The following is a 64,456-nucleotide window of genomic DNA, read 5'->3' as shown; positions in this document are numbered from 1 at the left end:
GCGTGCGAACTCTTCTCGTAGACAAATTCCCTGTAGACCCATAGAGGTATTTTTTACCGTCTACACACACACATATACATGTTGGCCTTTTTGTTTTGATGATGTTTAACAAACAATTTACTTACTAATGGTGTTTGTCTAGTGTTTGTGTTTTCCTATTTATTGTAGACAAACAATATGTCAGAGGTTGGATGGAATTGAGGTTCAACGATCATATCCAATGGAGGTTGGCAGAATAGTGGAGTGAAGCAATGCAATTCAAGTTAAAGATTCAAGTTCAAGCTTCATCCGTAAGTTTACCAAGTCGTGCTCATTGAAGACCTTCATCAAGCTTGGGTATATTTAGTATAAGTTTATATTATGTGTGTTTAATACTTCAAGCTCAATATCATATACACACACATTTTATTGGTTTCTATGCATATATATATATAGTTATATATATACACATTTTGGTTTTATTCACAAACAAAGTTTTTACAAATAAATTCCAAAAATTGTTTATACATGTGGATAAGTTGTTTTGGTATTATAGATTTGAAACAAGATTTTTATTTATACACATCTCATTTGTTTCATATTCTATTGTATTTGCAAAAGTATTGTGTTTTTGGTTTATAGACTTAACAACAATAGTTTATATCTTTTATCAAGTCTATATAATCATGTTATAAAGTTTCAAAACATGGTTTAGTCATTTTGACAAAAACAAGTGTTGTTCATTTTAATGTTTTGGACTATTTTGAAAAATTATGAGTTTTTACAAATGGAGAATGTAATTTGAAAAATTCTTTCTGTAACATGTTTATTATCATGTCTACAATTATTTTCTAAAGTTTTATATTTTTCTAAATTTATTTGCTATTTTTAAAGGCACTTCAAAAATCAGTTTTACTACTCAAAACAGACTGATAAAGTGTTATCAGTCGACTAATACATGGGTTCAGTCGACTGAAGAAATCACCCGGAATTGTAAAAACTATCTGTTTTCATGTTGGTCGACTGATCAGTCGACTGATGACCTTCAGTCGACTGATAAGGTCATCAGTCGACTGATAAGCAGCTAGCTGCCTGTAACGATCAGCTCATCAGTCGACTGATGAACATTATTAGTCGACTGATGAACAGTATCAGTCGACTGATGGATCCAACGACTATATTTCCAGACTTTGTACTGTTTTGATTTTTTGGTCTTTTTGTTGGGTTTTCTTGATCTTTAGGGTTTCCTATATATACCCCCTTATACCCAGCTCTATTATTATCTAAGAGAAAAATTTTAAAAAGTTTTACAAGTTTGTTTAAGAGTTTTAAAAGTGTGTTTAAGAATTTGGTTTGTGAAAAATTTTCACAAGAGCTTGAGGAAGATCATCAATTGTGTTTGAGCATTCAACTCTTCTCCCTCTCTCTCTTGATCTATAGAGAAGTTTTCCTAAACTCAATCTAGCTATTTTATATGTTTGATTTTTATTTCATAAGCTAGAATTTATTTTGAGTTTAGTTTATTTTGATTATACTCTTTGTTACACCCACCCACTTGAGCTTTAGTATTTTTATACATAGTATATTTAGGATTGTGAGAGATTGTAACATCGAGAGTGAGCTTAATTGTGTTCTCATCCAAATTAGAGAACAAACATTTGTTGTAGAGAGCCTCATTGTGAGACACACTTTGTAATACACTTGTACACCGGGTGGAGTGTGTGGTGAGAGACAGGGTTGTCCCAAGAGGAGTGACGTCGGTAGTAAAACCTAGATGTAGGTCGTAATTCCGAGCACTTGAGGGAAACACGGGCTAGAGACCAACACTTAGAGAGTGTAGAGTGTGATTGCAAGAGTGTTGATTGTAAAGTTTTTGGTGAGCTAGAAAACCGAGTGTGAGGTGTAAACGTTATTCGGGTGAGCGTAGAAAACCCGGTTGTGATAGTGAGGATCTCCTGGAGGTGGGGAGTAGAGACGTAGGTCGTGGGGACCGAACTCCGTGATCATATCGCTTGTTTGAGTTTGCATTGACGCACTTATTTTTGTGTTCATCTTATATCGCCTTTGTCAATTGCTCATTGTTTATATTCCCACTATCTTGTTTGTTTATATCACCCTTAGTTTCATATCCTTGCATATATATCTTGTAGTATATCTAATTTGCTAGGATGTATTGCTAATAAGTTTTTAATCGGCATAAAACCAGATTAGATTAGCATAAACCCTATTCACCCCCCTCTAGGGTACTTTCAATACACACATACTCGCGCATGAGAAAATGATTGTTCTTAGTACCAAGGACAAATTCGATCCTGGATAATACCGTGATCAATCTCAACAACCTATCTAAAGGCTATAATGTTGAAAGTAATGCAACAGGAAAATAATAAACCTCAGAATCCACTAAGGGTTATTTTTTGAATCCACAAAGAACAATATTTTGAATTCACGAAGAATTTTGAATCCACCAAGTGAATCTAATAAAGAGGACTTTTATTGATAAAAGTGATCTAATAATTTCTGGGTTACATGTCTCTTCTTAAATATAATAATAAAATAGACTTTTAATAAGACTAGAATTACACAGAAATACAAAGTATCAAGTATTACCCTAAAAACGACTCCCTATAATAAAGGAAACAAATTAGTCCAACATGCATCAAAAAGTAACTTTGTTTTTTAACCTAAATAGACTCAAGCTTTATTACTGAAAAATAAAATATTGATTATTTTTGGATTTCTACCAAAAGTTGGTGATACTGATGTAATTTCAAAAATATGTCAATTTGGATGGCTTCGTCTAGTCGAGATAGGTGATTTTCATATATAATATGTCAGAATTCGCCTTTCAGATGAGAAGATATGTCGACGTTCTTTGCTGGCAAATTAATAGTTCATCCATATCTACATTTGACTCATGAAGGTCTCGCTTCTGCATGAATTTACTTGTTATGTGTATACTACACCAAACTCTCCTTATTAAAAGAAGCTCGACCCTGAGCTTATATTTTCTCGAATAGTAGCTTCCTCAATAAACAATTTTCTCGTTCTGAATCAATGGACATCCGTCTTATACTTATGAGTGATTTTCTCCATTTGTTCTTTTACCTCATGGATATACTGATGTATCTCATCCAAACACAAAATTGGGTCATCCGTGTGTAGTCTTATAAAACTCACGTCATGTAGCATATAACCACGACATTCAAGACATAAGAGTCTTCTATTACAAACCAAGCACATGGAGGCTTCATACATCAATTAATATTGCCTCAAAAGCCAGTCTCCATCATTAATAGCCATCATCAATAGTTTTCCTCACCTTTTGACCGCTCGTTTGGGGTTTGATTTGAAGCGCGAAGCTATCTTCACTGGCAACAATTCCTACGGGCTATGACACTAGCCACTTAATCACACCATTTATCTAAAGGGGTGTTTGGTTGGCCATTTTTATAGAAAAGTGTATGGAAAAGGTTTTCTGTAAATAAATTTTTTGTGTAGATTTCTATAAAGTGTGTTTTGTTCAAAAAAATGTATAGAAAATTTTTCTATAAAGTACAGAAAAATACTAAATATTACAGAAATTAATTTCCTCTTAAAATGGGCGAAAATCACTCAGAAATCTGGCACACTCATTTTATATTGAGTACGTACCTATTTTCCCAGCCGAAAAATTTGGCATATGTAACCAAATAAAAGAATAGGAAAACTTGACATTTCTATAAAGTAATGGACCTAATTTTATTGTTTTGAACTAAACAAGTAAAATACAAAAAATAAGAAAACTTGTACTTTTTGACTTCTCAAAACTTTTCCTATAAATTTTTAAAGAAATACGAAAAAATTCTAAAAGTTGGTTGTTTTCATTTTCCTATAATTTATAGAAATCTAACCAAACACCCACTTAGCGGGTCGGTGCTTCAACTATAAAATTTGGGGTACCGTTGGCGCAACTTTGTAATTAAATCCCACAAATATGGGTCTCTCTGTTCCGTGTGAACTTGACTGCCGATACGGATACCGTGTGAACTTGAGCATTGACGCCTTTCGAGCTCCAACATCAGTCACCGGAGAGGTTGCGACGACATCATTTCCGTCAAGGGACAGTCTCCTTCTGTAACAGCCAGGAATATATATATGAATAAATAAATAAATAAAATAATAAAATAATTATTATATTTTGTGGTGGAGATTTTCTCCACCGCTTACTAGATTGCTAAAATCTCACCGCCTCCCAACAGTATATAAAGGGGAGGAAATGGGAGAAATTCAGGTTAAAAGAAAAAAAAAGAGAGAGAAGAAGAAGAAGAAGGGGAAGAAGATAGGGAAAGTGGAAGAACCATCCCAAGATACAATCTCCTTTTAAATTTCATAATAAATCTTAGTAAATTGAATCAAAAAATAAAATGAGTGAGGAAGTTAACTAGTAATTGATATGAAAACCCAAAAAAACCGAAAAAAAAGAAAAGAGAAGAAGAAGAAACGAAGAAGGGGAGGAGGAAGATGATCAATTGGATTTTTATAAAGGGAGGAAAATTTTCATTTAGCCCCTGAACAATGTGAGAATTTTGAACAGACCTTAGTAATATGAGTTATATTTGAAAAAGGATTGGAAAATCTCTATTAGGCCCCTGTCATTTATTCTACTTGTAAACAAGTCCAATCTGAAGAATAAAAGTTAACTTTTAGACTTGATAATTTCCCTATAACCCCCTATTTTATCGTAAATTACTAGAAAGTCCAAAAGTTAGTATATGAGAGTTATAAAATTTTGATAAATTGCTAAAGATAATAATAAACTCATATGTACTGCAGAATTTAATTATTATTGATTATATCTGAATTTATTAGATTCTAGATTATGAATTGATTTACCTATAATATATGTTTGTTCTGAATTAATAATTAGTCATATATCTTACATTATAGGTTCTGGTTGATATTCGGGAAAATAATAGTTTGAGAGAGTCGTGACCCCTAAAGGTGAGTTCATTTCTCACTAGTATTTTATAATATGAAATTGCATGAGTTTTATATTTGATTTATCTGGTGATAAAAAAATATAAATAAATAAATAATATGTCTTTTCATATATGTAAAGATTTGACCTATTTCTGTTGTGGTCTATCCTATAATACGATGTTAGCCTCGTACAATATATGAAAAGCAAATTTGATTTTTATATAAAATATGAAAAAAAATGAATTTGGCTCTCGTGCAATTTTCAAATAATCTGGGACATTGTTTTATCTGAATGTTTTGATGAGGTATTTGGAACGTATTTCAACAGTTTAACGGATTCAAAGATTTTTTGTGACTTAGTATCTGATAAAAGAAAAAATAAACACCCGTAAACTGTTTTAACAGAAATGAGGAGCTTTACCTTGTCAATTTCATTTGAAATATCTGCAAATTCTGATATGCAAAGTATTTCTCATTTGACATGTGATCTCGATGTTTTCAAACCCTCAAATAGTCCACTATGGATTGGTTTTGCCTGCCATATGGTGAATGCACCTTTATTTTGCCCTTCTGTATTGGCCCTTCTGTATTGTCCCTTCTGAAATTTGTTTTGGCCCATCTGTATTTGGCCAATAACCTATGACAGTATTAGGTGCATTCGATTCCCGGGAATTATCTGTTATCTGATGCGGTTTACGTATTCCCTTACTACTAGGCTAAAATTCGTAGTCTTAGTGTGACCTATGGGGTGACTTTTACATTCATGAAATACTCATCGAGAAATAAGATTCTGATAATTGACTGTGAAATTAAGAAAACAACAATTCTCTGATTTTGTACAAATTAGTAGTTTTTTTCCTTCTTAATGTTTACCTTGATTCAAAAAGGGTTTGATTCCAAGAAATTTCACAGTTTATTCAGTTGCACATGAGAAAGGAAATATAATTGTTGTATTCTTTCTTAAAAATGACAATATTACGATATTTGGATCGTATTCTGCTATCTGTGAATTTCTCATGCAAAACTGAACTTGAAATTTGTTAATTTCTGAGAACTATTCTTATTACTATTTTGTTAGTTATATAGGAACTCTAGTGGGAAATGCTCTCACTGAGCGCTAGCTCATTCCGTTGTTTTTAAATTCTTTTCAGATCCGGCGTAGCTTCATAGTAGCCGAACTTTTGGTTTGAGCTTTTGGCTGAGAGGCGTTATATGGATAGCCTCTTCTTGTTGATGTTACCTTCAACATATTTTGTTTTGTTTTGTAAAAATGCTTATAACGGTGAGCTTGTGGGCTGTAAGTACCGATCATATATATATATAGTTGCTCTGATTTCTATCATCAGTAGGTTTATGAATATTTGAAAATAAACTATGTGATATGAATTGCCAGGCTTGACTCGTGCATAAGACTGTCTCGTGCACGGGTCGCGTGCCTGTCGCGGTTTACCCCGTATTTATGAATTTCCATTGCAGATTTCGGTGCCGCGTGACCGTAAGGTGGTTATCAGAGCTTAGGTTTCCGACGTCTAGAAACCTTGTAGCGGCGCACGCTCTTCATATAGTATTATGCGCTAGATGGTGTTAGGTATGGAATCACATTATGCTGATATATATGTCTGCCCCTTCTTACATACGTCGTGTGTATATATATATATACTATATTAATATATATATATATTATATATAATATAGTATATATACTCATATATATATATATATATATATATATATATATTATATATATATATATAAATATTTTATAGTAAAACCTTTTAGGGTTGTTAAGGAGTGCTTAGATGTTTAGTTTATTTCACGTTGTCATTTTTTCTTCAGTGAGCTGATGGATGGTTCCCCTTTTTGTAGGATGGCAGGAACCAATTCATCTTCTAGTTCATCATCTACCCTATCCAGCCCTATGATTTTGGTAGATAGCTCCTGGGAGCCCAGCATAAGAGACTGGGGATATACTTCCGATGAAACTGATCCGAACTTGATAATGACTAATCATATGACCCCAGACTCACCGGAGGTTGAACCTGTAGAAGTTGTTATGATAGATTCATCCGAGTCTGAGCTTGAACATGCTGAGGATAAGGATCTCGTGGGTGAAGTTGTTCCAATTGAGTCATCACCTTCAGAAATTATTATGATTTCATCCGACCCCTCTAACATGGAGTCCCTTGTAGCCCAGATTCCTAGTGTCGACCAAAGATTTGCCCCCTCTGAGGGTGAGTTGAGTAGCCTAGGCATTGGTCCAGATCTCGACCTTGAAGGATGGGGGACTAGTGGCATAGATCCAGATCCAATGTCCGATTCTGTTGATAGCCAAGACTCAGAGGAGACTGAACCAACAGATGAGAAGTCTAGTTCTAGCAGCTCCTCTTCCTCAGGGAAATAGAGCATAACTGTTAGGGTAATTTTGTAATATCAGTATATGGGTTCTCGTAGTCACTCTTTTGGTTTATGTAGGACATTTTGGTAGAAAATATGTATATATAAACCCATATACTCAGATATATGTATGGACTAAAAAGTTAAATATTAATAATATACTTTTGGTTTGTAAATACTGACTTGTGATATTATGTTGAGCAGTGATTGAGTTCCTAATTACTTAAATTACATATATGTGACTGACTTAGGAATTTCTCCTTGTATAATAGTTGACTGAAATATTTTATTATTTATAGGAAGCTATGACTTCAGGTAATGAGCAAACCCCTCCTAACGGAGATAGGGATCTAAATCATACGATAGGTGAAATGATGAGATCTAGAATTGCTCGTGCATCCACCTCCGGAAACTCAATAGACAACAATGCATTGATGGATCTACTGCAAGCGGTGACATCTGTAGTCACCAGACAACAAGATCAAATTGATCGTAATCGGACGAATGGTCAAAACGAGGAGCACCCAAAATTAAGAAGTGGCATGAGAGAATTCAAGAAACTATCTCCACCTAGTTTTGAGGGAACAACTGATCCTATGATTGCTGAGCATTGGATCACAGAAATGGAGAAGGTCTTCACATACATGAAATGCCCTGAAGAGGAGAAGGTTCATTATGCAGTATACATGTTAAAAGACCGCGCTTACGGGTGGTGGCAAATGCAGGTCAGGACGTTGGGAGAGAAAGCATACAAGTTATCATGGGAGGAGTTTAAAAAGATTTTTTTATGAAAAGTATTTTCCTTCAACTGTTCGCAAACAAAAAGAACAGGAGTTTCAAAGATTGGAGCAAGGTGACAAGACGGTAGCTGAATATGAAGAAGAGTTCACTTATCTATCAAAGTTTGCCATTCACTTGTTGGGTAATGAGGAAGATAGAGCTCGTCGCTTCGAGGAAGGGCTTCGACCGGACATCCGAAAGACGGTCAGTGCATTTGAACTCCCTACATATGGAGAAATGTTAAAGAAGGCCTTGTTAATTGAGAAAAATGAAATTGATACGAAATCAAAGAATGAGACGAGCAACTCCTACCCAAAGAAGCGGTTCTGGCAAGACAATCGCGGTGGAAGAAATAAAAATTGGAGAAACAAAAAGCAGAATTTTGGACGTAGAGAGGAGCAAATTCCTAACCAGAAAATTTTAAGATGTGATGTTTGTCATAAACTTGGGCATGAAGCAAAAAATTGTTGGAGAAATACCGGAGCTTGTTTGAGATGTGGTCAGAAAGATCACAAAATAGCAAATTGTTCCCTACAACAATCATCTCGGCATACCTTCCACCCTGGCCAGTCCAGTGGTGGGAACAAGCATCCTCAAGCCAAGGCCCGAGTTTATTCTCTAACTGAGAAGGAAGCAGAAGCAAACCAGGATGTGGTGACAGGTACACTAACTTTTGCATCAGTTCCTGCTCGAGTACTATTTGATTCTGGTGCATTGCATTCCTTTATTGCTGCACAGTTTGTTAAGAGAAACAAATTACTATGTGATACCCTACAACAAGAATTGCTTGTTAGTACACCTGGGGGTAGTATATTGGTATCAAATCAAGGTTGTAGGGGTAAAATTTATATTCTCGACAAGGAACTTCCCGTAGAATTAGTGATGCTAGAAATGCATGATTTCGATATCATATTGGGGATGGATTGGTTATCCTTAAGTCATGCTTCTATTTTATGTCGAGAAAAGAAAGTAGTATTCAAATTTCCTAGCCAACCCGATTTTTTTTTTTGAGGGCGGAAAGTCTCAAGAACCCTTAAAAATCATCTCAGCCCTTAAAGCACATCGAGCGCTGAGGAGTGGATGTATGGGTTATTTGGCTTCAGTTGAGATGGTTGATAATGGAAAACCAAACTTGGAAGAAATACCAATTGTCCGAGAATTTCCAGAGGTATTTCCAGATGAACTTCCAGGAATGCCCCTAGATAGAGAATTTGAATTTTCAATTGACCTAGTACCTGGTACGAATCCTATTTCTAAGGCTCCTTATCGAATGGCTTATGCGAGAACTCAAGATACAACTACAAGAACTTTTAGATAAAGGCTTCATTCGGCCGAGTGTGTCAAGATGAGGTGCACCAGTGTTATTTGTGAAGAAGAAAGATGGAAGTATGAGACTATGTATTGACTTCCGTGAGTTGAATAAAGTAACCATTCGGAACAAGTACCCATTACCGAGAATTGATGATCTATTTGATCAATTACAAGGAGCTCAGGTATTTTCAAAGATTGATCTCCGTTCTGGTTACTATCAATTAAAGATTAAGCCAGAAGATATGCCAAAGACTGCATTTCGAACCCGCTATGGTCATTATGAATTTTTAGTCTTACCATTCGGGCTCACAAATGCACCTGTAACATTTATGGATCTTATGAACAGAGTATTTAAACTTTTCTGATATACTCAAGAAGTAAAGAAGAACATGAAGAGCACTTGAGACAGGTGTTGCACACATTAAAGAGTACTCAAGAAGTAAAGAAGAACATGAAGAGCACTTGAGACAGGTGTTGCACACATTAAAGAGAGAACAATTGTATGCGAAACTTAAGAAATGTGAATTCTGGTTGGAGGAAGTAGCATTTCTTGGGCATGTAATCTCTAAAGAAGGGATTTCTGTGGACCCTGAAAATGTAAAAGCTATTGTTAAATGGGACAGACCGACTACGGTGACGGAGATACGTAGCTTTCTTGGAATGGCTGTCTACCATAGAAAATTTGTGGAAGGATTCTCCCGTATTGCTTCACCTCTAACTCGTCTTACTCAGAAGGGAGTTAAATTTATTTGGTCAGATGAATGTGAGAAAAGCTTTCAAGAGCTAAAAAATCGATTAGTGTCTGCTCCAATACTTGCACTACCTAGTGGAGACACAGACTTTGCTATTTATAGTGATGCATCTAGAAGAGGATTGGGATGTGTACTTATGCAAAATAAAAAAGTCATAGCATATGCTTCAAGGCAGTAAAGCCTTATGAACAAAACTATCCCACTCATGATCTTGAGTTAGCGGCAGTAGTGTTTGCTCTCAAAATTTGGAGACATTATTTATATGGAGTACATTGTGAAATATATACTGACCACAAGAGTTTGAAATATATATTTACCCAGAAAGAGTTGAGTTTACGGCAAAGAAGATGGTTGGAACTTCTAAAAGATTATGATATGACCATCCATTATCACCCTGGCAAGGCAAATGTTGTTGTTGATGCCTTGAGCCGTAAGAATTCATGTAATTTAGCTTGCCTAATTACTTCTCAAAGAAAAATATTGGAGGACTTGGATCGTACTGGAATTGAAATTAGAATCCACCAAATTGGAGTTAAATTAGCAAATATGATAATACAACCTTCTTTGCTAGATGAAATTAAAGCAAACCAGCAGAATGATCCTCAACTGTTGATGATAAATAAAGATGTGGAAGAAGGCACTCGAGGAGAGTTTAAGATACATAAAGATGGATCATTGAGGTTTGGAACTAGAGTTTGTGTGCCTAACATACCAGAGATAAAGGAAAAGATTCTAAAAGAGGCACATCACTCTCTGTATACTATGCATCCTCGATCAACAAAAATATATAAAGACCTGAAGGAAATATATTGGTGGAATAATATGAAGAAGGAAATTGCCACCTATGTTGCAGAATGTTTCACTTGCCAACAAGTAAAGGCTGAGCACCAAAGACCAGCTGGATTAGTCCATAACTTGGACATACCAATGTGGAAATGGGAATATGTTGCAGAATGTTTCACTTGCAAACAAGTAAAAGCTGAGCACCAAAGACCAGCTGGATTAGTCCATAACTTGGACATACCAATGTGGAAATGGGAAAAAATCACCATGGATTTCGTCAATGGCCTTCCGAAAATCTTTGAGAAAGAATGATGCAATATGGGTAATTGTTGACCGGTTGACAAAGTCAGCACACTTTTTAAAGAATGATGCAATATGGGTAATTGTTGACCGGTTGACAAAGTCAGCACACTTTTTACCTATCAATATAAAATTTTCATTAGAAAAGCTGACTAAGATGTACATTAATGAGATAGTAAGGTTGCATGGTGTACCAATATCAATAGTTTCTGACCGAGATCCTCGGTTCACATCAGAATACTAGAAAAATGTGCATAGAGCTCTGCAGACTAAACTAAATTTCAGCTCAGCTTATCATCCACAGACAGATGACCAATCAGAACGGACAATTCAAACACTAGAAGATATGTTGAGATGTTGTGTTCTGGAGATGAAAGGATCGTGGGAAGATTATCTGCCTTTGGCCGAGTTTGCATATAATAATAGCTACCAAGCTAGCATTCAGATGGCACCATATGAACTTCTTTATGGAAGGAAGTGTAGGTCTCCTATTCATTGGGATGATGTTGGAGAAAGAAAACTTCTTGGACCAGAATTGGTATAACAAGCAATTGATAAAATTTAATTAGTTCGAGAGCGTCTTCGCACAGCACAAAGTCGTCAGAAGAGTTATGCTGATCAAAGAAGAAGAGAATTGGAATTTCAAATAGGCGATCATGTTTTCTTAAAGGTTTCGCCTACCCGAGGAGTGAAAAGATTTGGAATCCAAGGGAAGTTAAGCCCGAGATTCATTGGTCCTTTTGAAATTCTAGAGCGTATTGGTCCAATGGCGTACAGATTAGCATTACCATCAGCCCTGTCTGGAGTACACGATGTATTTCACATATCGATGCTTCGGAAGTTCATCCGAGATCCAAATGAGATCGTTAAGTTGTCTCCAGTGGAGCTTAAGTCAGATTTGACCTATGAGGAAAGACCAGAACGTATTGTGGATTTTAAAGAACAAGTATTTAGACACTGAATAATCAAATATGTGAAAGTTCAGTGGAAGAATCACTCTGAAAGAGAAGTTACTTGGGAGACTGAAGATTCTATGCGAGAGAGATATCCAGAGCTCTTCGAGATATAGGTATGTTAAGTTTCGAGGACGAAACTTTTTATTAGGTGGGGAGAGTGTAACAACCAGGAAAATATATATATGAATAAATAAATAAATAAAATAATAAAATAATTATTATATTTTGTGGTGGAGATTTTCTCCACCGCTTACTAGATTGCTAAAATCTCACCGCCTCCCAACAGTATATAAAGGGGAGGAAATGGGAGAAATTCAGGTTAAAAGAAAAAAAAAGAGAGAGAAGAAGAAGAAGAAGGGGAAGAAGATAGGGAAAGTGGAAGAACCATCCCAAGGTACAATCTCCTTTTAAATTTCATACTAAATCATAGTAAATTGAATCAAAAAATAAAATGAGTGAGGAAGTTAACTAGTAATTGATATGAAGTCAAAAAAAATCTAGGGGTTGCAAAGGATTCTTTTGTGTGTTTTGGATGCATGAAACAAACTGAAAAAAAGAAGAAAAAGGAAATAACTAACCCCTAGATCAGGCAATGACTTCGTCGTCGGCCGCTCTTGGTCGCCGGCGGTTTCCTCGTCGCCGTCCTGCAGCCATGGCGAGAGCGAGAGAGAGAGAGGGGGCGAAAGAGAGAGAGAGAGAGAAAGGGGGAGAGAGAGAGAGAGAGAGAGAGAGAGAGAGAGAGAAGAGGAAACTAGAAAAAACCGAAAAAAAGAAAAGAGAAGAAGAAGAAACGAAGAAGGGGAGGAGGAAGACGATCAGTTGGATTTTTATAAAGGGAGGAAAAATTTCATTTAGCCCCTAAACAATGTGAGAATTTCGAACAGACCTTAGTAATATGAGTTATATTTAAAAAAGGATTGGAAAATCTCTGTTAGGCCCCTGTCATTTACTATACTTGTAAACAAGTCCAATCTGAAGAATAAAAGTTAACTTTTAGACTTGATAATTTTCCTATAACCCCCTGTTTTATCGTAAATTACTAGAAAGTCCAAAAGCTAGTATATGAGAGTTATAAAATTTTGATTAATTGCTAAAGATAACAATAAACTCATATGTACTGCAGAATTTAATTATTATTGATTATATCTGAATTTATTAGATTCTAGATTATGAATTGATTTACCTATAATATATGTTTGTTCTGAATTAATAATTAGTCATATATCTTACATTATAGGTTCTGGTTGATATTCGGGAGACTAATATTTTGAGAAATTCGTGACCACTAAAGGTGAGTTCATTTCTCACTAGTATTTTATAATATGAAATTGCATGAGTTGTATACTTGATTTATCTGGTGATAAAAATAAAAATAAAAATAAATAAATAATATGTCTTTTCATATATGTAAAGATTTGACCTATTTCTGTTGTGGTCTATCCTATAATACGATGTTAGCCTCGTACAATATATGAAAAGCAAATTTGATTTTTATAAAAAATATGAAAAAAATGAATTTGGCTCTCGTGCAATTTTCAAATAATCTGGGACATTGTTTTATCTGAATGTTTTGATGAGATATTTGGAACGTATTTCAACAGTTTAACGGATTCAAAGATTTTTTGTGACTTAGTATCTGATAAAAGAAAAAATAAACACCCGTAAACTGTTTTAACAGAAATGAGGAGCTTTACCTTGTCAATTTCATTTGAAATATCTACAAATTCTGATATGCAAAGTATTTCTCATTTGACATGTGATCTCGATGTTTTCAAACCCTCAAATAGTCCACTATGGATTGGTTTTGCCTGCCATATGGTGAATGCACCTTTATTTGGCCCTTCTGTATTGGCCTTTCTGTATTGTCCCTTCTGAAATTTGTTCTGACCTATCTGTATTTGGCCAGTAACCTATGACAGTGTTAGGTGCATTCGATTCCCGGGAATTATCTGTTATCTGATGCGGTTTACGCATTCCCTTGCTACGTTAGGTGCATTCGATTCCCGGGAATTATCTGTTATCTGATGCGGTTTACGCATTCCCTTGCTACTGGGATAAAATTTGTAGCCTTAGTGTGACCTATGGGGTGACTTTTACATTCATGAAATACTCATCGAGAAATAAGATTCTGATAATTGACTGTGAAATTAAGAAAATAACAATTCTCTTATTTTGTACAAATTAGTAGTTCTTTTTCTTCTTAATGTTTACATTGATTCAAAAAGGGTTTGATTCCAAGAAATTTCACAGTTTATTCAGTTGCACATGAGAAAGGAAATATAATTGTTGTATTCTTTCTTAAAAATGACAATATTACGATATTTGGATCGTATTCTGCTATCTGTGAATTTCTCATGCAAAACTTGAAATTTGTTAATTTCTGAGAACTATTCTTATTACTATTTTGTTAGTTATCTAGGAACTCTAGTGGAAAATGTTCTCACTGAGCGCTAGCTCATTCCGTTATTTTTAAATTTTTTTCAGATCCGGCGTAGCTTCATAGTAGCCGAACTTTTGGTTTGAGCTTTTGGCTGAGAGACGTTAATTATATGGAGAGCCTCTTCTTGTTGATGTTACCTTCAGCACATTTTGTTTTGTTTTGTAAAAATGCTTATAACGGTGAGCTTGTGGGCTGTAAGTACCGATCATATATATATATAGTTGCTCTGATTTCTATCATCAGCAGATTTATGAATATTTTGAAAATAAACTATGTGATATGAATTGCCAGGTTTGACTCGTGCATAAGACTTGTCTCGTGCACGGGTCGCTGCTGTCGCGTACCCCGTATTTTATGAATTTTCGCTGCAGATTTCGGGGCGTAACACCTTCAATTGGAGACTCAACCTCACTGTCGTTGGGGAAAGCATAACCATAGGAGAAGAATTGGATTATATATGCAACATATATACTTTTTGATTTAGCGATCATCCATTGCTTGAATTTTGATTTTGATTTTGAATTTTGATTATGTACAGTTTATGAGTTTCTAAATGAATTTGTTGATAGAGATTATAAACTCGATCTTCGGAAATGAAAATTGTTAGGTCAGAAGGAAGAAGATAGGAACGAATGGGGAAGAAGAACTAACGAGGAGTAAGATAAACTGAAGTTATGATATTACCCTTTAAATAAAACATAAATAAACAAATAAAAAGCTATTTTAGGAGCATTGAAGCAGGGCTCCTATCTTTATTCAACTCTAATTTGTTTTGTGGAGATTCTTCCCGCTAGCCACCGCTAAGGAGGGTATTTCAGTGACAATGCTTAACAAAAATTTAGTGGATTATTACAAACTCCACCGTATTGAGGATGTATGTAGCCTTAACCTAATCACATTGATGTACACAGCCCTAACTCAATCACATGATGTACGTAGCACATCAACGTGGCTGATTCTTTGATCTAAAATATTAGATCCGAATCTCAATGGTCCTGTGCTCCGCATCGCAACCTCATGCCCACAGCTAGCTAGCTGGTTTGTGAAAACCGAGTACAGAACTTTGATGTAGATCAGTACAAGAAATCGAGTCTTTTAACTAAGAAAATCCCTTAATCTATCATTATATGTTATATATATCGACTGTGGGCTCTCCCTTGGGGCCCACAGCTAAAGCTTCGTTGCGAATGCCCCGTGAAAAGTAAATGTTTAAAGGGTATCAACCCTCGTGCACATTTCATCACCCGTTGCTTATAGTTGCCGTCGTGAAAAGAGTGTTTAGTTGTAGATTACATCGCCCATTGTGCACATTTGTAGTGGAGGTATTCACCGTTGCTACCAGTTGCGAAGGTGCTATACTGTTGTTAGAACACAACAACAATATGAGACCTCATAGTAACTGTCATGGTTTGGAAAGGCCGGTTAAGCAGATGGACTAGACTAATTTACTTAGACCTAATGGACTCAAAAAGGCTAATCCTTATTGAGTCATGATTCCAAATATATTTAACCATCTATCCATCTTACTCTATCCGATGTTGGACTAAACCCCCACTCAATGCCTTTTTCCAAACCGAACCCTACACAACCGAATGGATGCGAGACAACTTCCTTACCAACCTCCACCTTAGCACAGACCCTTTCGAGTCAAACTAGATAGAATCTCTATTGCTTTGCAGGCTGACAAAGTCACATCAGAGCCAAATGTGACAACATGTGCACTCAAACGAGCCCGAGCTCATACCAGACTAAGTTACACCAGAGGGAGATATAATGTAATGTCACATGCACTCCACCTTGAGTTCTAATCCATGCAACAAAATGACAAGGCAACCAGAGAATCCAATAAAGACCCATCGAACTATGGGTTATAATATCAATATGTTTGAGTTTGAAAAGGCCCATTAAGGACCTGGACTAATCCTTATTGGGTCATTAGTTCAAACATATTTTAACTATCTATCAATCTTCCTCTCTATCAGATGTAGGACTAAACCCCACTCTATGCTTTTTTCCAAACCGAATGCTACACTGATGCGAGAAAACTTCCTTATAGTAATCAAACTATAGATGCGAGAAAACTTCCTTATAGTAATCAAATTATGTTGCACTGAATCCTTGCTAAAATTTTTAAACCCATAATAACACTCACAACAAAACAACACTAATATATGAAAATGATCCAATGATAATGTCAAAAAGAAAACTAAATATCCTTTTAGAAAAAAACTTTAAGACACAAAATTCAATCATTCTGAGTAATTAGATGCTAACAACAAGACTTAATGACGCAACTGTTCCAAATGTTTGAACATATCCAACTCAAAACATAAAAATTCTTGGAGAACCCTTTTATCATCTTTAATTATAACTTTAAAAAGCGTTGTTGGGGATTCGAAACAATCAAATCAAACTCTTGCCCTTTCGGACCTTATGTTTGAGAGTAAGAAAGTAGGAAAAATCACAGCAAATAAAAGATAAAAAACTTACAGGAAAATAAACAAAAAAGAACACACCAGATTTAACGAGGTTTGACAATCGTGCCTACGTCCTCGGGAGACACATCACACAATTCTTTGATTAATATTAAAGAAGATTACAATGCTCACAAATAGGATCTAATCTCTCTGAGATCTCTCTGAAGAATTCTCTCAAAACCCCTTTTTTTCTGATGTCTAATCTCTTCTAAGGCGTTCCATATATATAGAAAACCTAAAACCAAAACAGAATAGGAATTCTAAAAAAAAAACAGATTATAAATCCTAATAACCTGTTACCAAAACAGATTAATAATTCTGTTACTAAAACAGATTAAGAATCCTTTACCAAAACAAATTAGGAAACCTACTATCCAACAATTGTTTGATTCTAGCTTTGAATCTACATCCCTTAGACTAACAATCTCCCACTTGGAATCTAAAGCACAATCCACGAGCTCACCCAAACTCTCCCTTCTTCACAAGCATCCTTCTACACAGAAAAACCTATTCTTCAATTATCATCAACCCGACGATCCCGTCGATCCTCCTGGTATGGCTCCGCCTTCATCTCCTACATGTGAAGGCCAACTGAAGTTGCACACAACTCTAGTTTGTTAATGGTCACTGCTTTCGTCAATATATCCGCAAGATTTTGACTCTTCAAAATCTTCTCTAGATGTAACTTCCCGTTCTCAATCAGTGAGCGTATAAAATGTATCGTACATCAATGTGCTTTATTCTGACATGATATACTGGATTCTTGGTAAGATGTATAGCGCTATGGCTTTCACAATATAGAACTCCCCTCCCTTGCTTTAGATCTAACTCTTCCAGGCACCCGTTCAAACAAATCATCTCCTTACTTGCTTCAGTCATTGTGACATACTCAGCTTCAGTTGTAGATAAAGTTATAATCTTCTGCAGACGTGAAACCCAAATCACTACTGTCAATGCCAATTCCGTCTCGTATCATGATCACCGCCTAAGTCCGCATCCACGTATCCCCAACTCCTTCCTTCTGAAACATTGTGGCTTGCCCGTAGTCCCTCTCAAGTAGTACAATATCCACTTCACGGCCTACCAATACTGCTTCTCTGGATTGCTTGCAAACCTACTCATAACTCCCACTACATGGGCAATGTACGGTCTCATATAAACCATCGCATACATGAGACTCCTAATGGCCGAAGAATATGGTACCCTACTCATATGCTCTCTATCTATATCTGTCTTAGGCGATTGCTCTTCAGATAGATTGAATTGGCTTCTAATGGGCGTGCTAATAACCTTAACATTCTACATGTTGAACCTCTGAAGTACCTTCTCAATGTATTCAGCTCGACTCAACCTCAACGTCCCTTTAGGTTTATTTCTATTGATTCACATCCCTAGAATCTGCTTCACTGCACCCAAATCCTTCGTATCAAACTTCTTTGCTAACTGCATGTTCAAGTTGTTTATCTCCTCTAAACTCGGTCTTGCAACTAACATATCATCAACATATAATAACAATATGATAAAACTGAGCTCGAACCTCTTGAAGTAGCAATAATGATCTGAATTGCATCTTATGTAGCTATTATTCTGCATGAAGTTGTCGAACTTCGTGTACCACTATCTTGAGGCATGTTTTAATCCGTATAAGCTCTTCTTGAGATTACACACCACCTCTTCCTTTTCCTCTTCAATAAAGCCAACAAGTTGCTTCATGTAGATTTCTTCATCCAAATCACCGTGAAAAAAGACAGTCTTTACATCTAACTGCTCAAGGTAGAGATCTTCTGTAGCTACTAGGCTCAACACCACTCTGATGGTTATGAGCTTCACAACAGGGGAAAAAAATCTCTGTATAGTCCACTCATTCCCGCTGTTGGAACCCCTTCACGACTAATCTGGTCTTGTATCTCTTGCTTCCATCACTCTCCTACTTGACCCGATAGACCCATTTGTTATGCAAGACTTTCTTCTGTACAGGTAGCTGGACTAACTCCTATGTCTCATTAGTATGTAGAGAATCCATCTCCTCTTACATCGCATGCTCCCACTGTTGAGATTCACTCACTTGCATAGCCTCCTCATAGTACTCCGGTTCTCCACTATCTGTCAAAAGTAAATAATCAAGTGATGAGAGATATCTGAGATTCGGTTTGAGTATCTTGGATGATCTCCTAAGCTCCACGTCCTGGGTAGTCGTCTCTGCACCTGGAGCCTCCTTCGTTCTTCGGTCAGAATTGACTTTGTCACCCCCATCTAGAAGTTCCTCTAAATCCATGTACTCAGATCCACCTGTATCCGTAGTACTACTCCCACTGTTTTGGCTATCATTAGCATTGTCTCTATTCTTGTACATCACCTCCTCATTGAATATCACATTCTGTTTCTGATGATCTTCCTATTCTTCTCATCCCAAAGACGATACCTGAACTCATCAATGCTATATTCAATGAATGTGCACTTCTGTGACTTAGCCTCTAGCATGTCCCTGACATGGCCACTGTTATGAACATATGCCACATAACCAAATACTCGCAAATATGCTTACAACTCCAAACCTTCTCTGGAATCCCGTAATCCAATAGAACTGATGGCCCATGATTAATCAAGTAAGCTGCCATATGCACCGTATCCGTCCAAAATATCTTAGGCAGACCTACATGTAATCGCATGCTCCTGACTCGCTCAGTTATGTCCTGTTCATAACGTCTTGAACTCATTTAGAGCACAAAATGTCTTGAACTCATCCAGCTCGTATTCTCCACCGTTGTCTGATGTCACATACTTTACTTTCAGATCTGTCTCGTTCTCCACCATGGCCTTCCACTTCTTGAAAATCCCGAACACCTCTGACTTGTGCTTCATGAAGTATACCCACACCTTCCTCGAGTGATCATCGATGAAGGTGACATAGTACGCTGAACCACCAAAAGAAGACACGCTAGCTGGACCCATACGTTAGTATGAACTAACTCTAGCTTTTGAGCTTTAGGTGACCTTCTACCCTTTTGGAAACTAACTCCCTTCTGCTTCCCACAGATGTAGCCCTCGCTAATACCGACTTTCACAGAATTGATGCCGGTTAGCTTCCCCTGTAAATGTAGAATCTTCATTCCCTTCTCGCTCATTTGTCCTAATTTATTGTGCCACAGATCTGTACTCGCTTTGCCAGCTACAATTACAAGGGTATCACTCGTATGTGAGGTGAGGTAGAGAGTTCCTGTTTTATTCCCTCGGGCAACAATCATAGTACCATTTGATATCCTCAACAAATCCCTGGTGAAGATCGAAACATAGCCTTCTGCTCCAAGCTGGTCAACCGAAATAATATTCCTCTCAGCTTCGGTATATGCCTCACGTTCTTCAGATTCCACTTAGAGCCCTTCAACTATATTTGCACATTTACTCTTCCAACAACACTATATGGTTCATTATCCCCCAAGTAAATTTTCCCAAAGTCCCCTGCTACATAGTTATGAAGAAGCTTCCTATTAGCAGTGGTATGGAACGAAGCTCCTGAGTCGATGACCCAAGAATCAGAATCGCTATCCATAACGAGGATCATTGGATCCTGTACGAGATGAGCCTCCTGCTCATTCACGTCCTTCTTTTGTACTTTACACATTGAAGACATATGGCCCTCCTGGCCGTAGTTCCAACACTTCCCTTTGATAGACCTAACTTTCGAGTTTGACCTCTTCTTGTTTGACTTTGACCGATGCCTGTTCTGATTCCCCTTCTTCTGGCTTCTGCCTCTTTGTTTGAAATTTAGGGATGAACCTGAACCTTCTGATTCAGACGATTTCCTTCTAACATTCTCAGATAGAATCATGCTAACAACCTCACTCAGCTTTAACTTGTTCTTCCCCGCCGAATTACTGATTACTGTCACATAACCTGCCCAACTATCCGGTAACTATAATAGAATCAATAGGGCCTGCATTTCGTCATCAAACGTGATGTCTACAGAGATGAGTTGATCAACAAATGTGTTGAACTCACTGAGGTGCATTGTGAAGGAGCGTCCTTCTACCATTTTGAGATTGAAGAGTGTCTTGACGAGATACACATTCTTTACGACAGACAATTGCTCGTACATCTTCACGAGCGCTTTCATAAGCCCCACCGTCGTCTTCTCCTTTAATATGTTGCGTGCGACTATCTTGGCGAGTAACAACCGGATTTGCCCTAGCGTCTTTCTATCCAGTATCTCTCAATCCTCGTCTGACTCTTCTTTCTTTTTTCCCTTAGCCTTGCCTATCAACGGGCGATACAAGTCCTTCCGAGCGATACAAGTTCTTCTGGTACAGATAGTCCTCCATCTGCGGTTTCCAGTAGACGAAGTCTGAACCGTCAAACTTCTCGATCTTAGATTTGCTTTCCTCTGCCATGGCTCTCTCACAATCCTTCTAAGCGAAGCTCTGATACTAGTTATTGGGGATTCGAAATAATCAAATCGAACCATTGCCCTTCTAGACCTTGTGTTTGAGAGTAGGAAAGTAGAAAAAACCACAACAAATAAAAGATAAAAAACTTGTAGGAAAGTAAACAAGAAAGAACACACCAGAATTAACAAGGTTCGTCAATCGTGCCTACGTCCTCGGGAGCCACACCTTTGATTAATATTGAAGAAGATTACAATACCCACAAATAGGATCTAATATCTCTGAGATCTCTCTGAAGAATTCTCTCAAAACCCTCTTTTTCTGATATCTAATCTCTTCTAAGGCGTTTCATATATATAGAAAGCCTAAAACCAAAACAGACTATAAATTCTAAAACAAAAAATAAAACAGATTAGGAATCCTAATAACATGTTACTAAAACAGATTAAGAATCCTGTTACCAAAACAGATTAGGAAACCTGCTATCCAACAATTGTTTGATTCCATTTTTGAGTCTACATCCCTTAGACTAACAAACATGCTCAGATTCCAATCTTCAATAACCTGAAAAAAAATCACATAAGACATTTATACAATTTGCAAAACATTATCTTTTTTAAGGGAAAAAAATCACATGTTCTCGAGTATGAGTAGTTAGCCTTCAAAGTAAACATTATCTTTTAAAGAAAATTGTTACCTAGTCATGCTCATCTTCTCGAGTAAGAAAAGTCAATAGGGTATATTGGATTGTTGGCTAATCCAAATATCTTGCGGAACTTTCATTTTTGACTCTACATAAACCTTAGTTTTGAAATGGAAATTAGTAAAGGGGCAATATATGTTTAAATGTGATGAGGTATTAGAATTCAGTTATTGTTCACTATGACATGTTCTGCCATCAGCTTTCCCTTATCCATCATTTGAGCAGAGTACATGATCGATGCTGATGGAAGAAACGAAGGATGCCATCTTTAAGAAGGATTTCTCAACAATCTAGGCATACATCAGGACCAAATTCTATATATTATACTGATAGCTAGGGTGTTATAATCTAGGACCAGTCTTTATATCATACTGATAGTTTGAGTGTTATAATCAAGTCCTTGTTGAAAAGAAGAAGCACATCAATGCGAGGTAGCTCTGATATATTACTCAGCGCCTCATGAGATTCAATCCTTGGTGGACATATATGGTTGATTTCTCCTTGAATCTAAGCATGTTTTTTCTCCTAAGGCAGACGACTAGCTAGGATATATATGTCACCGGGACATACTTGTATTTAAAAAAAAAAAGAAAATCCCTGAAACGTTTTTTCTGTTTTTTCTCTTTTACATGCTTGAGAGATGTGTATGCAGATTCTAGCAGGATATCTTGGTGACATACCAACTTGGTTCCTGTTCGAATTTGAACTCTCTGATGTACAAGTTCTAGTGATTATTTTGAAAAATTAATTCTACTAGAATTATTATATTCCGTCATTGTAGAATTCTATACATATATATCCGAGATGGGGGTCTAGGAAGAACTTTGAAATAACTTTTAAAATTAAGAAGACTTTTCCAGTACTCTTCTTAATTTTTATATCTATGCGTGCTTGAGTTGATGGTCAAGATCAAGAGAGATTTCTTGAGTGTTGTAAAATGGATCGTGGTGACACATTTTGCTGTCATTTTTTTAGCCCGTCTCTATCATGAACCTTCAATATAACCTATTATTTAAGGTAGCAGATGCTTAGAATTGTTCCATACGCTTTTCTTTTGCTTTATTCTTACTCATCTTAGCAGCGTTTTCATCTTCTATTATTATTATTTTTTGAGACTAGATGGCACTCGTTCTCAAGAGTGCTTTGTTTTTGGTCTTCTATTATTCATAATTTTTGGGTTCCCACGTGTAATATTAAAGATTCGAGATTATGATTGACTAACTTCTTGGACAACAATATCAAAGTTCATGTTTATGGAACTTCATTTTCTAGCACCAACTTGGTTCCCACACATAAATTCACAAACCATTTTTTTCAACTGTTGTATTTCTGTCAAGTGACGGCTTCTCTTTATCCTTTTTCTTCACAGACTTCCTCATCATCGTCAAGTTGGGGTATTTGCTCTTCTATGTCGCCTTTCATGGGAAAGAAGTTCAGCAAAATTAGTGAGGGCTTCTTCATTGGTCATAACAGAACCGGCAGATTCATAAACTCCTGTCTCTACGTTCACTCTTGACACTGGCTTTTTGAGGAGCTCGTTGCCAACTTGAACCAGCTTGTTTAAGTTCTCCTCCGTTGAGATATCTGTTGATGACGTGGTTCCTTCTAGAGTATCGTCCTAGTCACAGAAACAGATTGGTCAGCAAAAAATAAATATTCTTATATTTTCGACGACAGTAAATTCGTATTTTTCTCAATTTATTTGGATAAATTTTCAAACAGCCCCAGATCGGACGACTACAAAATAGTTCTGCTACCATCTGCAGGGACCTCATTAAATTTCTCTGTCTTTGTGATTGTTTCTCTGATTTTTGGTTATTTTAGCGTCGATATGTGGTTTGTTTGTCTGCTGTGTTCCTAACATTAGCCCCGTTGATGCATACCTTTTCAGAAATATAAACCTTAACCTAACTTCAATGAAAAATCCCTTGTTGACCTTAGACCGTTAATCAAGCTTCAACCAAAATTTTATTTTTCAGACGGTTGCAAAGATGTGGGCAAATGTTTGCACTTCAGAATCCAACCTAACAGACCACAATGATTACACCTTCAGACTTCTTTTAGGTCAAATTTGTGCAATTGGATAAAGGTCTAGAAATCAAGACTTGGTTGTTGAATGTAAGAGAAGAGTAAAAAAAAAAAAAGTAAGGAGGACAGGTTTTGGAAGTTGAAAGGGAGAAAATAACTAAACACTAGATCTTGGATAAAGTAAATATCAATGTTTTACTATCAGATTAGAAATTTCTTAAAAAACATCTGAAGTGTTAGAAAGGGGTGTAGATCAAACCTCAATTCCGGCGAGGAGCTCCGGCGAAGCTCCAACGAGCTTGAGAACCACGCAGGCGAGCGTGGGCGTCGACTCAGGCGAAGTCGACGGCGAACTGCAGGCGCAGTTTCAGGTGAAGCTCGAGCAGGCGAGCTCAAATTGTGGAAAACGCGACCCTCGCGTTTTGGATCCGACCCTCGCGTTTGGGAAATTCGACCCTCGCGTCCAAGCTCTGACGTCCGCGTTTTGGCGCTCCGACGTCCGCGTCATCGCGTGGCTGGCGACAGGCTGTCGCTAGCTTGTCATGTTTGCTTATATAAACCCCTCGTCTCACTAGGGTTTTGGTTGTTGCTTCTCTCCTCTGATTTCTCTCTGGCGGCGGCACCAAAAATAACGCAGCAGCGTTCCTCTTCTCCAAACCTTGAAATCGCAGCAGCGATTTTGGTTCTTCATCTCCAGCTCTCAACCGTGCATTGAGGGGAGATTAAGAAAGGACTTTAGAGAGAGAGAGAATTGAAAGAGTTTATTCCCTTTAATTATTAACACTGTAGCTACAGTGTTCATCATTGAGAAATCTCAGTTTTGGGATTTGCTCTTGATTTGTAATTTCTTGTTTGATTAATAAGAAATTGACTGTGTGACTCCCGAGGACGTAGGCAGTTGCCGAACCTCGTAAATCTTGGTGTACTTTTTCTGTTCTGCGTTTCTGTTGCAGTAGGGATTTAGGCGTTGAATTCCCAACAACTGGTATCAGAGCGTGAAATGATCTAGAGAAAGTCAGATTCAAGTGGGAGCCATGGCCGCAGATGAAGGAAAGCTGAGACTTGAGAAATTTGATGGAACATATTTCGGATTCTGAAAAATGTAGATAGAGAATTATCTGTATCAGAAAAATCTGTATCAACCACTATCGGGGAAGAAGCCAGATTCTATGAAGGCAGATGAGTGGAACCTTCTAGATAGACAAGCCCTCGGAGTTATCAAATTGACGTTGACTCGCAATGTTGCGTTCAACATAGCGAAGGAGAAGACCACGGCAGGTCTTATGACAGCTCTCTCAAATATGTATGAGAAACCATCAGCCGCGAACAAAGTTCATTTGATGCGGCAGTTATTCAATCTAAAAATGGCGGAAGGCGCGTCAGTAGCACAACACCTCAATGAACTTAATACGGTTACAACCCAATTGAGTTCAGTTGAGATTGAGTTTGATGAGGAAGTTCGGGCGTTGATACTTTTGTCTTCCCTACCAGAGAGTTGGAACGCTACAGTCACAGCTGTGAGTAGCTCGTCGGGAAACAACAAGTTAAAGTTCGACGACGTTCGTGATTTGGTTCTCAGTGAGGAGATCCGACGGAGAGAGACGGGTGAAGCTACAACCTCTTCAGTATTGCATACAGAGTCAAGAGGTAGAAATTCAACCAGAGGAAACGGACGGAGCAAATCAAACTTCAGAGGTAGATCAAAGGACAGGAGGTTCAAGTCAAGGAATCCAAGCAACAGCTCGAAAGCTATCGAGTGTTGGAATTATGGAAAGACCGGGCATTACAAGAATCAATGCAAGAGTGCACAGAAAGAGAAGGAGGCGAAGGCAGATGTGAATGTCACTTCAACTTCAGGAGGAGACGACGCATTGATATGCTCTTTGGAGAGCAAGGAGGAATCTTGAGTGTTAGATTCAGGAGCGTCGTTCCATGCTACTTCTCAGAAAGAATTCTTCGAGAAGTATACCCCCAGAAATCTTGGATACGTATATCTTGGTGATGATCAACCATGTGCTATTGTGGGCAAAGGCGTGGTGAAAATTAAGTTGAACGGGTCAGTATGGGAGCTGAAGGATGTCAGGCATATTCCCGACCTGAGAAAGAATTTAATATCCGTAGGCCAGTTGGCTGGCGAAGGATATACCATGACCTTCCATGGAGATGTTTTGAAGATCTCAAAGGGCACAATGATGATTGCCCGAGGCAGGAAGGCTGGTACCCTGTATATGACAGCAGGTGCACGTTGTTTGATCTCAGTTACAGCAGGCAATGAGACTTCAAAGCTGTGGCACCAGAGACTCGGTCATATGAGTGAGAAGGGGATGAAAATCATGCACACAAAGGGAAAACTCTCAGGACTACAGTCAGTGGAGATGGATATGTGTGAAGAATGCATACTCGGAAAGCAGAAGAGAGTCATCTTTCAGACAAGTGGCAGAACCCCCAGGAAAGAGAAACTAGAGCTCGTTCACTCAGATGTGTGGGGACCAACAACCACCGCGTCCATTGGTGGAAAACACTACTTCATGAGTTTTATCGATGATCACTCTCGGAAAGTGTGGGTCTACTTTCTGAAGCATAAGTCAGAAGTATTTGAGGCTTTCAGGAGATGGAAAGCTATGGTCGAGAATGAGACCGGTCTAAGAATAAAGAAGCTCAGAAACGACAATGACGGTGAATATGAAGACACCGGATTTAAGAAGTTCTGCTATGAGCACGGGATCAGAATGGAGAGAACCGTGCTAGGCACGCCTCAGCAAAATGGTATAGCTGAGCGGATGAACCGAACGTTGACAGAGAGAGCCAGAAGCATTCGGGTATAGTCAGGCCTACCGAAGCAGTTCTGGACAGAAGCGGTCAACACAGCAGCTTACTTGATCAACCGAGATCCATCGGTTCCATTGGAGCACAGAATACCAGAGGAGGTATGGTGCGGAAAGGAGGTAAAACTCTCACATCTTAAAGTTTTCGGTTGTGTAGCTTACGTGCATATTAGTGATCAAGGCAGGAATAAGCTTGATCCCAAGTCAAAGAAATACACTTTCATCGGCTATGGTGAAGATGAGTTCAGCTACCGCATTTGGGACAACGAAAACAAGAAGGTGATCAGGAGCAGAGATGTGATATTCAACGAGAAGGTGATGTACAAGGACATGCACAAGACAGATGACTCAGAGAGCGAGTCAATATTTGTAGATGCAGATGATGTCCCGAGTAACCTCTCGGAAGAACCCAATGCAGAGGGTCCTCAGCAAGAAGAGCCTGTTGGACAAGATGGTGCGCAGGAGCCCGACGCATCAGCTTCAATATTAAGAAGATCTTCTCGTCCTCCTGTACCCAACAGGAGATACATGAACTATCTGTTGTTGACAGATGGTGGGGAGCCTGAAAGCTTTGATGAAGCTTGTCAGTGTGGAGATGCGAGCAAGTGGGAGATTGTAATGAAAGATGAGATGAAGTCTCTCATATCAAACCAGACATGGGAACTAGCTGAGTTGCCCACGGGTAAGAAGGCACTCCACAACAAATGGGTGTACCGGGTGAAAGAGGAGCAGGATGGTTCCAGAAGATATAAAGCCCGGCTAGTTGTCAAAGGTTTCCAGCAGAAGGAAGGAATTGATTACACCGATATTTTTGCTCCAGTTAATACTATTAGGACCATGATGAGTATTGTAGCAATTGAAGATCTTCATCTCAAGCAGTTAGACGTGAAGACGGTATTTCTTCACGGAGATCTAGAAGAGGAGATATACATGCACCAGCCAGAAGGTTTCTCAGAAGAAAAGAAGAAGAACCCGATGTGCAGACTCAAGAAGAGCTTGTATGGCCTGAAACAAGCCCCAAGACAGTGGTACAAGAAATTTGACGGCTTTATGCACAAGGAAGGTTTCCAGAAGTGTAACGCCGACCACTGTTGCTACTTCAAAAGATATCAGTCCAGTTATATCATCCTACTGCTGTATGTTGATGATATGTTGGTTGCAGGAGCAGATATGAAAGATATCAAGAGTTTAAAGCAGCAGCTGTCAAAGGAGTTTGACATGAAGGACTTGGGTCCAGCGAAGAAGATCCTTGGAATGCAAATCACGAGAGACAAGAAGAAAGAGTTCTAGCAGTTGTCTCAGACGGAGTACATCAACCGTGTTTTGCAAAGATTCAGCATGGGCGACGCTAAGCCAGTGAGCACACCCTTGGCCAGCCATTTTCGCCTGTCGAAGGATCAGTCTCCTCAGTCAGAAGAAGAGAAAGAAAGTATGGCTAAGGTTCCTTACGCCTCAGCTATCGGAAGCTTGATGTACGCTATGGTCTGTACGAGACAAGATATTGGCCATGCAGTGGGAGTGGTCAGCCGGTTTATGTCGAATCTAGGAAAAGCTCATTGGGAAGCGGTCAAGTGGATTCTGAGATATCTACGAGGCACCACACAGAAGTGTTTGTACTTTGGTAAGGGAGAGGTGGAAGTGCAAGGGTATGTAGATGCAGACTTCGGCGGTGAAGTTGATCACCGAAGAAGCACCACCGGCTATATATTCATCGTTAGAACTACAACTGTTAGTTGGATGTCACAGGTACAGAAGATCGTTACCCTATCCACTACAGAAGCTGAGTATGTTGCAATGACTGAAGCCAGTAAAGAGATGATATGGCTTTAGGGGTTGTTGACAGAGCTGAGATTCAAACAGGAGAAGAATGTTTTGCACAGTGATAACCAGAGTGCGATACACTTGGCGAAGAATTCTGCATTTCATTCTAGAACGAAGCATATTGGGCTTCGGTATCACTTCATCAGATCCCTGTTGGAAGATGACGTGTTAAATCTGGAAAAGATTCCAGGAAGTAAGAATCTAGCAGACATGTTAACAAAGATGATGACCGTTCAGAAACTGGAGTTGTGCGCAACTTCAGTTGGCCTTCATGCATAGATGATGAGGGCAGAGCCACACAGGAGAGGAGCTTGATGAGATAGCCTGTTGACGGCGGTTTGATCTCCAAGTGGGAGATTATTAGAAAGGGGTATAGATCAAACCTCAATTCCGGCGAGGAGCTCCGGCGAAGCTCCAACGAGCTTGAGAACCACGCAGGCGAGCGTGGGCGTCGACTCAGGCGAAGTCGACGGCGAACTACAGGCGCAGTTTCAGGTGGAGCTCAAGCAGGCGAGCTCAAATTGTGGGAAACGCGACCCTCGCGTTTTGGATCCGACCCTCGCGTTTGGGAAATCCGACCCTCGCGTCCAAGCTCCGACGTTCGCGTCCAAGCGCTCCGACCCTCGCGTCAAGCTTGGACGCTCGCGTGGCTGGCGACAGGATGTCGTCAGTCTGTCATGTTCGCCTGTCATGTTTGCTTATATAAACCCCTCGTCGCCCTAGGGTTTTGGTTGTTGCTTCTCTTCTCTGATTTCTCTCTGGCGGCGGCACCAAAAATAACGCAGCAGCGTTCCTCTTCTCCAAACCTTGAAATCGCAGCAACGATTTTGCTTCTTCATCTCCTGCTCTCAACCGTGCATTGAGGGGAGATTAAGAAAGGACTTTAGAGAGAGAGAGAGAGAATTGAAAGGGTTTATTCCCTTTAATTATTAACACTGTAGCTATAATGTTCATCTTTGAGAAATCTCAGTTTTGGGATTTGCTGTTAATTTGTAATTTCTTGTTTGATTAATAAGAAATTGACTGTGTGGCTCCCGAGGACGTAGGCAGTTGCCGAACCTCGTAAATCTTGGTGTACTTTTTCTATTCTGCGTTTCTGTTGCATTAGGGATTTAGGCGTTGAATTCCCAACATGAAGAACAGAACTCCATTGGAAAACAGGCAGTTTCATTAACAAACATAAAAGGGAATTTTTATTGTGCTTATCAGATTAGAAGTTTCTTAAAAAAACATAGTCTAAATGAGGAGGATTTCTTGTCATTTACTCTAGTTATTAAGTACAACTGGAAATAATTGTAGGTAAAAGAATATAAACTTCTTTTACATTTACCTGAATACGAAGATAGTTCTTCTCAGAATGAAGGGCTTTGAAGAGCACAGACACATGTATGTCCACCATGTCAGCGCTCGCCTGAGTAAATATGTCGATCAAAGGTGTGTCGCATTTGTTGAACAACCATCCAAGAACTCCCCACTTTGCAGCATCTTTTGCACTATACCTGTGATGTTGCTTCCCTTCACCTGTTCCTAGAGATAGCACAAGGAATTTTCCATAATCCGTCGGTTTTATTGGGAAGAAATCTTGGTTCTCCATTAAAATCTCCTTTGAGACTTGATTTATTGCGGCTAATGTCTGCACAAGTTCAGGCGCTAATTTAATATATAGATGTGCATATCTAAATAACCAGGGAGACATGCACATAGGCAGATATCCCCATAGTGAAACCCTTTTGCCAGATTAGGGTTCCATTCTCTGATATTCATTTACGTACTTATAAAAGTATATCACTAATAAATAATAAGCTCTTTGCAATCTGTTTGAATTTCATTAGTATTTGAAATTATTGGTATCCTATCAGATAAATGAAAAATTTTTTGTCGTATAATATAGATACACATGCATACATGACAGCCCGTTTAGGATTCCTTCCCCCCCGCCCCCCCCCCTCTGAATCTTGTTGTCTAAAGAAAAAAAAAGAAAAAGAAAAGGGAGGATAGTTTGTGTCATTTAAAACGCTTATCCAGAAGGGATAATTATTAAAAAAAAAAAGAATCAAGACATTCCTTACTAGACCCTCTTTTTGTAGTATATTTTTTTCTCTAGCACTAGCAAAATTCTTGCCTACTTTTTCAATGCTGATTTTTTATTGAATGATCTTATCTTGATGAAGCATTAGTTCTAGTTCTACTTCTAGGTGTTTCTTTATTAGACATAAGATTACAGTTATTGTAAGGTGAAACAAACCGGGTTATTTGCTGCAACACCTCCATCAACAAGGTTATATTCACGCTTGTTTCCTGAAGAATCTTCGGTCTGAAAGTAATAAGCAGGGAGGAAAGTAGGAGCTGCTGAAGTACTAATACAAATATCAGCAAGAAGAGCATTCTTCGATGTTTCAGTTTTCGCCTACAGAAGAATATAAAGTTATGAGCACGAATCTGAGGACTGCGAAGTTCTATGAGTGGAGTATGATATATATGCTACCTCGAATGTGGAAAAGAGTACAGGCTGAAGAAGCTTGATGTCAAATGTAGGTATTACTATGTTGGTCAGAGATTGGTTCAACTTCGTTTCACCAAGCAGTTCTCTGACTTTGAAGCACAAGAATTTTCCGTCATATTTGGGTCCAGCCGCAGCTTTGATCAATCTAAGCACTGAATCGAAAATCCAGGTACTGGAAACATAAAAATAAATGAAGGGAAGAACACATAAAATAATCATTAGTAAATATTGTCCTCTGAAATTATGAGCTACAGAACATAAATGCCTTCTTCCGGAAAAGAGATTTAAATTAAACTCATGAAACAATGATTCAAAAATTTCAAATGTTTGTCCTTCAAATATTCCTGGTGTGTTTATCTTTACGTTTTGTTATACTTATTTTCTCAAGTCATTTAAAGTTTTGTTATTATTTGACGGATGTGAAAAATACAGCATCCTACTAGAGTAGAAATAATCCAGTCTAACTATAAGGCTAAATCTGAAACTACTGCAGCAAAAAAAAAAAAAAAAAATCGAAATAATCCAGTCTAACTATAAGGCTAAATCTGAAACTACTGCAGCAAAAAAAAAAAAAAAAAATCATTACTAAAGCTATCAATATACAAATTAAGATTAAATTTAAGAATTAGCATAAAGAAAGTCCTGAAATTTGTTATCTTGTTGAACTCACTTTTTCTGAGGGAAAATCTTGGGGCAATTCTCTAAATAGAAATCAACAATCTCTTTAGCTCTAAAGAGTGGCCTGTTATCCTTGTTAGGAGCTGCAAGCATTGCAGTCAAAAGACCACCAGTACTTGTCCCCGCGATCACATCAAAATAGTCAGCTAGCCTCACATCCTCACCATCAAGTTCCTAAAAATCAACAGGGAAAAAAAAAACCCCTCAAAAACTGTAATGAACAAATAAATACATTACGTGTTCAATATTGAAGGGGGTCTAGCTACTTGAAGCTTTGATTCAAGAAAAGCAAGGATGGTTCCTGGGATGATGCCTCTAACTCCCCCTCCATCAATACTTAGCACTGTAATTAAATTTCCCATACAAGGTGGAGGGATGAGTCGTGGAGTCACCGTGATTTCAACATTTTCAGTAGCCATTGTTCAAAACTTAGAGAACAAAAACAGGAACTTAGTAAGGAACTAATGTGTTCTTAGAGATCTCTATATGCTTAGATTTATACAGCCATGAATACATGACTAGTATCTTAGTTCATTCTATATATTTTCTTAACGAGGAAACATGCTTATGACATGGCAACAACGAACTATTTTTAAAATACTACTTAGTACTTGGTCAATTTTGTACAAGAGATGCAAAGTGGTATGAGATTGGCCTATTCTACACTAAAATTAAAGATGTCACTCAATCTAAATAGATAATCAAATGGTTTAGTTAATACAATTTGTTTCTGATGAAGCCTCTACTCATTTTTATTTTGGGTGAAGAGTTGTATTAATCAGTCGTTTAATTAATTAATGGAAGAAGCAATCATTAACTAAGTATATTAATCTCTTGTAGAAGACGACTTTGTGTTAACTTGTCTCATCAAGAAAGCTATCATTATATTTAGAGAAAAATGAGAGTTCATTATGGTCACCAATTGGATTAATTTGAATCCAATTAAAAAATAATTTCCGTAATGCTTCGACCTACATTGATCGTCGAATGCAAAATATTTTGCAACTTTTGGCTGCCATTACACTACCTTGTACATTCAAGTATCAAATATATTACTGAATAAGCACAGGTGACAACCGTATAATGAAGTATATGCTCTCATTTTTATTATTGTTAAATCCCACTTTGATGTAAGTAAACTCGAATGAAGAAATGTAGACATTCCACGGTTAGTAAATTCATTAAAAGTACCCTAAAGTACACGTGATTGCTTGTATAGCTCCAGTTTAAATGGTTTCTAAGGGGTTCAGTGGCTTGTAATCACTTAATTTATAAGCTATTTGTAGATTATAAGCCAAGTAGATTATAAGTTAAAATTGGCAAAACTGCCCTAAGAGCTGGACAATAAGAACACTGTAGGAGGTGGAGTGCATGTCAGCTATAGAAGTTTCCAAATTCCAATGCAACACACTAATTGCTTGTCCATTCTCTTGACAATTGGACTACGCGCGGACTATAAATAGTTTGTAAAATAGTTTGTAAAATTTGGATTTTTTTTCCAAGTGTGACAGCTTCCCTGTAGTTTTTTTTTTCACGTGCGAAGTTAATTTTGTAATTTTTCCCAAGTGCATGGATATCTGTCGCAGTTTCTTCCCAAATTTGAGGGTATTTGTTGACATATTTATATTATGCAAGGGATTATTTGTAAGATGGGTTTTGTAGGGCTTATATAAGCCCATGTTATCTTATCAATGAAATTAGGGTTTTATCTATTTTCTACTTGGTATCAGAGCCACCCTCCAAACCCTAGCCGCTCAGGGAACCGCTCTTGGGAGTTCAACCTGTTCGTCCGCACAGGCCCCGAAATTGGGGGCCCCAAATTTTTTTAATTTATATTTATATATATAGGGAGAGCAAATATGGACCGTCTATTTCACAACCCTTAATCTCAACCGTCCACGTCAAAACCCCTTCCTTCAAAAGAAGCAACCAATCTTCACAGAATCACAAATAGATATGCCGACTCTCTCCTCCAAAAAGAGCAAATTGGAATTTATTGATATTTTGTATATAGATGTCATGTGTTTATTTGTTTACTTTCGCACAGGGCCCCTAAAATCTCAGAACCGGCACTGGCCGCTGCTCCCCTCTCGCGCCCCCAGCTGCGCCCCCCTCTCTGGCTGCCCCTCGGAGCACCCTCCCCTTGCTGCCCCCTCGCAACCCCCCCCCCCGACGGTCTCGCAGCCACCCTCGTAGCCCCCCGCAGCACTACCGCAGCCCCCCCGGTCTCGCAGCCCCCCCGGTCTCGCGCGCCCTCGTATCCCCCGGTGGTCTCGAACCCCCCCCTTAGCCGAAACCCCAGCCCTATGATTTGTAGCTTGCTAGATACCCTCAACATCTCAGTCATAGAACTGATGAGAGGAGCTTGTTCGATTCCCTCGACATTTCAGTCCTAGAACTGATGAGAGGAAGAGTATATATCTCACGGAGATGAGATATATCACTTTCAATTCTTGTTTCCTCTGAGAAACGAGAATTTTTTGTTGAGATCTTACTCTTGTTGTGCAGCAGAAGTGCTGCCGAAAATTTTACTGCGCACAACAAGGGTTTGAAGAAAAGGTGAACATGTATTGGATCTGAAGCCTGATCGATGGAGGAGATCATCAAGAAGTTAAACCATGCAGAGGTGTCAACTTTGATGAAGTTGATGAAGTTGTCAGCTGATGAGAGCGCGACAAGACCATCGAAGAAGTTGGAGCTTCCGACCATCGATCTGAAGCTTGATGGACCAGGTACTTACCTGAGCTGGTCACGGTGGGTGAGATACACCCTTGCAGGGAGGAACCTGGGGGGGTTACTTGACAGGAGAGAAGACAGAACCGGATGAGGACTTAGAGGGAAGAGATGAGTGGAAGTCCACTCATATGTTGGTGTACATCTGGCTCCTCAACTCATTGGTCCAGTCGATCGCCGCCACAGTGGGATATTCTGCTACTCAGAAGGGATATGTTTGCTGGAGCCCGGTGGAGAAGAGGCTGTTTGTGAGCATGAATGTACACTTTCGATAACTCGAGCCATATTATACCCGGAAGGTAACCTCACCCGTTGGTGACTCGCCCGATATTAGAAGTAGGAGGCGAGAGGGGGAGAATTGTGAGAGGCAGGTGAACAATGTAGAGAATAATATGGAGAAATCGATTTCGGTATCGATTCCTTGGGAGGAAGAATTGGCTGAGGAGGAGCAGGAGAATGAAGAATAAGAGGAGAAGGAGACAAGAGGTGTTAGGCCCACGGTTCAGGGGGAGCTACTAACCTATAGTAGGAAGGGGAAGCAGATTACAGGAACAATACCTATAGTGCCAGTAGTGCTGCCAAGTCCCTTGCCAACGCCTGTTCCGACTCTTGAGACACCTACATCACCACCAGATTCTTTCCAAGGTGATAACATTCCTCTCCCTACTCCTCCCACACCAATATCAGTACGGAGGACTACTCACAGTAATGCGGGAAATCCTCCCGATAGATATGGATGAGATCTTGCCCAGTTTGTATCATATTCTAACATTCATCATGCACATGGAGTATTCATTACATCATTGGACTCTGCTACTGTACCTAACAATTGGCAGATTGCTAAGAAGGACCCAAAGTGGAAAACGGCTATGCATGACGAGCTGGGGGCTCTTGAGAAGAACCGCACTTGGGAGTTAGTAAAACTACCAAAAGGGAAAAGAGAAGTTGGATGCAAGTGGGTCTTCATTGTGAAACAGAATCCAGATGGACAGGTTGAGCGTTATAAGGCTCGTCTTGTGGAAAAAGGGTATAGTCAGACGTATGGAATCGACTATAATGAGATTTTTGCACCGGTGGCGAAGACGAGCACTGTTCGGACCTTGATCTCTCTGATAGTAAATGGTGGATGGAAGCTACACTAACTAGATGTGAAGAATGAATTTCTTTATGGAGATCTAGTGAAAGAGGTATACATGGAAATACCACCAAGATTCGACACAGATCAGACAGTGGGCAAGGTCTGCAGATTGAAGAAGTCTTTATATGTCCTGAAGCAATCTCCCCGTGCTTGGTTCGACAGATTCAGGCAGGCTATGATAGGTATGGGATACCGGCAGATTAACGCCGATCATACCGTGTTCTTTCGACGGAGTGAAGGTCACATCACCATGCTTGCCGTATATATGGATGATATGATTATTACAGGGGATGATGAGAAGGAGATTGCCCAACTCAAAGTGAGACTAGGTAAGGAATTCGAGGTGAAAGATCTTGGCTTGCTTCGATACTTTCTTGGAATAGAGATAGCTCGAGGAGCGGATGAGATTGTCCTATCCCAGAGAAAGTATGCACTGGATCTTCTCAAAGAGACAAGGATGTTAGGGTGCAAACCTGCAACTACACCGATCGACCAGAAGTTCAAACTGGGTGCTAAAGCTGGAGAACCAGTTGATCGTGACAGATACCAAAGGCTGGTGGGCAGGTTGATCTATCCGAGTCACACACATCCCGATATCTCTTTTGTAGTGAGCGTGGTGAGCCGTTACATGTATGATCCGAGGAAGGGTCATATGGACGCTGTGTACCAGATTCTGAGATATTTGAAGAGTACCCCCGGAAAAGAGCTGATATTAAGAAAGAATGGACATGTGAGCATTGAGGGTTACTGCGACTCTGATTGGGCTAGCTGTGCTGATGACAGGAGGTCCACCTCAGGATACTGTATCTTTATAGGAGGCAACTTGGTCTCATGGAAGAGCAAGAAGCAGTCAGTGGTGGCGAGATCGACAGCTGAGGCAGAGTATAGAGCTATGGCCTTAGGAGTTACTGAGTTGCTATGGTTGAAGAGTATGCTGGTGGAGCTGAAGCTGGATCAAGGAGCTAAGATGAAGTTGTGGTGTGATAACAAGTCAGCCATTAGTATCGCCAATAACCCAGTGCAGCATGATAGAACCAAACACATAAAGATCGATAGGTTCTTCATCAAAGAGAAGTTGGATAGTGGATTACTGTAGCTAAGTCATGTTTTAACTAAGGACTAGGCAACAGATTGTCTGACTAAGGGACTTAGCTCAGTAGATATGATTAGAGGATATGACAAGATAGGTTTAGTGGATATCTTTCGCCCATCTTGAGGAGGAGTATTAACATATTTATATTATGTAAGGGGTTATTTGTAAGATGTGTTTTGTAGGGCTTATATAAGTCCATGTTATCTTATCAATGAAATTAGGGTTTCATCTATTTTCTACTGTATTTCCTGGCTGTACTGTAAAATGTAACTCATAATTAAGCCTCTTTCGCTTAATTAATTATACACTAGCACTCCAAGTGCACGCGATGTGCGCATGCATGATACATATTTGTGCGAAAAATATTTTTTGTGGCCACTGATAAATTCAAATTTAGTATACATGCCATATTGAAAAAAAAGAGTTAAGTTAATCTAATTTTCAATGCGTATTTAGATTATGAATTTATTATTTAGTTTTTTATGTTAATTTTTCCGGTGCTTGCAAGGCATGCATTACACAATATAAATCTATTTGTCCATAATGAAAAACGTTAGACACATTAATAGTTGTTGCTAATACAAATTGTGTATAAAATGATTTCATAAACTTTTTTTTTTGTTATAGTTCTAGTGGTCGGGTTTAAAACTGTTATGATTAGCTTCTTAGGTTTAGAGTCTCAATATATTATTAATCTTGAAAATAAACTAATAAGAGCATCTCTTTTTTTTTTTGGTCAATGAATTTTTTTTTATTCACTAACCAAGTATGAAAGTTATATGTACATCAGATACTCAGTAATCCTATACTGAGATTACAAAAGAAGTATCTAAATGAATATCCAAAAGAATCAGATACTCAAAAAACAGATAAATTCAAAACAACATCACTACTAGCAATTGAAGGGGTGTTGAGGATGGATGTGAAGACATCAATCTTGATATCTCTAACCAAATCATCAATACTTCTAGTCTTTTGCTGAAATAGCCTCAAATTTCGCTCTCTCCAAATGAAGTATATAGTGGTAGTTAAAGCCATCTTCTTGAGCTGTTGCTTTAACCCCCTACCCTTTAACCTGTAAACATACCAGTTCACTATCTGAAGCCAATTGCAAGATCTCCATTTAAAGTTCAGCCAGCTCATGATACCATTCCAGATATTTGCCGAAAAAACACACGAAAAAAAAAGATGGTTTCTTGTTTCATTAGCTGCTCCAGAACAAAGAATGCATGTGTTTGCATTTATAACACCTCTCCTATGAAGTCTGTCCTGTGTGAGTAGTCTATCTTGAAAAACAAGCCAACTAACAAATGAATGTTTAGGAAAATTTAATCCCCCCTAGATTGTCTTGAACCATGCCACATCAGTTGCAATAGATTGTATTACATAATATAATGTAGACAGTTTAATTTTTCCATCCTTGCGGCATGAACTGACCAGGCATTTCAAATTTTCCACTCCTCCATACAACACCAAAGCTTTATCCCTTATTTTTAACAATTGTTTCCACAACCAAGCGTCCCCAGCTCTTGCTTTTACCTGCCAAATATCCTCATGCTTTAAATAGACACCATGTATCCATTTAATCCACAGAGATTCCTTTTTGATATTAATATCCCAAATACATTTCAGAGCAGAAGCTGTATTCCAAATAGGAGCTGAAAAATCCCCAATCCTCCTTTCTTCCTCCCCATGCAGACTCTCTCCCATGCAACCAGAGGGATTATGAGATTATGACCTGATTTCCCACACAAGAATCTCCTACATAACCCATCCATTTCCTGGAGAACACTAGCTGGAAGAATATAATTTGATGTCCAGAATATTTGAACACCAAGGATTACACTCTTAATTATTTGCAATCTACCTGCATAAGACAAAAACCCATGATTCAACCATTTTTGAAATTGTTCTGAGATCTTTGAGAGGAGGGAATTGCAGTCCATGTAAGAAAATTTCCTAGTTGTGAGAGGAACTCCTAGATACTTGAATGGCATAGCACCTTCAGAGAACCCTAAGTAGTTGCTAATGGAGGATTTGACTGAATCATCTATACCACCATAGAAAACAGAGCATTTCTCAGGATTGGCCTCAAGTCCAGATACAGCACTGAACTCTTTTACACATTAAAATAACTTGTGCACTGAATATACATCACCCTTGGCAAAGAGGAGGAGATCATCTGCAAAAATTAGGTGAGTAATTTTGAGCTGACTACACTTGGGGTGGAACTTAAAGAGTCTGTCATTCTTAAGCATCCCCAACTTCCTAGAAAGATACTCCATTCCTAGAATAAACAAATAAGGAGAAAGGGGGTCTCCTTGTCTTAAGCCACGTTTGCCTTTGAAATAGCCATAGAGAGAACCATTAAGAGATAAAGAATAACTTGGAGAGATAATACAAGCTAATATCCAACCAATCATGACCTGCGGAAATCCCAAACCATGAAGTACATCAGACAGAAAAGACCAGCTGATGGTATCAAAAGCCTTCCTTATATCAGTATTAAGCATGGTTCTAGGAGAGAGATGCTTCCTGTTGTAGCTATTCACCAGTTCATGAGCCAATTTGATATTGCTAGAGATCTGTCTACCCTTCACAAATGCACTTTGAGCATCATTTACAATATACCCCATAACAGACTTGATTCTATCAGTGATAATTTTTGAGATGAACTTGTAAAGACTATTACAGCATGAGATAGGCCTATAATCTGAAGGAGTTTTAGGACAATGAACCTTCGGAATAAGTGTAATTGAGGTGGAGTTTACCATACCCAAAAGTTTACCAGATCTGAAGAACTCCTCAATAGCCATAGTGACCTCCTCTCCAATAATAGCCCATACAGATTTAAAAAATGAAACATTGTACCCATCTGGACCTGAAGCTTTATTTTTATCCATAGAGAAGATGGCAGTTTTGATTTCATCCTTTGTAACTGGTCTAGATAATTCCCTGGCTTGAGATGCATTCAGAACAGGACCAGAATTTATGATATCCATATCAGGAGGAGCAGTAACAACAGCAGACCCCATTAGCTTCCTATAAAAAGAGACAAATTCATTTACAATCGCCTCACCATCGGTGATTCTATCTCCATTAGTTTTATATAGTACCATCACTCTATTGTTGTGCTTGTTGCTCTTTGTAATTGCATGAAACAAACTGGTACCCCTATCACCTTGCAGCCTCCAGGCTATTCTAGCCTTTTGTTGATAAAAAGATAGTTCACAGTCCAATAGTCTCTTATAGGTAGATAAACAATCCTTTTCCTGATTTACAAGAGAAGAATTGAGAGGGTCATCTTGGAGATTCTTCTGTATTTCTTCTACTGCAACTCTGGCTCTTTGGACTTGTTCAGTGATATTATAAAATGCTTCTTATTCAACTCCTTCAACTTACCCTTAAGCAATTTGAGTTTAGTGCAGACAGAGAACATTTTGTATCCTTCAACAGTAGATTTCCAAGTATCTGAAACTATGGGAATGAAGCTAGGATGCTTTGTCCACATTTGAAAAATTTAAAAGGCTTTTTCCCTTGAACACAATCCTCATAAATTGAGACAAAAGCAAGAGAATGATCAGATAAACCTAGCTGCAGAAATTCAACATGGCTAGAATTGTACAAATTGATCCGTGAGCCATTAACCAAAGCCCTGTCAAGCCTACACCAAATTCTTGAAACAGATTCCTGTTTATTGCTCCAAGTATAATAGCAACCCAGAGTTTTCAGGTGACTGAGCTGACAATCTGCAATGAAGGACTTGAAATCAATAGTATCAGTTGTAGTTAAAGCAACCCACACAGTTTTTTTCATTGTTAATCATTGTGTTAAAATCTCCACACAGTAGCCAAGGGGAATTTCCCAAGTTTTGATGAAGATAGCAAAGATCAAGCCACAAATCTTGCCTAGCCTCCAAATGATTGTATCCATATATAGAAGAAATGAAACAATCTAATTTCCCATCTACAGATTTTACTGAGCAAGTGATATGCTGTTCAGAAATTTTTACTACTTGAACATCCAAAATATAGGGATCCCACATCACAATGATTCTGACTTTACCTGAATTCCCTACATTAGATAGCCACTGCCAATTTTTCTCAATTTTCTTTGCAGTGATAGACAAATTTTCATCCTTGACTTTAGTTTCAAGAAGAGCAAGAAAAGAAAGATGATATTGCAACAAATGATGTTTAACCAAACGTTGCTTAGAGGATTTGTTTAATCCTCTAATATTCCAAAATGACAAGTTCATTTGGCTACCCCCCCTTGCGCATAAGAGTGAACGAATTTGCATGAGAAACTACCTTTTTAGAACCATTTCCTTGAACAAAAGTCCAGGGACTTTTAGCATTGACATAACCTACAAGATCTTCACCAGTACCAGAAACGTGCACAACATGCACATACTTGTGCTCAACATTCTTCCTGCAGTTTCCAGTTTCATCCGGTACTTTACCTTTTCCTTTTGAAAAAATTAACTCAGGAACAGATTCTTGAATGTGAATTATATGCTGCACAGGATCCTGAGGTGGAATACCACTGCAGGCACCCACATTCTCATTTTCATCAAAAATAGAAACATTATTATGACCGGCATTACTAGAAATTCCAGAAATTTTACTTCCTCCAACCCCAGTAATTGTATTCTGATTCTGGACAACAACCTTCTGATTCTGATTTTCTGGTACAGCAGTGTTCTTAGGAACCCATCTTTGAGTCCTAGATTTCCTCTTACAGTAGCTGGATTCATGGCCCACTTGGTTATAAAATTCACACCATCTAGGCTTCAATTCATAAATCACTTTTTGGATAATTTTTTTTACCACTTGGTCCCTGTATAGAGATTTGGTCAGGAAGGGAGGAAGGCAATGTCACTTCAACAAGCACCCTAGCATAAGCTAACCTTTGTTTATTAGCAGTAAGTTTGCCAGTGGTAATAGGCCTACCTACAACACTAACAATTTTGCTAATTGCCTTAGCATTCCACAAATTCAATCTTAAACCTGACAGTTGGATCCACATAGGATATATACAATCCTTTATCTTATCAATATCCTTATCAATAGACCAAGGATTTAATAGAAAAGGCCTAGACCCAAAAAACCATGGTCCATTTTCAAGAATTTCACACATTTCATCTTTGCTCCTAAATTTAAACAGGAAAATACCAGCCTTTAAAAGGCAGACTTCAGGAACATTCATATGAGACCATGTTTTCTGCACAAAAGTCTCCATAGCCTTAAATTTAACTGTAAGACCCAGAACCTGCCCAATAAGAGAGAATTGCCAAGATGATATACCTTCATTCCACTCTTCATCCTCAAACAACACAATATCCTTTGCCTCAGGGGGAACATAGGACAAATCCAAACCCCTACCTGGTTTCCTATTATCAGCAAATAAGCTGGACCAGCTTCTTGTAGCATTATCAGTAGGGGCCAAATTTTGTTTTTCATTTGAAGTATTTAAAATTGGTATCTGAGAACTCTCTTTATCAGGAATTGCAGAGGAGGAATTGCCTTTAGGAGAGCTATCCTCTTCTACAATAAACTCCACCGGTTTTAATGGATTAGTACTTTTATCAGGAGCTGATATTGAAAACACTGAATCAGAGCTAATTTTCCTCATAGACTCAGAAGGAGAGAGATGAGACATAGGAGATCTAGGAGATTCCATCTCATCAGCCCAAGAGACCCTAGAACAGCTACCACCCCCATTAGAAGAGATTTGAGACTTACAGAGGTTTCGAGATCTAACACCAATTTGAGAATTAGCCTGAGAAGGATGAGAATCAACTAGAAAATCAGTAGATCTGAGGATTTCCATCATCGATTTTTTCATCTTTTCTCCTTTTGGACCCGTTGACCCCATCACATTTGAATCAAAAACTTCATCATCATCAATAATCCCAGCATCAAAATGATCCTCTGAAGATTGCAGACTCGAATTTGAAGCTCTCAATCCAATATTGAACAATTTTTTCCCACTTTTTTTCTTGTTTGTAGCCATGAAAAACTAAGCGGGGGTGCACGTTAGCAGGGAAATTTTCGCCTGCTAACGTGCACCATAAGAGCATCTCTACTGAAACCACTAACATTAAAAACAATTGTTGTTGATGCATGGATAGATATCTAATTAAGTCGAGAGGATTTTACACAGGAGAAGTGGCGCTCGGTGTCGGCTTGGTCGTCCTCTAGGGATGTCTCGGATCTGGACTCGGCTTATGTGTTTGTGGCAAAGGTTTTGTAGGTGAAAGTCCTAGAGGGATGAATGTTAATTGTGATCCCTCTTTTGCTTTCTTCGTTTCATGTAGTTTTGGTGAAGGGTTTTATTTTTCTGTCTCTCTTCCTCTCATGGAATTTTGGGGAAGGGGGATTGTTTTGAGTAGGATAATCATGAGTTTAAACCAGAGAGTGGGAGCAGTTATCGTTGGATACTGAACTTGTAGTTTCTGTGAACAACGAATGCAAGGGGACTTTTGACTGAGTTGTTGTTCACAAAATCCCTCCTTTATATATAATGAGAAATTGGTGGTTCTTCTAAATGTACAAGAAACTGACACATGTCTTCTAAATGAATGATATGTATCATGTCAAAAAATAATCATGTGTTATTCTATCCTATTAGAAGATGACGTATAGACACCTAATCTTATTTTCACCTAATTAAGAATTCTCATCAAATTAAAGTTATCCATAATTAAAAAATTCTAATAATCAAATATTTGATAATCCTAATCAAGTTACAACTATACATAATTATGAACTACTCCTTAAAGTTATCCTATTAGAAATTGACATATTGACACCAAATCTTATCTTCGACTAAGAATCTTAATCAAATTACAATAATCCGTAGTTAGAAAATTCTAATAATGAAAACTACCACTTCTAATCCTCCATACCTAGGAATCCTTATCAAATTCATATCCATAATTTGGGGTTTTCAAGATTGGAAATTTATTAATTGCCCCCTTTAAAATCCAAAAATTACAAACTACTCCCTAATATCCAAAAATTAGAAATAACCACCTAATAGACCTAAAATTTCAAAAAGACAAGTAAAAAAGTGTAAACAACTCTTTAAGATTAAAAAACTACAAATAAACACCTGAAAAAGAAAATCCAAAAATTGTAAAGTATAAAAATTTTAGAAAATTATAAAGTGCTCCTTTTAAAATCCAAAAATTACAAACAATTACTGAAAAGTACCAAATTATTAAAGTCGTATGAAAAGTTTAAAAATTACAAATAGTTCTATGAAATTTTTTGGCAACCCCTTAAAATGTTTACAACTAAACTATTGATAGTTTCAAAATTTATGAATATCTCTGTGAAAGTTTTACAAATAGCTCGTTAAAATTTTTATAACTAGCCCCATAAAAGTTGGGATAATAACAATTATTGTGCTAAAATTTTTAAATATACAAATAACTCCGTAATAATTTTACAAATGACCCCTTGAAAATATCAAAAATTACAAACACCCATAAAAATTATAAATAGCATCATAAAAGTTGCAAATAGCCCCTTAAGAATCAAAAATTACAAATAAATCCTTGAGAGATCTGAGAATTATAAATAGCACCATAAAATTTAGAAAATTATAAATTGCACCTTTAAAATCCATAAATTGCAAACAATTGATAGAAAGTTTAAAAATTACAAACAATCATCTAAAAAATTTTTAAAAATTATAGTAACCTTTGGAAGTTTTGCAAAGAAACCACTAAAAAAAAATTATAACTAGTGCCTTAAAAAAGTTACGAACACCCCGTTGAAAATTTTGAAATTGCAATTTGATAATTTTACAACTAGCTCATGAAAGTTGCTAAAATAACAACATAGTGTTGAAAATTTTAGTAACTCCATAAAGATTTTAGAAATAACCCGCTAAAAGTTTTTAAAATTACAAATACCCCTGAAGAATTTAGAAAAAGTACCCTAAAGGTTTTATAAATTTAAAATAACCCCACAAAGACTCTACAAAACAACCCTTTAAAAATTTTACAACCACCCATGGAAAGTTTCAAAAATTACAACCCCTCAAAAATTTACAAACAACACCCCATAAAATTCTAGAAATTACAAATGTGCCCCTAATTTAACATATTATATTATAATTACAATACATTGATGTGGGGAATGCTTCAGGCGAATTCCAAAGGGCATGGGCATAATAGTAATAGGAACTGGGATGTCCTGTCCTGAATGCTAGGGAAGAGTGGAACTCTCTGCTACCCATGTTGGGGACTAGAGAAACTTCCAAATCCTGTTCGTGTCCTAATCTCAGGTGAATCAAATATGGGCGTTGGTTGAAATCCCAAGACATTGAATTTTTAATCATTTTTAGTTTAATCATAAAATTTTATTTAGATTTGTAAAAGAGAGATTGATAATTAAACTTTATAATTTTGAATTTTAAAGTTAAGATTCTAACTTAAAAGAAAAAATTTATCACTCAAACTATCTACTTAAAATGATAAAAGAACTCTATTCTTTTCTTCTAATATCATAGCAAACAGAGGACTCGTTGGCTCTCCCTTCATGAGCATTTATTGTATTAGTTACTAGATAATTTGTAAGTTATAATCTATAAAAAAAATCAATCATTTCACTTATAACTTTTAGGTAACTTAACGTATTCAAAGAGCATATAAACCAACATATATAAACCAAAGAAAATTAAAACAATCCGTGTGAGCACAACTTAATAATCACTAAGTGAATAAGGATGTACTGGAAAGCCCTATTTGTCTAGTTTTTAGAAATCAAACCGTTCATGATTTGGAGCATTTTAGAGAGAATTATCTATAGTTAAGTAAAAAAAATGTTAAGTTCATTGAAAATCAGGATTCATGAACTTAGTTATTATAGATGCATGCAAATATTAGACATGAAGAGTCCTTTGTGTTAAATGCATTTAGTCTAGATCGAGTGTTCTTTTATGTAGTATAGATATCTCTATAATCAATAAGTTTGTTTAAGCCATTCGAATCAAAGTAAATTCATGTTGGTGACTTCCTCTTTTAATTTTATCTTATTTGTGTGAGTGACCATCACCTTCTAATAAAGTGGTATTAGAGCTTGGTGTTAAGATGACATTGAAAGAAGCATCTCTTTCTTTCCAATACCCTCTACTCACCTAACAAGACTATGAGAATTGGGCCATCAAAATGAAGGCCATACATGGTTCACAAGGAGTATGGGATGTCGTCGAGAATGGTGTTGTATAGCCTCAGCATGAGACAACACTTACTGCACCTCAGATGGAGGCTTTGGAGAAAGAAAGATCAATGTGCTCTCACCATTTTTCATCAAGGGTTGAGTGTTGGTTGAATGATGATATGTTCAAGAAGATTGCCAAAGATAATACATCCAAACAAGCGTGGGAGACACTTCGCTACTCTGTACTAGAAGTTGAGAAAGTAAAAAAAGTTCGACTTCAAACTTTAAGAGCTGAGTTTGAGTTCCTTATGAAAGGAAGTGAATCAATTCAAGATTACTTTACAATAGTTTTGGCGGTGGTGAACCAAATAAAGAGACTTTGAGAAAATATGTAATATGTTCGTGTACCTAAGAATGTTCTAGCTCTCTCAACATGAAATGTAATCATGTGGTGGTAGCAATTGAAGAAGCTAAATACACAGAGGACATGATCATTGATGAATTAAATGATTTGTTTTGAGCCCATAAGAAGAGGATGAATTGTGGCACATAAGAATAGAGCAAGTTCTTCAAGCAAATATAACACTGCGCGGAAGTAACAAACCATGAAATCCACTAAGAGTTTTTTTTAATCCACAAATAACGATCTTTGAATCCACAAAGAATTTTAAATCCACAAATAAAATATAATAATAACAAGAAAATTTTATTGATGAAAAATTATACCTCTAGGGCTTACAATCATCTGCTTAAATAAAAAATAAACAAGACTCCTACCAGGAACCAAAATTTACCAAAAATAGAAATAATAAAACTCTTTTTAAAATACTCCCTATGATTAGGAAAATAATTTGGTCAAATTTAGAATCAAACCTGTTGATGTTAATAATCAAACGGATAATATAATGAGGGTGAGGTTGATTAGGGGGCCGCTAACTTCTCCGAATATCTAATTTTGAGTTGAATAGCTCCAGCCTGCACAAATAGCAGTTCGTGAGAGGACGAAGACTAGTTCCCCCGCTGTTCCTCCAACGATCAAGTCAGTTGATGGACTTGAGTGGAAAAATGATAAACTGTGTGAGTTCTATAGTGTAGTGCTTTCTTAGAAAATTACCTTTTTTTATATTTAGAATAGTACCTCTATTTATAATGGTGGGAAAAGGGTAGAATGGTAATCTTGGCCGAGCACAGGATGGCGGCAAAAAAGTATGGCCTGGTGGCTACATCAGCACCTACTTTATAGGTGTCGGTCAATGAGTGGAGGAGAGGTCACTTTAGTATTTAATATGAAGTGATTGGGGGCATGGCGATACCGATGTATTCTGATGTGTCATGAAGACTATCAGGGCTAGAGGTATGATGGTGTCTGCTAAGCATTTAATATAACGCCGACACGCTGTCAGCGGGAGAGGCTCGAGGTTGAAGTTGTCCTTTAGCTTGGTTGAGAAGTAACGACTTTCGAGTCGACCCTGCGATGCGTCGAATAACTGGTCGAGTGGGCTCGTAGCAAGTCATCTTCGATAAGAGAACCGATAAGTACCACCCTTCAAGTCGACCTAAGGAGATGCCGACTCAACGAGTCGGCTAAGTTAGTATTCTTAGTGGTCCTTACCGTTAATTTCATTTGAGTGGTGCATGTAGGGGGACACATGTCCGTTGCTAGCAAAGAGCCGTACTTTAGCGACTGAAAACACCATAAAAAACTAGATTTACTTTTCAATCAAAATAGACTCCTAAAATATTACCTAAAATAATAAAAAACTGACAAAAACTCAAATACCTGTCTTGAAAAAATTCACAATTTTCATATATAATTTGTCTAATTCTGATGTACAGTTTGGGAGATATGACCTATTCTTCCTTGCATGTTATTTTCTTCTTCCAAGTGTGTGTTTAGGCTTCTGATGGTCTAGTTTCTCCATGAATATATCCGTAATGTGTTCTACATAAATCTCCTCTACTTCAAAAGAGCTCAACCCTAAGCTTATATTCACATGAAACGTTATGCCTTCTGATGAGTTATACTCAAGCAAATTCGCATCATTAAACCAGGAGAAATGACCAAATCTTCAGGAAGGTCAATGACATAAGCATTGTTGGTAATCTTTTTTAGTGTATTGCATGGGCCGTACTTTTTGTTCTTCAGCTTGTTATAGGTTTTCACTAGAAAGCGCTCTTTTTGTAGAAACACCGTTCCCATTTCTCCTTCCTCAAACACCTTCTTCCTCCTGTGTTGATCAACATCTGCCTTATATTTAGTATTACCCTTCTTTATTTGCTCTTTCACTTCTTGTTGGATAGCTTGTATCCTTTTAATCATATGATTTGCAGCATGAGTTTTTCCCAGAAGTTTAGGCAGTGGAACTCGATCAAGATAATAGTTCAATTGCCTCTAATACGCAAGCACAAAGGAAGCTTTGTCCATAGTTCAACTCTTCATATAGTTATAAACAAATTTTGCATGTGCCGGAGTAAGATCCCACTAATTTAAGAAGGTTATTGAGAGTATGATTTTTCGCTTCAGTTTGGCAGTCCATTTGAGGTGCAAGCAGTACTGAATTTGAGTAAAGTATTGAATCGTTGCCGTAATGTTCTCCAGAAGTGGGATAATAGCTTAGAATCACAATAAGAGGTGATGAACTTTGACACTCCATGAAGGCATATAATCTCTTGAAATAAAAGATTGGAGATCTTGCTATCTTCTATCATCTTCTTGCATGGAATGAAGTATGCCATCTTTGAAAATCTGTCAACCACAATAAAAATAGAATGCATACCTCGTTGATTTCTATGGAGTCCTAATACAAAATCCAATTAAGGTATCACATTATGGCAATATTAAGAATAGGTACGGGTGTGTACCATCCCATGTTTTGGGATTGTTCCTTGGCAATTTGAAAAACTAGACAACGTTAACACCTTCTAAAAAATCTAGAAGTGCAAGCACTATTGCTATGGAAAACTTCTCCTTGATTAGTGAAAAGCTACAATTTGCATCTTCCTCTCAATTAAACTTGCCTTTCTTCATGCACTCAGTGGCACATACAACAATGTTGCTAAAGTCTCTGACAAATCTCCTATAGAAGGTCGCTAGACCATGAAAGTAATGAACGGTAATAGTCTTCAGCTTGGGCCTATCTCGAATAACACACACCTTTTCCTCATCAACATGGATGCCCTCTACACTAACTACAAAGCCCAAAGATAGTAGGCTACTAGACATGAAGTTGCACTTCTTCATATTAATGTATAACTTATTCTACTGCAAAGACATTACTACCTCCCTCAAGTGGTCCAAATACACGATCTAGCTATAAATAAGGATACCATTGAAATAAACTACAACAAATTCATCAATAAAGGATTTTTATACTTAATTCATTAGCCACATGAAAGTGTTAGGAGCATTCGAAAGGCCAAAAGGCACGACCAACCACTTATACATGCCTTCTTTCGTCTTGAAAGTAGTCTTTCATTTATCTCCCTCTCTAATGCAAATCTGATGATAACCACTCCTAAGGTCAATCTTGGAGAATACTTTTGATTCCCACAATATATCCAGCATGTCTTCCAAGTGAGGGATTGAAAATTGATATTTTATGTTAATCTTATTGATAGCCTTACGATCCACACACATGCGCCACTCTCCATTCTTCTTTGGGACAAGTAATCCCGACATAGCCTAAAGACTCATGCTAATTCGTATAAGGCCCTTCTGGATGAGATCGTCTACTTATTTCTACAAGATATGCCATTCCTTTTGGGTTCATCCGATGGTGTGGTAAATTTGGTAAGTGTCATATAGGGATGAAGTTGATCTGATGATGGACATCTTAAAGCATCAATAACTCGATAAGAAGTTCTTCAGACATAACTGTGTCAAACTATTGCAAGAGAGTCTGCACGTCAAGCAAAATTTTAGTGAAGGTAGAATCGTTTTTTCTTGATGCAAGAAGATAATAAATCTCTGTAGGTTGTTTGAAATCTTTTATATCGTCAACAACCAAAAAGGTCTTCTTTTCAACGACATCTATCTTGATTGGCCCCTTCTCTGTAAGAGGCATGAGCACAACTCGCTATCCATCATTCTTCAAGATATAAACATTGTCTTCCCCCCTATGCTTGACATCAACATCGAGCTGCCATGGCCTGCCTAACAGCATATGCAAGCATCCATCTCAACCACATCACGCAATACCTCATCAACATAATTACGACCAATGGAAAAAAGCACTTGACACACCTCATGGACCTACACATCATTGTCCTTATGATTTCCAACCAATCTTATAGGGAGAAGGGTGTTTCTCTGTCTTAAGACCTAATGTGCGTTGAGAGACAATATTCTCACCACTGCTGCTATCAATGATAACATCATAGGTCTTATGCATCATGATGCACATTGTATGAATATATTTTCCGTCTGAGGTGGTTCTTCTATCTTTGGAGCTAGTAAAAAGCTTTGCACAACACATGAAAGTTCCTGTTTGCAAGGCCTCTAGGCCTGATGGGTTCTCATTAGGTTCCTACAAATCAACATGGGACGTTACTGGAGAGGAGTTCAAGCAGGTTATCAAATAGTTTTTATTAAGGAGAGGCTGCACTCAGGTATAAATACTACCACTCTTACCCTTGTGCCTAATGTTTCAAATCCTACTAGGGTTAATGATTTTAGAGCCATCTGCTTCTGCAATACACTTTATACAATTATCTCAAAAATTCTTACTAGTAGATTGCAAAAGTTCTTGCCATGGTAGATATGTGATAGCCAAGTAGCTTTTGTTAAAGGAAGATCCATCATTAGTAACATTTCAATGGGGCAGGAGTTGGTGAAGGGTTATGGAAGAAATAATATCTCACATAGAGCTATGCTCAAAGTTGATATAAGGAAAGCTTATGACACGGTTGAGTGGACTTTTCTTAGAAGTTTACTTACATGCATGGGGTTTCCAAAGCAGTATATTAGGTGGATGATGGTGTGTGTAAGAACTGTAAAATACTCCATTCTTCTCAATAGAGTGATGCATGGGTTCTTTGATGGTAAGAGGGGGCTTTGACAAGGGGATCCTTTATCTCCTTATTTATTTGTCCTATGTATGGAATATTTGTTGAGTAGTATGCATGATTTAAGAGGGGATAGAGACTTTCAATTCCATCCTAAATGTTCTAGGCTTAAGATATCACACTTAATTTTTACGGATGATTTGTTAATGTTTGCTAAAGAAAATTTTAAGTCTTGGTGGTGCTTAAAAGAAAGTTGGAGTAATTTTCTGTTCTGTCTAGACTTAAGGTTAGCCATGAGAAAAGCAGCATTTTTATTGCAGGGGTGAGTGAAAGTGTTAGAGCTCAGATTGTGAGTTCAATGGGATTTGTAGAAGAGAAGCTACCAATGAAATATCTTGAAGTGCCTTTGTCAAATGTGAGGGTGGCTCATCATCATTGTTTTCAGTTGATTGGGAAGATAGAAGCAAAGTTAAAATTATGGGCTTCTTTCAAATTATCATATGCTGGAAGAGTTGAACTTGTGAAATCAGTTCTGTCCAACATGCACTCATACTGGACATGGATTTACATGTTACCCAAGAGAACAACTAAACATATTGACAAGCTGTGCTCTGATTTTATCTGGGGAACAAGAGAGGGGAACACAAGACTCATCTAGTGTCATGAGAGAATATGTGCTTAATACAATCACAAGGAGGACTGGGGTTATTCTAGGCAGAAAAATGGAATGTTGTGGCAATGATGAAGCTATTATGGGCAATACATTTTTGGAAAGGATGTGTTGTGGATCAAGTGGATCCATGGTCATTATCTAAAGACTGATTCTGTGTGGAGGGTTCAAGGTAGGCAAGGTGATTCTTGGTTCTGGAAGTCTATGCTTATTGTGAGAGACTGATTACTCTTGAAATGGCCTAGTGAGCAAGCAATTGTGAACAAGTTTGAGGAATGGTTGATTGGGGACAAACCAAGTGTATCTGTAGCCTATGGAGATCTATTTTGCAATTCTTCAGCAGTTACATGGGCAAATATAGTTTGGGAAGGGTATTCAGCTCCTCAACATGTTTTCATCTTTGGATGGCTGTGAGAGGTAGACTTCTAACACAAGATACAATAGTTAGATTTTTGGGCTATTGAATAGTAGTGTATGTTGTCTATGTCAGCGAGTAGAGGAGGATGTAAATCACCTATTTTTTGAACGATCTTTCTTCGCTGTGGCGTGGAAGAGATCACTGGCTTGGATTGGGATGCCAAGGGAAGTTTTAAGATTGGAAGATGAGCTAAGATGGTTCAGCCAGAGAGTTAAAGGAAGATACTTCAAGAAGAGGGCTTTGCAAGCTTTGTTACCAGCTACTGTTTACCACCTTGGGAGGGAGCGTAACTAGTGATGATGTCATCATAATGCCTCTAGTGAAGGTCTGGTTATTAGGAGAGTGCAAATTGATGTTGTAAGTAGAGTGTTAAAATGTAATAATTCTCCCCATTGCCGATATTGGATTAAGAACTTATAGTGTAATGTATCTACTTAGGTAATGCCAAAGTTTGTTTTTGTGTACATAACGCTTACTTAGTAATGAAAAATCAAGATTCACTTTACCAAAAATATTCATTCAAGAGATCTATCTGCAATTGGGCTTTCTGCAACATCCTTTAATAATATACAGGGAAACTCTTTTAATCTTTCCATTCACCAAAACATCATACTCCCTTTAAAAGCACGAGTTCGAGAAAATCTTTCCATGGTCAATATTACCCTTCACTATTTTGAATATTTTATTTAAATCTTAATCTATTCTAATCTTTCCATGGTCAATATTACCCTTCACTATTTTGAATATTTTATTTAAATCTTAATCTATTCTAATTCTAATTGTATCTTATTACTATTTTGAATATTTTATTTAAATCTTAATCTATTCTAATTCTAATTGTATCTTATTTAATCCCACGTAAACTACCTAATAGCTCAACAATTAAAAAAAGATTAACAAACTACATGAAACATTATTTTGAATATTTTATTTAAATATTAATCTATCCAAATATTAATTATATCCTATATTAACTCCACATGAACCACCTATAGCTCAATAATCTAAATAAATAAGATTAAGAAATTCTACATAGATAACATATTATAATACATGAAGTATTACAAAGAAACCCAATTTTTTTAAAAAATTACACAAAATATCCTTAAAAGTTTAGAATTACCCAAAACACGCTGACTTTTCAAAACTTAAAACTATTAGGCCTCATGTTATGAGCCTACATCTTCTAATCTTGTTTTGATGATTACAAACATGTCCTAATATTGTCTGTCTAGTGTTTATGTTTTATTATTAGGTATTCTAGACAAACAATATATTGGAGGTTGGATGGATTGAGCCTTCACGATCACATCAAATGAAGGTTGGTGGACTAGTGGAATGAAGCCATTGCATATCAAGTCATATTCAAGATCAAGCTTCATCTGCAACCAAGTCAAGCATATTGAAGATCTATCAAGCTTAGGTAAATTAGTTTAGGGTTTATACTTTGTGTGTTAATATCTTAAGCTCGATATTATACACACACAAAATTTAATGGTTTATGTGTTTTATCCATAAAAGTTTTTTTACAAATAAATAAATATATAATACTTATTTGTTTTCTATGTGGATAAGTTGTTTTGGTTTAGCTATATAGATATGAAATACTTATTTGTTTTCTATGTGGATAAGTTGTTTTGGTTTAGCTATATAGATATGAAGCAATATATATTCACATTTATGTGCTTCATATGTGGATAAGTTGTTTTGGTTTAGCTATATAGATATGAAGCAATATATATTCACATTTATGTGCTTCATATTATATTGAATTTATAAAATATTATGTTTATTGATTGAAGACGTACTTACACTATTTTCATATCTTATATAAGTCTATAAATCTATTCTAAAGTGTTTCAAAGTTTTGTTTAAGTCATTCTGAAAAAATTAAATTTTCAACATGTTCATACTTATGTGATTTTGTAAAATGATAAGATTTTACAAATAGGGGAGAGCAAATTAAAAAATTATTTTTGTAACAAGTTCATTATCATGTTTACAATCATTTTCCAAACTTTTATATTTTTTGAATTTATTTGATATATTTAAAAGAGGTTTGAATTTCGTTTTTACTATTCCAAATAGGCTGATACCACGTTATCAGTCGACTGATGAATGTGTTCAGTCGACTGAAGAAAACGTCTGGAATAGTCAAAAGTTTCTGTTTCATTTTAGTTGACTGACCAGTCGACTAATGATCCATCAGTCGACTAATAAAGGTCATCAGTCGACTGATGGCCTGTAACGGCTATATTTCCAGCCTTGGTTATTTTATTATTTTTGCTAGTTTTGCTTGGGTTTTGTACCTTAGTTCTTCATCTTATATATACCCCATTCTATTTCATTTTGGAACAAAAAAAAAGAGAGTTTAAAAATAAGTTTTAAGGATGGTTTAAGTTTGTTTAAGTGTTTACAAAATTGGTTTTGTGAAGATTGTTTCACAAGAAGAGGAGATCATCTTTGGTTTGAGCTTTTCATTTCACATCTCCATATCTCTTGTTCTAGAGAAGTTTTCTCAACTCATTTATCTAGCTTATTTACATTTACATTGTCATATTTATATTTGCTAGACTTTAATTGAGTTTGATTTTATTTTCTCATTGCTTGCACACACAACCTTTTGAGCTCAAGTGTTTTTACATATTGTATAATTTGCGATTGTGGTGAGTGTAACCTTGAGAGTGAGCCTAAATTATGTTCTTAACTATTGTAGATAACAAAATCTTGTAATTGAGTTTTATTGCGAGAGTATCACTTTGTAATACACATTTACACAAAGAGGAGTGTGTGGTGAGGACGTAGTCAATACCAAGAGGAGTGACGTCGGTAGTAAAGCCTAGATAAAGGTAGTAAATCCGAGCACTTGAGCGAGACGATACGTGAGGACCAACACTTAATGTTGTAGTTTGTGTATGTACATTGTGAGAGATTTGTAGAGTTTTCGGTGAGCTAGAAAACCGAGTGTGTAGAGAAGTTTCGGCTTCCAAATCGGGTGTGTCGATAGTGAAGTTCTCCCCGGGAGTGGGGAGCGGAGACGTAGGATGGAAGGTCCGAACTCCATGATCAAAATTTTTTTTAAGACGTAGGATGGAAGGTCCAAACTCCGTGATCATATCATTGTGTTTGGATTGCTCTTTGTGTCCACTATTTGTTTATATTGTTTCTTGTTTATTTTTCCCTTTGCATATATATCCTTGCAAATAGCTTATTGAATATCATCATTGTTAGGATATATTTGTTAATTAATTTTAATAGGCATTAATATCTAATAAGATTAGCAATAACCCTATTCACCCCCCTCTAGGGTACTTTCAATTAGTATCAGAGCTTGGTACTCTTTGATTTGAGGTTTAACCACCTTGATTTAAAGATCCCTTGTTCTTTGTATTGTTGCTAATCTTGTTTTGATATTTGTTTCTTGCTTGCACATATCATGGACATGCACAGTGTACCTAGTCTTGGTTATGCTGTTAATATTTCTCCTAGAATTAGTAATTTCCCCTATGAACAATGGTGTGTCAGATTTAACATTTTTACTAGATCTACAAATATCGATATATGGGAAATTATTGAATACGCTTATATTGTACCCACTATGGAGAAATCCAAGTGGAGTGATAATGATGTTAGATTGTTTGCTATGAACAAGTCTTTGTTAGAATCTCTTATTGATGCATTTGGCTTATCTTTTGCTAACAAACTTGATTCTTTTGATAGTGTTTATACGTTATGGAAATTAATAGAAGCAAGGGGACTTAGAGGCAATCTGACAACATTTGGAGGATTCGACTTCAAGTTCAAAAGGAGCCTCATCTTCATGCATACGACCGCTAGGCGATAGCCCTAGTGAGGTATACGAGTCTGATAACGATAATGATTTTACTTTTGATGAGCTCGCACATGAATATGAAAAATTATTGCATGACCATAAGAAATTAAAACATAACTTTAAAGAATTAAAAAGCAAGCATGTTCAATTAAAATCCGATCATGAGTCCCTTATATCTAAGTTTGATTTTATTGCAAATGAAAATGTTAATCTTAAAGAATGCAATAAAAAAAAATTAAGGTTGGATATTGCATGTTTGACTCATGATAAGAATAATACCATGATATAAGTAGAGGCTAATAAAAATAAATTAGATACTCTTGTTTGTTCTACTTCTTGTGACAATGCATATATTTTAAATGATGAGTTGAATCAAATAAAGAAACACATATCATCCTTAGATTCAACATTAAATACATGCATTGCTAACAATAAAAAGCTTATGGACTTGTGTGCAAAGTCTCATGATAATGTTTCTAAGAAACTTAATTACTATGCACACATGTATAACAAAACTTACAAGTATTCTATTTGCGGGCGAAAAGGCCATATTGCTAAGTTTTGTTATGATGCACAAAAACCCACTATGCCTAAATATATTCATCCTTGTGCATTCCATCAAGCTTCTGAAGTAAATCTCGTGCTTATTACATGCAAAATATGTAGCGGAATACTGTATGTATAATTATACTAAGCATGTAGAGAGCATGAAATACATAATAGGACCATCCTAATTAAATCTAACAAGATCCCTATATTAAAGAGAGTATACAAGAGTTAGAAAGTCATACTTTCGAAGCGTGATTCGATGGAAGATTGAACAACCCCTAGTTCTTTCTCCTTGTAGTAGTAGATCTCATCGTAGTGGATCTCCAAGTTTTCAAGTGAGTTGATAAAATCGGAGTCTTCTTGAGACACAAGGCAAGATATCCACCCAGAGGTACTTTAAAATCCTACTACTTCCTCTTACTCAAAGATTGCTAGAGTTTAGTAAGAGGTAGACCTCTCTTCTTTATTCTCTTATGAAAAAAAACCACTTAGCTAATTTTTCATTAACCTTTCCATAAGAGAGAGCTCATATATATAGAGTGAGATATGTCATGACTCATCTCATGAGTCATACCATGAGTCATCTAAATATAATGATTTCTTTCAGGAGTTATGCAATGACTCATCTCATGAGTCATGCAAAGAGTCATGAAGAATCAAAACTATGTACTAAAACTATGTGCTCAAACCATACCACCTTAATAACTAATCTCATGACTCATTAATCAAGGTATAATGAAGTGTGTATTTTATAAATAAAAATACCATATCAATACGGTGTTTCATAAATACGGTATTGCGTAATTTTTCTAATCATTAACTAATAAGTCATCATATGACCAAAAAAAATCAATGAGTTGACCAAAAATCAACTGTTGACCAAAAAGTCAACCAGTTAACTAAAAGTTAACTTTATGGAAAAAATACTGGAATTCATTTCTTAAGCACATAGCATCCTGATTTTACCGATACATATAACTGTTTATGTGTATCCGGTGAAAATTATATATGTGTATCAATCATACGTATTTAACTCTATATATTATATTTCATAGGATTCAAGTACGCGCTTGGTGTGACTCTAGGGCCCAACTTAAGACTCGGCAGTGGATCATATCCATAAGTACAACAGAGGTGTTAGCTACACATGAAGACTACCCGGGTATAGGTTGTGATAAATATCTGTAAGATGCTTACATAATTTTATCAGGACCACTCAGTGATAATATTGTACAGTCCGATCTCTTCGTCAAACAATGTCAAACTATCGAGCCTAGGGTATGGTAAACTGTCAAACCCTAATAGCTTGATTAGTGTTTGTTGATATTAAACTCATAACCTTTAAGATCAAACTGACACTCAGTTTATCTTATTTACCTTGGCTAAGGATTTCCATGTTATAGTTATATCAAATAATCTTATGACATCAACCCCCTATACTGGGAGAGACGAATCCTATCTTGGCATCTCAATATCTACTTATGTCTCGGGATGCACCCAACAAGAACTGTTATGCACAACTCAATGAGAACTGTGGTTAGGTAAAAGTCTAAGTACACCTATACTGACATGTAGATATTGTACTCATGCCTCAGATTAAGAGACTACTTTGTACTATATCACTTTAGAACTTCTATTTGACAGTTAAGTATAATTACCAACTAGACATTCTCAGTGAGTCGTTCAGTCAACTCATTCACTAATGAGTCACCTGTATACTATATCTTGATGCCTCACATCAATGATCCAAGAGATGGATCATCATCCTACCAAAGGAGAAATAGAGTATACACTAGTCTTCCCAAAGTGATAATGTCCCATTTCTACACTTCATCGACTAGGAACATTTTAGAATATACGTTAGCGACAAATCAGATCTATTCATTACGATCATATCCGAAATGTCCGATAGCCTAGTATCATTCTAAGGACTTTATCTGTATTAAAATACCAGATAAATCTGACCAAAATAGCATACTATCATTTTGAATAAAGATATTATATTCATATAGGTTCTGTTATAATATACAATTATTACCTGCAGGACACCTATATCTAACAACTTCTCCATCTCATACACATGTACACACACATAGTGATATTCATAAACATGCTCATGTGTATAAGTGTGAATCTTGTGGTCGTTTTGATCATTTGACCAAATTTTATTTTGAATTGAAAAATGTTTCTCATTTGCAAAAAGCTTCAAATAAATTACCTTTGTTTGTAAATAATTTTCGTGTACCACCACTTGGTCAACACAAACCTTTTAGACCCTTTCATTGCACACATTGCAATCAAAAAGGTCACGTATATGAATTTTGTTTTGATCGTATCCGTGCACCATACACGCCCAAATGGGTTCATAACCCAAGGGTCTTGAGTTTTAATGATAGGGATCATGTAACTAGACTTTTAGGTACGAAGAGTAATTGGGTACCAAAACATGTTTAATCTTTAAGAACGAATTCTTTAGTTTTTTTAGTTTTTCATGTTCTTAAAGATGTTTTTATTTAAAATTTTATAAACAAAATTGAAAATAATTCTATACTTGGTATTTGATTTGGAAAGTTATCATTCATATTTTTTCATGATTCTCTTTCATATATTTTCATTTTTTTATCCTTATGAATTAATACGATTTTTATCAAGATGATTTTTTTTGCTAAAACATCATTTTTTTGTTATTATACTTTGTTTTCAATTTTTTAGATTGAACTATGTGTTTATGTTTATGGGATCATTTTAAATCACTCTTATGATGACATTTATGTGTTTGAGCTTCCAGATCATCTAGTTATGGTTTATAATGTATTCCTTATGTGGTTTAATCAAGTTCTACAAAGAAGATTTCTTCTATTGATCAAACACTTTTTAGATATATATACTTTGTTTTCATGTGTTGAGACATCATTCTCATAATAATGTATTTCTATATGTTGTCAATCAATCATGATTTATGGTTTGATAACTTATGAATTTTCTTTTGGATTTATTGAAGAATCATTTGATTCTTGATTTGTAATTTTTAAAACTTTGATTTTCATTTTTGGGATTTTTTTTGTTTGTTATATATATCTTTGTGTTAGACACTTGTGACACTTTGTATTAATGATACACATATTAGTGTTCACTTGGTCTTGTATGTGAGTGATGTTTAGCATACTTTTATCTATGCTTGCTCACATATGTTTTTCATGTTCATATTTGCATATTTTCCATATGATATTTTGATAGGGGGAGCAATCCCTATATCTTCTTATGTTTTATACTCACCTATGCTTTATGATAGGAGGAGCTTTCGCTCTCTTATTATTTTGTTTTCCCCATTTTGATGTTGCCAAAGGGGAAGAAACAAGTGGATTGTGAGTATATTTTAAGAGTATTGTTCTTTATTGTATATCTTATATACTCTTTGTATAGATTGTTTGTCATCATCAAAAATGGGAAAATTGTTAGGTCTCATGTTATGAACCTACATCTTCTAATCTTGTTTTAATGATTACAAACAATTCTTAATATTGTTTGTCTAGTGTTTATATTTCCTTATTAGGTATTCTAGACAAACAATATGTTAGAGGTTGGATGGATTAAGCTTTCACGATCACATCAAATGGAGGTTGGCAGAATAGTGGAATGAAGCCATTGCACGTCAATTCATATTTAAGATCAAGCTTCATCCGCAACCAAGTCAAGCGTATTGAAGATCTATCAAGCTTAGGTAAATTAGTTTAGGGTTTATACTTTGTGTGTTAATACCTTAAACTCAATATTATACACACACACAATTTAATGGTTTATGTGTTTTATCCATAAAAGTTTTTGCAAACAAATAAATATATAATACTTTTTATCCATAAAAGTTTTTGCAAACAAATAAATATATAATACTTATTTGTTTTCTATGTGGATAAGTTGTTTTGGTTTAGCTATATACTTATTTGTTTTCTATGTGGATAAGTTGTTTTGGTTTAGCTATATAGATATGAAGCAATATATATTTACATTTATGTGCTTCATATTATATTGAATTTGTAAAATATGATATTTATGGATTGAAGACTTACTTACACTATTTGTATATATTGTATAAGTCTATAAATCCATTCTAAAGTGTTTCAAAGTTTTGTTTAAGTCATTCTGGTAAAATCAAGTTTTCAACATATTCATACTTATGTGATTTTGTAAAATAATGAGATTTTACAAATGGGGAATGCAAATTAAAAAATTATTTTTATAACATGTTCATTATCATGTTTATAATCATTTCCCAAAATTTTATATTTTTTGAATTTATTTGATATTTTTAAAAGAGGTTTGAATTTCATTTTTACTATTCAAAACAGGCTGATACCACGTTATCAGTTGATTGAAGAATGTGTTCAGTTGACTGAAGAAAATGCCTGGAATAGTCAAAAGTTTCTGTTTCGTTTTGGTCGACTGACCAGTCGACTGATGATCCATCAGTCGACTGATAAAGGTCACCAGTCGACTGATAAGTTGGAAAATGGCTACAATGGTCAGCTCATCAATCGACTGATAAAACCCGTCAGTCGACTAATGGCCTGTAACGGCTATATTTTTAGCCATGATTATTTTATTATTTTTGTTGGTTTTTCTTAGGTTTTGTGCCTTGGTTCTTCATCCTATATATACCCCATTCTATTTCATTTCTGAACAAAAAAAAAAAAGAGTTTAAAAACAAGTTTTAAGGGTGGTTTAAGTTTGTTTATGTGTTTACAAAATTGGTTTTTTGAAGATTGTTTCACAAAAAGAGGAGATCATCTTTGTTTTGAGCTTTCCATTTCACATATCCATCTTTCTTGTTCTAGAGAAGTTTTCTCAACTCATTTATCTAGCTTATTTATATTTATATTGTCATATTTATATTTGCTAGACTTTAATTAAGTTTGATTTTATTTTCTCATTGCTTGCACACACAACCTTTGAGCTTAAGTGTTTTCACATATTGTATAATTTAGGGTTGTGGTGAGTGTAACCTTGAGAGTGAGCCTAAATTGTGTTCTCACCTATTGTAGAGAACAAAATCTTGTAATTGAGCCTTATTGCGAGAGTATCACTTTGTAATACACATTTACACCTAGAGGAGTGTGTGGTGAGGACGTAGTCGATACCAAGAGGAGTGACGTCGATAGTAAAGTCTAGAGAGAGGTAGTAAAGCCGAGCACTTGAGGGAGGCGATACGTGAGGACCAACACTTGAGATTGTAGTTTGTGTATGTACATTGTGAGAGATTTGTAGAGTTTTCGGTGAGCTAGAAAACTACACTTGAGATTGTAGTTTGTGTATGTACATTGTGAGAGATTTGTAGAGTTTTCGGTGAGCTAGAAAACTGAGTGTGTAGAGAAGTTTCGGCTTCCAAACCAGGTGTGTCGATAGTGGAGTTCTCCCCGGGAGTGGAGAGCGGAGACGTAAGACGGAAGGTCCGAACTCCGTGATCATATCATTGTGTTTGGATTGCTCTTTGTGTCCATTATTTGTTTATATTGTTTCTTGTTTATTTTTCCCTTTGCATATATATCCTTGCATATACCTTATTGAATATCATCATTGTTAGAATATATTTGTTAATTAATTTTAATCGGTATTAATATCTAATAAGATTACCAATAATCCTATTCACCCCCTCCCCCCCCCCCCTAGGGTATCCTATTCCCCCCCTCCCCCCCCCCTCTAGGGTACTTTCACAAACAACAAACATAAAATCTAAAAATAAACAATAGCCCCCTGAGAAATTTGAAATTACAGAAACAGCCTCAAAAGTTCAAATTATAAAAACATACCCTAAAATTTAGATATTTTAAAACTTGCAACCAACATAGACGGATTCCATGGATTACCATTAGGCACTTGAAAATTTAATATCTATAAAAAAAAATCTCAAAGTTACAAAAATTACAAAAACTCCATCAAAATTTAAAAATCTCAAAAAACCCTAAAATTTTAAAACTTATAACTGGTAGACATCACATCTGGAAGTTATTAACAGATTGTTAGAATTTTAAATTTTTCAAAAACAACCCAATGTTTTAGTAATTGCAAAAAAACCCTCAAAATTTCTGAGTTGCAAGAAACATCTTAACATTTAAACTCACAAAATATAAAAATTACAAGCACCCAACATAAAATGTAAAATTTTTATAAAATTCTATCAATGTTTAAAAATTACAAAACACACCCTCAAAAGTTCAAAATCATAGAAAAAGGCTATAATTTGGCAAAAAAGAGAGTAAATGTTTGATATTCTTTCATTAAGATATTTAAATTTAGCTTTCAATTTAAAGTTTATCATCCTTTTTAAGTATCTAAAAGTAGTCTAAGTTGATACTGGTAAAAATAACAATTACAATAAATTAAAACTATTCAGTTAAGGAATAAAAATTTAAAAAATATATGGTAAATTAAAAATTAATGTTGCTATATAAATTTAAGGAAATGCATAATTAATGTAAAATAAAAATTAATATTGCTATATAAAACTGATAAAAGACTATAATATAATAAGTTAGTATTAATTGATTATAATGTATAAACATTCATCTCTGATGTTAATAATATTTATAGGGTAAAAAAATACAAGGAGTTAACGGATCCAAAGGGATAGCCTCTCGGAGCTCTGTTATACCTCCCTCAAACCGCAGGTCTACCTCAACTTCAACAACTCGTCAATTAGCTTCTCATTATATAATTACCTGCTTAATTCACCATAGAATTTGATGCATCAAAACTGAAAGCATGTTTTGTAATAGCTCAAGAGCATGATATGTGATCATGGATCATTTGAAGATGACATGGAGTAACAAGTTTAGGTATAGAGAAATTATCGGAAAGTTCATAGATATCCTTTAAAAAATCAAGTTATTTTCATTTAAAATGGAGAAGTGAAGGAAATAAACCTAAAATTCAAAAACATTCATGAATCACTAGAATTGACATTGCCAAAAATTATATCTAGGAAAGAAGCACTAACCGAGTTCCCCTTGAAGAACATATTGAACAACTTTGTCCCAATCAAAAAAGCATTTTCCATAAAAGATACAAGAAAAATTAGTAAGCGTTTATAAATTTTCATACTTTATTCTTGAAATACTAAAGGAGTCATAAACTTAATATAAAATTACATATAAATAATCTTACAATAGAAACTAAAGTGAAGTCATTGATCAACTATGATGTGAGATATAATAAGTTAGATAAGATGTGGGTAATCACTATAATGGACAGAAGGTATACACATGATATTTAGTTACAATAGCGTAAGCAAATTGTTTCCCCCTATATAGTGGCATGACTCTGCAAGTAGCTTTATTTGGGGATATGATTACCAATGAATGATCAATTTTTAAAGACACGATCAATTATAAACGTGTAATAGCACCGTCAGATTTCAAAATCTTTAAATATGAAGGTAACATATTTTACCTCTAAGATTCTTATTAAAAGTCACTAAATATAAAATTCACATTATATCTGTCTCAACTTTGTGTGGGAAATATGCATGTCATCGTAAATTATGTTAACAATACATATCAACCCAAAGATACAACTTATTGAAGAAATAAGAGAATGGTAAGTAAACCAATTAAACATCCATATAACACAATAAAGAAAAAATATTATACTTTAAAGCTAATATGCATGACTCATTCAGAATAAGCTGCTAAAATAAAAGCATATCCATCAAGGCTCTTTACAAATATAATACAAATTTAAACTATTGATATATGCAATCATCACAACATTCAAAGAGG

At 36.5% G+C, this 64,456-nt stretch overlaps 1 protein-coding gene across 1 annotated transcript; it reads right to left on the bottom strand.

Moving 5' to 3' along the window:
- Nucleotides 23,452-32,519, bottom strand: LOC109832266 (patatin-like protein 2). The gene is made up of 6 exons (XM_020399692.1): nt 32,341-32,519; nt 32,067-32,248; nt 31,379-31,568; nt 31,139-31,300; nt 30,224-30,526; nt 23,452-23,837 (listed from the first exon to the last, which is right to left on the bottom strand). Exons 1-6 carry the CDS (start codon nt 32,491-32,493, stop codon nt 23,604-23,606), a joined length of 1,224 nt encoding a protein of 407 aa, XP_020255281.1. The 5' UTR covers nt 32,494-32,519; the 3' UTR covers nt 23,452-23,603.

This window comes from Asparagus officinalis, chromosome 3 (assembly GCF_001876935.1).
Source record: "Asparagus officinalis chromosome 3, Aspof.V1, whole genome shotgun sequence".
NCBI classification, from domain to species: domain Eukaryota; kingdom Viridiplantae; phylum Streptophyta; class Magnoliopsida; order Asparagales; family Asparagaceae; genus Asparagus; species Asparagus officinalis.
The sequence above is the reverse complement of the archived record's forward strand: the minus strand, read 5'-3'. Positions and strand labels throughout refer to the sequence as shown.

Bases quoted from the DNA above. Each gene is read 5' to 3' on its own strand.
- LOC109832266 (XM_020399692.1), bottom strand. From the start codon at position 32,493: ATGGCTACTGAAAATGTTGAAATCACGGTGACTCCACGACTCATCCCT. The intron at 31,301-31,378 runs GTAGCATATATA...ATTCTTCTGTAG, and splicing joins TACTCTTTTCCACATTCGAG to GCGAAAACTGAAACATCGAA. The intron at 23,838-30,223 runs GTAAATGTAAAA...TTCTGTGACTAG, and splicing joins AGAACTATCTTCGTATTCAG to GACGATACTCTAGAAGGAAC.